The 72,089-nt window shown below is 30.7% G+C and overlaps 2 protein-coding genes and 2 pseudogenes across 2 annotated transcripts; all 4 read left to right on the forward strand.

Annotated features, from left to right (window-relative positions):
• Window positions 1–1,321: 1,321 nt before the first annotated feature.
• LOC133304246 (seed linoleate 9S-lipoxygenase-2-like) lies at window positions 1,322–8,043 on the forward strand (annotated as a pseudogene).
• An 8,922-nt stretch (window positions 8,044–16,965) lies between these two features.
• On the forward strand, window positions 16,966–21,448 carry LOC133304250 (seed linoleate 9S-lipoxygenase-like). The gene is made up of 9 exons (XM_061504260.1): window positions 16,966–17,212; window positions 18,239–18,528; window positions 18,649–18,883; window positions 19,094–19,414; window positions 19,542–19,627; window positions 19,708–19,815; window positions 19,922–20,223; window positions 20,316–20,579; window positions 20,695–21,448. Exons 1-9 carry the CDS (start codon window positions 16,966–16,968, stop codon window positions 21,446–21,448), a joined length of 2,607 nt encoding a protein of 868 aa, XP_061360244.1.
• A 10,293-nt stretch (window positions 21,449–31,741) lies between these two features.
• Window positions 31,742–40,297, forward strand: LOC133304251 (seed linoleate 9S-lipoxygenase-like; annotated as a pseudogene).
• A 6,041-nt stretch (window positions 40,298–46,338) lies between these two features.
• LOC133304241 (uncharacterized) lies at window positions 46,339–59,965 on the forward strand. The gene is made up of 18 exons (XM_061504249.1): window positions 46,339–46,570; window positions 47,389–47,675; window positions 49,210–49,450; window positions 49,771–50,091; window positions 50,218–50,303; window positions 50,413–50,520; window positions 50,647–50,948; window positions 51,036–51,299; window positions 51,518–52,257; window positions 55,459–55,695; window positions 56,456–56,745; window positions 56,907–57,147; window positions 57,448–57,768; window positions 57,895–57,980; window positions 58,116–58,223; window positions 58,329–58,630; window positions 58,717–58,980; window positions 59,212–59,965. Exons 1-18 carry the CDS (start codon window positions 46,339–46,341, stop codon window positions 59,963–59,965), a joined length of 5,184 nt encoding a protein of 1,727 aa, XP_061360233.1.
• Window positions 59,966–72,089: the final 12,124 nt, after the last annotated feature.

A 72,089-nucleotide genomic window follows, 5' to 3' on the forward strand; every position in this document is an offset into this window, starting at 1 on the left:
AAAATATAATTTATTTTTGAATTTTAATTAACCTTTTTTAATTGGTGGGTTGACCCGCCAACCCACCATAAAACGAGGTGAGTTCATTTTTTTCAGCCCATATTTAGTGACGGACCAACCCGTCCCATCCCATTTTTGGCAGGTTAGTAACGTGTCGAGGCGGGCCAACCCAAATTGCCACCCCTAATAAAAATTTAAGCCTTTGAGCTGTGAAGCAAAATTTGGCTCATTTCTTACTTACTTTGTCTATAAAAAAAAAATAGCCACGAGATCTCATGAATATACAACATAAGACAATTATTTCCCTTAAATGAAACCTCATCTCACCTTCACATTATTATACATAACCATTAAAGTATTGTTACTTATAATATAACTTGAGTGACAAGATAACTGAAATTGATTTGTCAACTAATTAAATTCTATATATGAATTACATATTTTGAATGTAGATTGATCTTTCAGGCAGTAACTGCGATATGATGACCTGGGCACTCTCCTATTTTCCAATCGGAACCCCTATCATGAAGGATAGCAAAATATATCGAATTTAATAATTAATAAAACAGTAACGACCAAAAAAATAAGTAAATAAAATTCTAGTGATGTGCATATGTGAGATTAAGCGTTGTTATTTGAGGTCAACAAAAGATAAGTGGAATTTCAACGTTATTAAGCCATACAGTCATGCACTGACCATTTTGTAAAAGTTAAGAACTAATAGTGATTTGACAAGAATAATACATGGGTAAAATGTGTGTCATTTTAAAGGATGTAAAATTATGTCATTTTAAGTGAGAAAAAGAGATAGATAAAGAAGCAGAGAGAGAGTGGACAAAAAAAATAAAGGTGTGGGTCCCACCTCTTTGTGAGAGTGAAATGATGTAAGTTGTGTCATTTAAAAGGTCAAACACTTTTTCCATAGTTCATTTGTCTTTTTTAATTTTAATTTTTTTGATAAACCACAAGTGTTATCCACGAGAGAACTCGAGACTTACTTAATCAGAATCAAACATGTACTACTTGAACTAACCTCATTTAGTATAGTTCATTTGTCATTGAATTATTAAGGTTGTTAATTAAGATAATGTCTAACAACCAAATCTGAACAAATAATCAATATTATCTTATGTTAATAGTCAAGAATGCCATAGAAAATTAAGCCTTTGAGCTGTGAAGCAACATTTGGCTCATTTCTTACTTACTTTGTCTATAAATACCTTCTTACATGGCTTCCTCTTCCTCAAAAGCCACAAGCTTATACCCCATTTGCCAAAAGAATATATATGTTGTTGGTATAGCATATATTAAAAGAGAGACAATGTATTCAGGGGTGAAAGGCATCTTCAAAAGAGGCCATAATAAGGTGAAGGGGACGGTGGTGTTAATGAAGAAGAATGTGCTTGACTTCAACAACATAACCAGTGGTGGTGTGAGGGGACTTATTGGCACAGGAATCAACCTAATTGGCTCAACGGTTGATGGTCTTACTTCATTCTTGGGTCGATCTGTGTCCCTCCAGTTGATTAGTGCTACCAAGGCTGAATGTCAGTTCTTTCTCTCACTTCTCTTCTTTCCTTTTCCTTTTCCTTCATCCACAACTATACAATAATATCAATATATTAGCTTTAAAATTAGTTTTAAAAGTTTGTTCTCATAGATTTATACTCTTTGCCCGTACAAAATGAGAAAGTTGCATTTATACTTGCGGTTTTTTTCGTAGTTTCTAAAACTTCAATTTGTATTTTAAAACTCTGATCTTATATTTCACGACTTTTTTTTTTTTTTTTTTGCATATTTTAAATCTAGAAAGCATCGAGTTAACATTTTTCATAGAAATATTGATTATTCATTTTGGCAAGAAGAGTAAGCGAACAAGTCTGCTTTCTTCTCCACTGATGTCGAATTCCTGTATAATAAAAAAATGGATAAAACTTTCATATGTCATATAAATTACTTGATAATATTTAATTTTAATTAAAAAAATTAAATATTAGGCCATCATGTTAGCAAGAGACTGTATATATTATTCCTAGCTAGTTCATGTGTTACGGGAATTCTTATTGTTTCCCTGTCAAACTACTAAATTTTAATCTACCTGATGATGATTTGTGCTCGTTTACGAAGCCAACCACTAAAAAGTCAAAATAGCCTCCGCCATGTTAAAAAGAAAAGAGAAAAAAAAGAAGAAAGGTTAGGGTAAGGGATAAAAGAAGTATTCATTACTTTTTTATGAGAATTGAAATCTGAATTTTTGTTTAGTTCGACGATTAAAGTTAATATAATTAGGGTTTAATTGAAGGAAGATATGAAAAATGAAGGAATTTCTAACTTTAACAAATTAAATTGGTAAAATTTATCTATAACAGAGAAAATTAAAAATAAAGTAATTTTATTAAATAAAATAAGGTTTATTTTTTTATCACATGAAATAAGATATAAGCGGATAAATTTGGACGAATATAATTTTTTTTTTCACTAGTCGAGTAAATATTCAAATGGCTTACGTGATTACATTTAATTTTCTCAGAAGAATATTACTATTTTAAATTAACCAAGCTACAAAATTATATTTTTCGCTAGTGATTCGTACAGCATTTAGAAAAAGAAATGGGAAAATTAATATTTTTTTTTTTTATATACCAATCCTAATTACGCTTCAGCTCTTTGAGTTAACTAGAAGATTAAGTGCCTGTTTGGATCCTCTTTTTTTTAAGCTAGAAGCTACTTATAAGCATAAGTTAGGCCAAACAGGTTTTGAGAAAAACTCTTATAACGAAAAGCTCTTTTTTTTATAATGAAGAAAAAAGCTGAAAATTAAAAACTCCTAGGAGGAGCTTTTTTTTAAGCTCTTATTTGTTTTTCTTGAATTGTGTGCTTTTTTTTAAAATGAAGAGTGATAAAAATAGAGAGAGAGATAGTTTTCTTGAAATATGTGTTTTTAAGTAATTTTTAAGCTAAAACTTTTATGTAATTTCCAAACAGCTTTTAGCTTCTTTTTTTAAGCTCTTTTTTTTAGCTTTAGCTTATAAGTAGCTTCTAGCTTAAAAATAAGAGGATCCAAACAGGCTCTAATTCTAAATCGAGACTTAATCACATTTAAATCTGCTCACCCCTTCTCAAAATGTATTTCGGTGGAAATCAAACTCAAATTTTCTAGCAACAAAGCTATCTATTGGGTTCACCGTATATATTTTTTTCTTTTTATACAAAAAATCACTATTTAACAATTATTGCTGATCACGCAAAATATCATTTTTAATCCAAGACTGATTTTGAATTTATTTGTATAATAAATGTAGCAAATGGAAATGGGAAAGTTGGAAAATCAACCTTTTTGGAAGGTATTATTACCTCGTTACCAACATTGGGAGCAGGCCAATCAGCATTTGATATTCATTTTGAATGGGACACTGACATGGGAATTCCTGGAGCATTTTATATAAAAAATTATATGCAAATTGAATTCTTCCTTGTGAGTTTGACACTTGAAGACATTCCAAATCAAGGAACCATGCACTTTGACTGCAACTCATGGGTTTACAACTCTAAAGTTTACGAAAAAGATCGAATTTTCTTCGCCAACAAGGTAAAAACTATTTATACCTAGCAAGTATATATGTTACGAGATTTAAATACTATTTTTCAAATGTTTCCAAAACTTTATACACCTAGTCATAATTTGTAGTGTTGTTCGTTCTGCATGTACTTGAACTTTATACCATCAAATGAAAAAGTTCATTGAATATATTGCAGACATATCTTCCAAATGAAACACCAGCTCCACTAGTTACCTACAGAGAAGTAGAATTGCAAACTTTAAGAGGAAATGGAGCAGGGAAGCGCAAGGAATGGGACAGGATCTATGATTATGATGTTTATAATGATCTGGGCAAACCAGATAGTGGTGAAAGGTTTGCTCGGCAAGTTATTGGAGGATCTATCACTCGTCCCTATCCTCGCAGGGGAAGAACTGGTAGAAAAGCAACAAAGAAAGGTTACACTTCTATTTCTAAATGTTGATTTAATTTTTTTTCCAATTCTTTTGTTGGTAACACCTAATGACATTAATGTACTATATGTGTATATATATAGAGGGAGAGGCTCATAAATTTATACTGATATAAGAATAAGAAGTCTTACTTTTAAAATTAGTCATTGTTCATTTATATCCAAAGGCTCTCGTAATTAATAAATTAAAATTGTTACATGTAGTTAGTTTCCCCCAATTAAAAAGTTCATTGTTAGACATAAGTAGAATTATCAGTGTAAAATATATATATATATATATATATATATATATATATATATATATATATATATATATATATATATATATATATATGAGGTTTATATTTCTGCAGCTGCTGTACATGTAGCAGTCAAACATTTGTCATATATATACGTGAAAGCATTAAATGCGGGGAATCATAACTATACAAAAGATAAAAGCATTAAATATGAGGAATCATAACCATACATCTGTCATTGCTGTACGTAAAGTCGTAAAGCGGCTGCAGAAATGATTTTATATATATATATATATATATAAATAACATACACACACATCTTTAATTTGAAATAATAAAAGATGGATGTAAAGAAGGTGAGCCTGGAACAGCAGTAAAGTTATTCTTTTGTAATTGAAAGGTGACAGATTCAAATTTGGAGAATAGCCTTTTTGACATTATGCAAAAGCAAAGATCGAGGTTCAATGCGGAGTGGTTAAATAAAAGATGGATGTTGATAATCAAGATATTTCTAATTTGGGTGAATGGAACCATAATGGCTTAAAAAATAAATGATGTTTTTACCCACATAAGGCAACGTTTTGTGCAATGGTTAAGATTATTTTGCTTTTTTGTAGTTCTTGCTGACACATAATATACTATTTATCTGATTTTTTACAGATCCCAACAGTGAAAAACCAGGGGAGGTTTACGTTCCAAGAGATGAAAACTTTGGTCACTTGAAGTCATCAGATTTTCTTACATACGGAATAAAATCTTTATCTCGGAACGTCTTACCTGCGTTGAAATCTGTGTTTGATTTAAATTTCACACCAAATGAGTTTGATAGCTTCGATGAAGTACGTCGACTCTGTGAAGGTGGAATTAACCTGCCTACAGATATACTCAGCAAAATTAGCCCCATACCAGTGCTCAAGGAAATCTTCCGCACTGATGGTGAAAAAGTCCTCAAGTTTTCAGTACCTGATTTAATTAAAGGTATACATATATATACATAAACATGCTTCATAACATGTAGCTTAAACAACTTAGCAACATGTTAGCCTCACATTTAAAACCTAGAAGCAGTTGAAAATTCGTGCATTAAATGAAGTAATGCACTCTAACTATCTCACCTTCTTTATTATTTGGAGCAGTTAGTAAATCTGCATGGATGACTGATGAAGAATTTGCAAGAGAGATGCTTGCTGGTGTAAACCCTTGCATGATTCACCGTCTTCCAGTAAGTTCAAGTGTTTTTATTGTTTAAGAGCTAAAAGGGTGAATTTAGTTTCCATGTGTTTTATATATGGAATGCATAATGAAGGAAAAGTCATTATTTGTCACCTTTCCTTATAATATTCTTTAATGAATGATAGGAGTTCCCACCACAAAGCAAGCTAGATGCCACAGTCTATGGTGATCAAACTAGTAAAATGACCAAAGAACATTTAGAGATTAACCTAGAAGGGCTCACAATTAATGAGGTAATGATATATAGATGCAGGGGTGTCAATATAGGTTTTGACACGCGGGTCGACCCGCAAAAAATTTCGCGTCGTGTTGGAAAAAATGACACGTAAAAAATTCGTGTCGTGTTCGTATCGACCCGTATTTTTTAAAAATTATTTTATTTTTAATTTGTTATTATTATTTTTTTAATTTTTTTTTAATTTCAATCCATTTTTTTAAAATTTTTTTGTCAATTACCGTTTTGACCCCTATTTTGCGTGTTATTCGTGTCGTGTCAACCCGCAAAAAATTCGTGTCGTGTCAGTGTTGAAGATTTTGACACGAATAAAAATTCGTGTCGTGTTAGTGTTGATGTATTCATGTCGTGTCAACCCGTTTTGACACCCCTATATAGATGTGTTTCACTTAGCAATAAAATGCCATATGAAGAATTTTTGTGTTTCCTTTGACTCGAATCCAAGAAACAAAGTGCTAAAATTGTATTTGTGGAATAGGCAATTAATGGTCAGAGATTATTCATACTAGATCACCATGATGTATTCATGCCGTATTTGAGAAGAATAAACGAAACTTCAGCAAAGGCTTATGCCACGAGGACAATCCTATTCTTGAAAGAAGATGGAACTTTAAAGCCACTCGCCATTGAATTAAGTTTGCCACATCCAAATGGAGATCACTTTGGGGCCAATAGTAAAGTCATCTTGCCAGCAGATGAAGGTGTTGATAGTACATTTTGGCTATTGGCCAAGGCTTAAGCAATTGTAAACGACTCGAGTTATCATCAGCTCATAAGCCACTGGTATATATGAATTGTGTCATTAAGATCATTGCAAACAAATTTAATCTCTAATTTATGAAGTGATTCTTAATTATCAATTTTTTTATGGGGTCACAGGTTAAATACTCATGCTGTGATTGAACCATTCGTCATAGCAACAAACAGGCATCTCAGTGTACTTCACCCGATTCATAAGCTTCTACTTCCTCATTATCGTGACACAATGAATATCAATGCACTTGCTCGACAATCACTAGTTAATGCAGATGGCTTTATAGAGCAAATCTTTATGCTCGGACAATATGCTATGGAGATGTCTTCAGCAGTTTACAAAAATTGGGTATTTCCTGACCAAGCATTACCTGTTGATCTTATCAAGAGGTAATCTATATGAATACAACCTACATGGATGATATTATATCTAACACATTCCCCAATGCAAGAGTTCAATTATCTTAATTAAAGCTTGGACAATATACAATTATACATGCTTAATAACCTTATCCTGAAATTTAACTTCCATTTATAAGAAGAGAAGCACCAAAGATTGCACTCCTAACTACTTTGGATCTTAGATGCTATGATATCTTTGTCAAAAACTAACTAAAATTTTTTTTGTTATATGAGACTCTTGAATGGTTTTATATCTAAAAAAACTGAAGGAATAAATTTTTAAAATACTGTGCCTGTAATAAAAACAATTTTTTTATATTTCGGAACTGTAAAACCACATACAATTTCTCTTTGACGATGCCATAAATTTGAAGAGACTTTTGTAGTTAGTAACAAGTGTATTTTGCTTGATTCAGAGGAATGGCAGTTGAGGATCCATGTTCCCCTCATGGTCTTCGCCTTGTGATAGAGGACTACCCTTATGCTGTTGATGGCCTAGAGATATGGGCTGCTATTAAGACATGGGTCCAGGACTATGTGTCCTTGTACTATGCCACAAATGTAGCTGTTCAAAGAGACTCTGAATTGCAAGCTTGGTGGAAAGAAGTTGTTGAGAAGGGTCATGGTGACTTAAAAGATAAGCTATGGTGGCCTAAATTGCAGACTATTGAAGAGCTGATTCAATCATGCACTACTATTATATGGATTACTTCTGCTCTACATGCAGCTGTTAATTTTGGACAATATCCTTATGGAGGTTTTGTCCTAAACCGTCCGACTCTTAGCAGAAGATTGATCCCAGAAAAAGGAACTCCAGAATATGATGAGATGGTGAAGAGTCCTCAAAAGGCTTATTTGAGAACAATTACACCCAAGTTCCAAACCCTTCTTGACCTTTCAGTGATTGAGATCTTGTCAAGACATGCTTCTGATGAGGTTTACCTTGGACAAAGGGACAATCCAAACTGGACCTCCGATCCAAGGGCACAAGAAGCCTTTAAAAAATTTGGACACAAGCTTGTAGAAATTGAGGGGAAAATCAAAGAGAGGAACCATGATTCAAATCTTAGAAATCGAACTGGGCCAGCTCAGCTTCCTTACACTTTGCTTGTTCCATCAAGTGATGAAGGGTTGACTTTTAGAGGAATTCCTAACAGTATCTCTATCTAATTATAAGACAAAGGCAATTCATATTAATTTACATGTATGTTTTTCATACATCATTTACGGTCAGAACAGCTAGTGCATGGAGGGTATTTAATAATGAGCATTTTAAAGGTCACCGTTTAATAAGAGCGCCATCACTTTAGTTTATATGTTTAATTATTGTATTTGTATGCTTTCTGGTTTGCAGATATAATAAGAACGCAATCAGTTTTGTATAAACTGTTTAGTTCCTGTCATGTTTATCTGTAATATATATGTAAAAGTTATGTTTATAATTCTCATGAGAATCCCAACCTATAGAAGTTTTGTTTCTCTCTGAAAATTGGACCTTATGGATACAGGCCCAACGTTACAGGCCCACGATACCAGGGTGTAACTTTCCAATTTAGATTGGTGGGGGGTATATCTCAATCATTACCTTTATTTTATGATAGATATAAATTATAAACAAAAGAGAATACGATGTAGGTCTAATCATCATGTAATATAAAACGAAGAAATTAATTGAAAGCGAAAGCTTCCTAATAATCAATATTAATAGTATGCTCCATGTGATTAATGCCCTTGTAATTTATTTATGTTGCCGGTACAACATTTTGTACATGAAGTCAGCCGCTCAATGAAAAATTAACCCTTAATTTGAGCATTCGAATAAAATACCAATTAGCTGAGATAAGACATAATTGTCTCAACAGGCTTAGTTTATCAAGAAATTGAACTGATATTATATATTGTATTAACAAAGCTTTCTGAACCATGAGTTAAATTTAAATTTTGTAATTTCATAGTATTATATATATAATTTCATAGTTTTATATATATATATATATATATATATATATATATATATATGTGGTCGTAACATTGTGCGTAACATTATTTGTGTGTCACAATATCCTATCCCTATATATATATATATATATATATAAAATAAAATGAAACATTAACATGTATTAAATTAAAATGTTACAAATAATATTATTGATCGGTCCAATACAATATGGGCAGTCCAATATGTTTTGGACCTAATCACACACGGTTGAATAGTTAAGGCTTTCAATGGGGCTCTATGTTTCTTGGGCTAGAGATAGTGGTAGTAAGATGGATCAGTGACGTTCTCCCTTGGCGCGATGATTCTGACTGGGGGTACTGCAAAGACACTCTGACGCTCAAGTCAGTATCAAAGCTAGGTTTTGTTGTATTCTTACTTAATTAGATTATTCTACCTGGGTATGTACCCTTCGTTTATATAGTGAATCTGATGCCGCCTTTGATATGTGATATGTCCTCTGATTGGCTGTTCATGGGCTGCAGGCTTATCTGTTCTTAGCTGGTGCCTTTTTGGCCTTACCTCTATATGTCAAGCTACCTTGGTAGAGTGGTGGCAAGCTGGAGCTGTCTTTCGTGTATTGGTTCTATGACGCGGTGGTTTCTTGTGCTATGGACTCCATCCTTAGGGCCTGTTTAGTGTGATGTATAAGGCCTGATAGTACAAGCTTATACTATACATTATGACATTTTCAGTTGTTTGGTGTGACCATAGTATAGTATAAGCTTATACATCAAGACTCTTTAATACATCAAAATGATGTATAAGTCAATCAGGTCTAGGGAGGTGGGACTAGACCTGATAAGCTATTGATGTATTAAGTTAATCCCTTGCTTCCCCTTCTACCCTTTTTCCTTCTTCATCCCCTTTCTTCCCCTTCCCCCTTTAATGGAGGTGGCATCAACCACGCCGGAGTGGCATCAACCACGCCGGAGTGGCAGGCTTTGGAGTCAACTCGATGGGGACAAGAAAGAGAGAGAGGATTTGGAACACACAAGAGAATAGATGTTGTTCAATTTCTCTATAGCAACACATGAAATCCTTGCCATACTTGCAAGGTATGTTAGGAACGGTCACTACGATGAGGTTCTCTATCGCTATTTGGAGCAATGGAAATTTGGTTTGTGTGGGTCAACCATTACGTTTTGTCTAAAAAGTTGTGTTGCTTTAGAGAGGTTCTAATGTGGAAGAGGGGTCTATGTTGATTCCTTAAAGCTTAATTTGAATTCTGATTGTTTTGTTGGTTATTCTCTCATTCAGTTATATTCCCAATATGAGAAAATTGAGGATGTATATAAGGTGTTTGATGAAATTACCAATAAAGATCTTGTGGCTTATTCGTCCATGATACTGCCTATGCTCACTGTGGGGGCTCATGTGCTTATGGGGCTTCCAGATTTCTTACTCAATGTAAGAGCAACTAATGCATCCCAATCGACTAACATTAGTGAGCTTATTGCATACAACAGTGAAATTGGGATCCCTGCAAGAGGCTCGTGCAATCCATGGCTACGCCATTAGAAAAAAAACTGGCTTGTTGGATGAGATTTTTGAGACAACCCTCCTCGATATATATCATAAATGTGGGAATGTAGAAATTTTTTCTATCAAATTATAGAAATACAATAGATTTTTATAAAAATTAACACCATATGAGATATTTGGAAGAATTATATAAATTCTTTATTAAAGGGTATTTTTGTCAAGAATAATTATTTTTATCATATCTGGTATTATACAGTGCATTACCAAACAATGAATAGTATTAACTTATACAATACATTATTTTATACAATATCATGCCAAACGCTGGATAGTATTAAAATTTAATCAGACCTTATATAATCAGGTCTTATACTATCAAGCCTTATACTATCAGGCCTTATCCTATCATGTGCACCAAACATGCCCTTAGTTCTTAAGGCATGTCTAAGGCGGTTTAAGCGCGATGAGGCCATCGCGCCCCTAGATTCTTTAAGCGTGATGAACATATCGCTTACTTCATGGGCCTTATGTGTTTGGGCCTTAATCTTTGGTTTTAACCCTTTTGTGGGCTTGTTATATTTTATCCAGATCAATTATTATTTTAAAAAATGATTATATATGAAGCTAGCACACTCGTGTGAAATCTTCACTTCCCCCCCCCCTCCACTTATCCTTTTTCCCCCTCTTCCTTTGCATCTTTCTTACAACAAAAACGAAAATTCAAATAAGGAAACAAAGATCAACAATATCAAAACTATCTCAAACACTAACAAAATTTCCATACAAAGCATAAATCACAAATCAAAGACAAAAATACTAAAATCTCAAAGAAAAAGCGTATATAGAAGTCGAATTTAAAGAGTTCTTGCCAAAAATATCACATAATAAGTAAGATTAACATTTCATACGTTTTTAAATTATGCCAAACTAATTATTATAAGGCTTAGTGATCATTATTTTTTTGTGAAATAGGTTATTCTACTTACTTTTTTTCTGTCTATCCTTATCTATCACTCTCCAACACCGTTAGATCGGAATCTAAAGAGGAGAGAGAAAAATAAATATTAATTAAGATTATGATCTAACGATATTAGAGAGTAGTAAGTAAAGGTAGGCAGAAAAAAAGTAAGTAAATAATCTATCCTTTTTTTTATACCAACTATAATTATCTCTTTGAAACAAATTGGTCCCCTAAGTATTCTTACAAATTTTAATTTTTTGATTCAGTTATAAAACTAATCCTGAGTAAGGCTTAGTCAAAGTAAAGCTCTTTGATCCTCACTATCGATGTATTGGGTGGGAATCGAATCCAATACTTTCCCCCCACCTACTCATTATTATCTTATCAAGTACTAGAAAAAGTAATGCTATATATTTATAAATTTAACTTAGTTAGTTAATTAGTAATTAATGATGAGTAATTTACAGTCTAATTATTAGATTTTCTGATTTTTAATCAATATTGAAGAGAATTAATTATTTTAATCAGTGTTATGAAACCCGGACCGACCCGGCCGGGTCGACCCGGGAACCGGTAAACCGGTCATATAACCGGTCCGGTTGAAGCAAATGACCGGTTCTGCATCAGAACCGGTGCGACCTGGCCAGTTTTCATGAAAACCGGTGACCCGGCCCGGTCCCAAAAAAAAATTAAAATTTTTTTTTTCAAAAAAAATAAATCATAATGGACATATTTGAATATTTTTTTGCTTATTGACTTACATAAGTTATGTACTTACAACACTAATATTATCTCAATTATGCACTATGCAGAAATTTTTGATTTGATTTATAGTTAGAGATGTCGTTTTCTTAACCTAAAGTCCTGTATCACGATCATTATATTTTTGTTTAATCTTTTATTGGATAATAACATGTCGTTTATTATTTTTTATATTAAAATATTTGAAATTTGTATCATTTTTTTTAGATATTTGAATATGTTTATAATTTTTTAATATAAATTATAAGATTACATATAATTACTGGGTTATGCGGTTGAACTAGTGACCCGCTAGTGAACCAGTGACTCAGTGACCCAGTACCTCGACCGAGTTAATGACCGAGCCGGTTTAATAACATTGATTTTAATCCTCAAGATCGTCCGAAGATAAACGTTGCGTTAATTGATATAAAAATTAACTACATGATGTCCTTATCGTACATAAAAGATATTTTCATAACCTTTTCACGCATTAAAGGGTCGCATACTCACCCCCTTTGTCCTTGAGGCATAGTTAACGTTAAAGCCAAAGGCGGTTTGCAGCTCCGTTGCACCTGGATTAAGCATTCAAGGAATAGTAATAGTTTGTATAAATTATTCTTATAACTTTTTAAATTCAATGGCTTTGTAGCATTAGATGCAGGTATGATTTTTTTTTTTTTTTTAAAAATACCAGTTGGTGTTTGAAGCGGGTCAACTGATTCAGTTTTAGGTTGAGTCTCTTGATCCTCTTAAGAATTGTAATTCTCATGAATTGAATTTACTACCTTATGAACATGTTAAATTCTGTAGTCTAAGTGGGTCACCACTAGACTAGCAACTTTTGGGTAGATATGATTTATTTTAGGGTAAAGCAGTTAAAGAAAATAAGTTATCACTAGTGAACATAAAATGACGTCATTTTGTGATGAAAATTAAGGTATTTTTATAATTCTAATTTATTATAGGGTTATATTAGTCTTTATCATTATAATTTTTTAATCTTATAGTCCCAAAACAATGTCGTTTTGGGCTCACTAGAGAAATATTTTTCCTTTATTTTAACAATGAATTTTAATATACACATTTTAACTTAGATTTTTTTTTCAGTCTTTCACAAAATTATAAGATATATATTTCTTGTTTTAAATAAAATATTAATTTATATATGACATCAAGAGTTTTAAAACACGCATGTTTAATAAAAGAGAAATACTTTTGCAGAAGTAAGTGTTGTACAAGATAAATTCAAGTGAACTTAGTTGAAATTTCAAGTATATGTAATAACACTCACTGTTTTGTGTATAGGGAATGCTTATTTTCACCAAAAAAAAAATGTGCTTACGAAAGAGAGATAATTTTGTCGATCTATAATTAAATTCAAAAAATAGATCAATATGAAATTGTAGGAGTTTTATCCATAGTGACATGCATAAAAAAATGTGAATTTAAAAAGGAAATATTAAAGCGCACATTGTAAAACATGTCATTTTAGTTATACATTTCAAATATTTTAAGCTTTCCATGTTTATGTTATATCTTTCTAATACTCTTCTACTTTAGGCCCGTTTGGATGAGTTTTTTAAAAAATAACTTTTTATACATTCCTTTTTTTTAAAATAATTTTTTAATAAGATAAAGTTATTTTACGTTTGGATGTATGATCTGAAAATCACTTTTACATAAAAAAGTTATTTGGAATATAAAAAAAAGCACTTTTTATATATAAAATTACAACAAAAGAGAGATAAAATAGCATGATAGTAGGATAAGAAGAGATAAAATAGTTATGATAGGATAAGATTAAAATTATATTTTAAAATTTATATTATTTTTTTCTAAAAAAAAAAAATTATATTATATTTTAATTTCTGCTTTTTTCAAAAGCAACCAACTACTAGCTATAAAAAAAAGAAACATTTTAACTTTTATTTTAAATTTTTCTTTTTTTAAAAATTGTTATCCAAACATCTAAAAATTCTCAAAAGGACTTTTATTTAAAAAAAAGCAACTTTTTTAGGAATAAAAACTCATCCAAACGTTGTTTACCAAAAAAAAAAACTCATCCAAACGAGCACTTTATCTTTCTTTAGAAAATGTGGACGCTAACCCCATAATCACCAATCATATAAAGTAATTATCTAGATTTTTTTGGTTGAAATAGTTCTTTTCACTACTAATTAAGTCATGCTAATATATTGAGAAGATTCTTAATTTTTTTTTACAAATTAACTTTAAAGTATTGTAACTGATCAATTAGTGTAGTGTTCTGAATTATTATTTTTTATCACTATTTGACGTTCTCTTTTATTTCTTCATTAATAATTTCAAAATATTTCTTGCATATAGAAATAAATGTAGTTAGAAGGAGAGTTGATGAATAAGAAAATTAGTGGCCAACCAATAATTATTAATTAAATTGGTAAGGAGTTTATTTTTATTGATTAGTGGTTTCAATTTTGAGGCCCTAAAAAAAGGGTCTTGAAAAAATAATCCCCTAAATTGAATTAATTAGATAATCAGTTAATTATCGGAAAAAAAAAATCGATGGGCTTGTGAGTGTAGACAAAGGAAGAGTCGACTCGGCCTGCAAATTATCTATGATCAATACGTGTATCTTTTTGTCATTATTTCACATTAAGCAAATTGTTTATATTAAACCAAAAAGGCCAAAACCTCGTGTTCCTCGTACGCCATTATACTATGGTCCCTTGAGCCACAGATCAATCGAAAACAAAGAATAATAGATAATATGTCCAACCCGGTTCACACGTCTGTTTCATATTTTATTTTACATTGTTAAACACTCGCGTCATCCGCTATGTGTGCTTATAGGATAATCAATTATTCACGTAATTTTATATATGGAGGTTGAATAAATATTAAGAATTATGCATTCACCTGTAGTGCATAAATAGCGTTATTCAATTTATTTGTAGAATGTATATAAGATAAGATTTCCATAAAATCTCATACACTATTAAATGAGTGGTTGAGGTTTCTTTTATTAATTTCTTTACACCAAACTTAAAATTAGTTCAGTAGTTCAAAATTTATGAAACAGTAATGCCTTGAATTTAAGTTTAAAAAATTTTACTTAGATTTTTCAAAATATTTAATTCTACTCGATCATTAGCAATTTAAAAAGATTTATCCATACATTTAACAATATATTGTAATATTATTTAATAATTTAACATTTAATTTTGTTATTAATATGATTAAACTCTTGAAAAAAAGTGTTAAAATATAACTAAGATAGAATTTTAGAATGCTCTAAAATAAAAATTGAATTATTTATCATATTATAAAGTAAAATAATTTTTATTGATATACCTATCTCTACTTTTCTATATTTCATTTCCACTTGAGGAACAAGAAACATAAAGAGAATCCTAAGGATCAAATATACCATTCTCTATTTAGATGGGAAGACTAGACATTTGTCTTTTGTGGAAAAGTTCTGAACTGGCAATCTGATAATACAAATGTAGTTGCCAATAATTACTCAGTTTATGATAGAACCAACTACCTATGTTGAATCCAATTGCAGAATAAGAAATATAGCAGAATAAGAAATATAGTTGCCAATTATTCAGTTTATGACAGAGCTAACTACCAATGTTGAATCCAATTGCAGAATAAGATACTTAAGATTTTGCACAAGTAGTCCTCATATACAGTCCTACGCGGTTCCTGCAGAACTTTTAGAAGAAATACAAATTATCACAGTTTGATTGTGGTCTTATTACTTGTATTCATGTTACTTAAAATGTGGTCCTTCGCGTGAAAACAAGATATGTCCAAAAGAACCCAAACACATATAGCTAGCATATAGCACTAGTTTCTTATTAGAGTTTCTTTAATCTCATGTATGTTGTAAGAGATAACATATTTTATGCTAAGACACAAAATAGTGTTATCCATACTAAAAAAAGAAAAGAAAAAATAGCAGCATAATTATAAAATTGTTTATGGCATAAGATATTAACCAGAGTAAATATCCTTTTTGGTTCTCAGCAAATTTTACGATGCCCGTTTTAGTCCCTAGCAAATAAAAAGGCCCATCGTGGTCCCTAAGAAATACAAAATGAACCCATTTTAGTTCTTTTGAGGACTAATATGGGCCTTTTTTGACATTGTGAGGGACCACAATTTCAACTAAATTGGTTCATTTTGAATTTCTTAGGGACCACAATGAGTCTTTTTATTTGCTAGGGACTAAATCGGGTATCGTAAAATTTGCTGAGGACCAAAAAGGATATTAACTAATATTTCCATTCTTATTAATTAGCCATCAAGTAATACTCACTTCACACGTTACTATTATTGATAAGAAGAGCTAACTTGGAAGAAAAATATAAGAGTTTTTTAAGGCGGGCTCCCAAGCTGTGTATAAGATATGTAACAAAGAATATAATAAAATAGAATGAGATAGAATTAAATGAAATAGAGTAGAAGAAAAATATTATATTATTTAAATATTATATGATAATAGGTCCGAGTAAATCTTTCAAGGGGTTTGATTTTCTCATGTTAAATGAGAATTCAATTCTCATGTTGTAGAGATAAAAAGCATGTGTGACCCATGTGTTAGAAAAAATTATATGTAGGACCCATGTCAACACAGAAATCAAAGGGTGTGTAGAAAAATTTGAATTCTCATGTTAAATGTGAATTATAAAACCCTTTCATTATATTATAACTTTGATTATAATTTTTTCATATCAACGTTTTGCAAGTGGAGTTAACTCCTCAAAAAAAATAAAATTCCTTATATAGAACTTGGAGAGTGTAACACACCTTTAACACATGTATACTTTTCTCTTCGGCTATAAATACCAAACTTGGCTACCTCACAAGCCACAAGCTTCTCCTACATTTTCATAAGTAATAGTACTGTTGATCAATGGCATCTACGTTAAAGACGTTGGGCTTCGGCAAGAGCCAACAGATCAAAGGGACTGTGGTGATAATGGCCAAGAATGTGTTGGACTTTAACGCCATAACCTCAGCTGCTACTACCGGTGTTTCTGGCTTTCTTGGCGGGTTCTTCGACGCTGCCGGCAGCTTAGCTGGTGGTTTAGCTGATGACGTTACTGCCATCTTCAGCCGTAGTGTCTCCCTGCAGTTAATCAGTGCAACCAACACAGATAGTTTGTTCTCTCGCTTTGCATTCTTTTCTTTCAATTTGCAAGACAGACGCACATATATACACGCATATATATATAGGTTTAGTGTTTTTTTATGTTATATAAGAGATAAATTTTATCTTCTACACATACATAAAAGTGTACGGGGTTCATATTTTCTCCTTCTTGCGGTTTTTACATGGGTCACACACAGACTTTTATGTACGTGTAGAAATATTTTTACCTCCTACAATTAATATTAGAAACATCAAATTATATATATATATATATATATATATATATATATATATATAGACAGGATATTCTTACACCGGTGTAAGAGTTAGAAGTCTTACACTCAATCTTGACCATGATCCACTTGTATCCAATGACTCACATTACTAAAAAATTTGAGCCCTTAGATATAAGTGGGATCAGCGGACAAGATTGAGAGTATAACTTAGCACTGGTGTAAAATGATCATATATATATATATATATATATATATATATATATATATATATATATATAAATATATATATATGGGGGATTAGTGTTTCTTATATGATAGAAGATAATTTTATCTCCTATACACACATGTGAAACCATATTAGAAGAAGAGATAGAAAATAAAAATTGGGCTCACACACTTTGAAATATATGTAGGAGATAAAATTATATATATCCTATAATATGAGAAATATTAATTCTTATATATATCTAAAAAAAATTAGTTATTATTAATGTTTCATGAATTAGTGCTTCCATCTTCAAGTTCTTTTAAAATTCCCACGTCCAAATCAGCGTGCTAACTCACACAACCTTTACACAACAAATGATATAGGATTCTATTGTGGAAATATTATTTATAATTGTGCTGAATTTGCCAAGAAAATAGTACTTTTTATTTATTTATTTATTTCAGCAGCAACTGTTCTTCAATAGTATATAAATTGTGTGGAAAAAAAATATGCATGCAAGTGTCAGTTTTTTAAAGATTATTGTTCGATCACTTGACTCATGATTTGGAATTTTTTTTTTTTTTTGTAGGAAATGGAAATGGGAAACTTGGAAAGGAAACCTTCGTAAATAAACATCTTCCAACGTTACCAACCTTGGGAGATAGGCAGGATGCATTCGATATTTATTTTGATTGGGATGCTGATTTTGGAATACCAGGAGCATTTTACTTTAGAAACTATCTGCAACGTGATGAGTTCTTCCTTGTCAGTGTAACACTTGAAGACATACCAAATCATGGAACCATTCACTTTGTTTGTAACTCATGGGTTTACAACTCAAAGAAATACAAAAAGGATCGCATTTTCTTTGACAGTAATGTAAGCTCTTAACCAAGTAACTAGTTATGAAATTTAAATACTATTCTCCTAATGTTTAGTCCCAACCATTTTATTTTTTTTTTCATTCTATAAATGAGAAAATCATTGTATATATTGCAGACATATCTTCCAAGTGAAACACCAGCTCCACTAGTTAAGTATAGAGAAGAAGAGTTGCTGAATTTAAGAGGAGATGGAAAAGGGAAGCGCGTGGAATGGGAAAGGATCTATGATTATGATGTCTACAATGATTTAGGCAATCCGGATGGTGGTGCAGCTCGCCCAATCCTTGGAGGCTCTAGCACCTATCCCTATCCTCGTAGGGTTAGAACCGGTAGAAATCCAACCAGAAAAGGTTAGACTTTTACTTTTTAATTATGATTTTTTTTTCTTCCAATTTTTCTGTTGATGATATATAATGTAACCAACGGAAGAATTGGAAGAAAAAAATGTAAGGTAATGTTTTGTTGACCACTAAGCATATATAATTTTATTAGTTTGTTATAAAATTGTGCAATTTGCTAATTTGCTGATATTTAATCTACTACTATTTGATTCTTGACAGATCCAAAAAGTGAGCAACCAGGGGAGGTTTATATCCCAAGAGATGAAAATTTTGGTCATCTGAAGTCATCAGATTTCCTTACATATGGAATAAAATCTTTATCTCAAGACGTTTTACCTCTGTTTCAATCTTTAATTTTTGATTTGAATTTCACACCGAATGAGTTTGCTAGCTTCGATGACGTGCGTGGACTCTATGAAGGTGGAATTACACTCCCTACTAATATACTCAGCAAATTTAGCCCCTTACCTGTTCTCCAGGAAATCTTCCGCACTGATGGTGAACAAGTCCTCAAGTTTCCACCACCCCATGTAATCAAAGGTATATATATCTTAATTGAACCATCTTTACTTAACATGACAGTTATTAGCATCATATTTGAATTCAACAGCAACACTTATTTGCTGAATTAATCCCATTTTGTCAATTATTTTATTATTTTGAGCAGTTAGTAAATCTGAATGGATGACTGATGATGAATTTGCAAGAGAGATGATTGCTGGTGTAAATCCTTGTGTAATTCGCCTTCTTCAAGTATGTCCAAATATTTTTATTCTTAAACTTTGGTGTCACTATTCGTCATCTTTCATTATATTATTCTTTAACAATGGTAGGAGTTCCCACCACAAAGCAAGCTAGATGCCAGTGTCTACGGTGATCAAACTAGTACAATAACAAAAGAACACTTGGAGACTAACCTAGATGGGGTCACAGTAGATGAGGTAATGATGTGAATACATACTTTTCATTGTAAAATAACATATTAAGACTTTCTACTATGGCCGGAAACTATGAAACTATGTTATTGAAATTAAATTTATGGAACAGGCACTTAATGGTCAGAGACTACTCATATTAGATTACCATGACGCATTCTTGCCATATTTGAGTAAGATAAACCAAAATGCAAAGGCTTATGCCACGAGGACAATCGTGTTCTTGAAAGATGATGGAACTCTAAAGCCTCTGGCCATTGAATTAAGTTTGCCACATCCAGATGGTGATAAGTTTGGTGCCGTCAGTAAAGTAATCTTGCCCGCGAATGTTGGTGTTGAAAGTACTATTTGGCTATTGGCCAAGGCTTATGTTATTGTAAATGATGCATGTTATCACCAGTTAATGAGCCACTGGTAAGAAATCCACTAGTGATATCTATAAACATGTTTAGTCTTATGTATGCACACATGAAATGATTATGAATAATTTTTTCATGTGAACGCAGGTTAAATACTCATGCAGTGATGGAGCCATTTGTCATAGCAACAAACAGGCATCTTAGTGTGCTTCACCCTATTTATAAACTTCTATATCCTCACTATCGTGACACCATCAATATCAATGGACTTGCTCGTCATGCCCTGATTAATGCAGGTGGAATTATAGAGCAATCATTTTTGCCTGGACCGTATTCTATTGAGATGTCTTCGGTGGCTTACAAGAATTGGGTTTTTACTGACCAAGCATTACCAGCTGATCTCATCAAGAGGTAATATTAATAAATATACACCACTAGAAAAAAATAAAAAATTAAATTTATCATTTTCAGTTATTAGGAATGACTTGCAGTTATTAATAAAAAAAAATTTGCTCGAATGATTCAGAGGATTGGCAGTTGAGGATCCCTCTTCCCCTCATGGTCTTCGCCTTGTGATAGAGGACTACCCTTATGCTGTTGATGGACTAGAAATATGGGATGCTATTAAGACATGGGTCCAAGACTATGTCTCCTTGTACTATGCCACAGATGTGGCTGTTCAAAATGACTCTGAACTTCAAGTTTGGTGGAAGGAAGCTGTAGAAAAGGGCCATGCTGACTTGAAAGATAAGCCATGGTGGCCTAAGTTGCAGACTCTTGAAGAACTTATTCAATCATGCACTATTATCGTATGGATTGCTTCTGCTCTTCATGCAGCTGTTAATTTTGGACAATATCCTTATGGAGGTTATATCCTGAACCGTCCAACTATTAGTAGAAGATTGATCCCAGAAAAAGGAACTCCAGAATATGATGAGATGACAAAGAATTCTCAAAAGGCTTATTTGAGAACAATTACACCAAAATTCCAAACTCTTGTTGACCTTTCAGTGATTGAGATATTGTCAAGGCATGCTTCTGATGAGGTCTACCTTGGGGAGAGGGATAATCCAAATTGGACAAGTGATTCGAGGGCATTGCAAGCCTTCAAAAAGTTTGGAAGCAAGTTGACAGAAATTGAGGAAAAGATCATAGGGAGGAACAACAATTCAAGTCTGAGAAATCGATCGGGGCCAATTAAACTGCCCTACACTTTGCTCCTTCCTACAAGTGATGAAGGGTTGACTTTCAGAGGAATTCCCAATAGTATCTCTATATGAAAAGAGTGTGTGGCTTACTCATATGACTATTGTACTTTCTAATAAAAATAGATGATATCTCAATGTGAAAAGAGTGTGTGGTTTCTTTATCTTTATCTTTAGTAGTTTCTAATAAACTTAGATGTTGCTTGTCTATGTATAGTTAATGTCTTTATGTTTGTAGTACTGTATTTGGATGCCCTCGGTTTGGATGTAATAAAGTGTTTTCCCTATCACTTTGTATTTATTACACGTTATGTTTTCCAGCGGTATGTTAAAGCAATTATGTTTATTATTTTTCTGAGAATCCCACCTTAGGAATATAAAAAATTAAAATCTCCATATTTTACAACAGTAACGAACCATTATAAAGAGTATGAGAATTATTTCTTTCAAATCAAACAAATGCTAATTTGTTCTAAGGTAGTAGTGTATAATTTGGGCTGTACATGATGAATGTGCAGGGTAGGTAGTGGAGAAAATTCATTCAATAGAAAATTACGATCAGCAAAAATACTAAATTGAAAAGAAGAAAAAAAAATCCCGTACATATATTATGCTGAAAAGGTTGGAGACTTATGTTTGAACTGGAGTGAATTGTACGGAAAACACAATAAGTTGTTCCAATTTATTTTTTAAATTTTTTTCTAAATTAACGCAATCAATCTCACACGTTGACCACCGTATGAGACAGATTCCGCCACATCAATGATGCAGGACTTATGCCAATGTAATGTTAGTGTATAAGTTTTGCACGTTTCCCGTAAGTCTTTTAAATTTGTCAAGCTGCCATGTTATATTAAGTTTGGTATGGTCAACGGGTACTCCGCCCTTTTCTAAATTATAATTTTTTATTAGTACTAATAGTTAACATCTCCCAAAAAATATTCGTAACGTTAATGTTTTTTATTAGTCTTAATAATACTTAAAATTTTAAAATTTTACTTTCATCCCTATTATAAAAAATTATGGGTCTGCCACTGTGTGCCGAGTTAAAAGAGTATCACATGATCAACATATGAGACTTCCACGTTGAGATTAGGTCATGCATTATTGGCGTATATGACTTATCTCGTATGGTGGTCAGCAAGATTGATTGCATCAATTTGAAAAGTCTTTTGAAAAATAAATTAAATAAATATTTTAAAAAAAACTTGAGAAAAATTCAAAAACCTTCTTGTGATATTGTTTTGAATTACTTACATTGATATGCTTTTTCTTAGTCACTTAGTCCCCTGTCAATTTATTCCATACACCCCCCCTTAACACGAGTAGAAATTAACTAAGTATATTTATTCTATCCTTTTTAGAGGAAGAAAATAAAGTGATAAAAAAATAAGACTAAATGTTATGAAAACTTAGAACACTCAATAAAAGACTAAAAGAAAAAACAAAATAAAAATCAAATGTGTCAAAATACTCAATAATAGTAATCCAAAAAAAAGGAAAAATAATAAAAAAATCAAATGTGTCAAAATAAAAAAATAGAAGAAAAATAAGACTAAATATTTAAAAATCACAACAAAGATCAAACAAAAAGGAGTTATCGGTTTGCTCTAGCATAAGGAATCAACTCACAAAACATAAAGAAAGCGTTTTGCGGGACTCACAAATGAAAAAAAAAACTGAAGTTAAAAAAAATGAAAGTTTGAGTGAAAACTACCATTGTAGATGAGGTTTGATGTACCACCATTATTGGTGAGGTTTGATATCTTCTATTCATTATTTCCATAGTGGAAGTTTGATTCTGAACTATTATTCTGTGAATTTTTACTTCTTCATATTGGAGAAGATTTTCTTACGTTAAAATCTGCTTATGTTCACTCTCTCTCTCTCTCTCTCTCGCAATTTTCTATTTTTGTTGCGCGTAAGCTGACCTTGTCAGTTTAGGCCGACCTCTCTAATAGCCGAGCTCCGAGCTCGACGTTTGACTTCCGTAAAGGCTTCATAGCCGAGATTGTGGGACCGAGTTCGTCCCATCAATGGTATCAAAGCCCGGGTTCTAAAGGAGACGATATGGAGACCAATGGCTCTACTAGTGCCCATAGTGGAGACATGTTCAAGCTGACGCGGATAACTTCACATACTGGAGACTAATGATGGAAGACCACCTGTATTACAAAGACTTGTTTGAGCCCATCCTCAATGCGAAGAGACCAGAAGGAAAGAACTAGAAGGAATGAGATGTCCTGAATCAAAAAGGCGGTGGTCATGATCAGAAAATACATTGACAAAAGCCTCTATGAGCAAGTGTTCGAGTTTATGAATGCGTACAAGTTATGGACGAAGTTGGAGTCTATGATTTAGAAGAAGACTCCCAAGAACAAAGCACATTTGGTACGCTGACTTGTGAAGCTTGAATACAAGGATGGAACAAGTATGATTGAGCACCTCAACACTTACAAAGGTATTGTGAATCGGCTATCTAAGGTCGAGAGGAAGGTTGATCACGAGATGAAGGCTTTGTTGTTATTGAGCTCGCTACTAGAAAGTTGGGATACTCTGGTGGTGGCTTTGAGCCGGCTCCTGATGGTAAGTTGACAATGAAAACTATGACTGACAGCCTCTTGAATGAAGAAGAAACCAACTCAATCCGAGATGGACCCATGATGGAGTTGTGGCGAAAATGCCTCAGCCATATGAGCAAGAAGGGGCTCCAGATTTAGAATAAGAAAGGACTTATGACTGCCAAGATAATGAGGTCTGAGATGAGCATGATGAGTTGAACCCTCAACCTGAAGAACAACTCAAACACTCTACTTGAGTAAGATGACCTTCAACTAGGTACTCACCTGATGAATAAATTGTTGTTGCTGAAGATGGTGAACCTCAGAGTTATGATGAGACTATGACGAGCTCAGAAAAAAGAAGAATGAAAGAAAGCAATACAGGACGAGATGAAGTCCATGCATGAAAATCAAACATATGAGTTGATCGAGTTTCCTGAAGGAATATGAGCTCTGAAGAACAAGTGGGTCTATAAAATAAAACATGAAGAGAATGGCCAGAAGTCGAGATATAAAGCTCAGATTCTGGTGAAAGGCTGCAATCAGAAAAAAGCGGTTGATTTTGAGAAGATATTCTTTCTCGTGGTGAAGATGACCTCGATCCGAATAGTGTTAGCCATGGCAGCATCAATAGACCTCATGATGGATGAAAATGGATGTGAAGACGACATTCCTTCTTGCACCGGCGGACCCACACTTGTGTAAGTATGTAACATTTTTATAATTATTAATAAAAACATATCATTTAACAATGACAATAAAAGCAAATCAAATGCACCCTTAAAGGTTATACAATCCATTTCTTCACTTTAAAAACAGATATATATGATTAAATTAAGAAACTTATATAAAACAAATGATATTTTCACTTCTTATAACTTGTATTATTATTTATTTTTATAAATGATGACATTAAGGTTTGAACCTATAACTTTATATAATTCTTGATTACTATTTTTTTACATTAAGTTGAAGTTGTCTTTTCTTGCTTATATTCTTTTTTTAATGCATTTAAAAATTTCTTTAAAAATGAAATTCAAGGACGCAGCCCCTGAACCCCGCCACTAAGTGTGTAGACATAAATAAAATTTTCTGGGTCCGTCAATGCCTTCACATAGACCTTGAAGAAGAAATCTTTATGGAGCAACCTGAAGGGTTCCGAGCTCCAGGACAAGAAGACTTGATATGTCAGTTGAGCTTGAAGCAAGCATCTCGGCAGTGGTATAATAAGTTTGAATTCTTCATGACTGATTATAAGTTTATGAAAACAGAAGCCGACCACTGCGTATTTGTGAAGATGTATGAGGTCGGAGAGTTTTTGATGTTATTGTTATATGTTGACGACAAGCTAATTGTAGGGCAAGACAAGTCAAGAATAGCCGCCCTGAAAAAGGCATTATGCTCATCCTTCGCGATGAAGGACCTCAGCCCTGCAACATATTCTCGGAATTAAGATAATCCGATATGGACAAAAGAAACTACTGTGGCTGAGTCAAGAAAATTACATTGAGAAGATTATGAAGAGATTTAGCATGGCCAAAGCCAAGAATATGAGACAACCCCTTAGCCGGACACATAAAGCTGAATCGAAAACAATGTCTGAGGTCTGATGAAGACAAAGATGAGATGTTAAAGATCATGTACCAATCCACCGTCGGAAGCTTGATGTATGCAATGGTTTGTACGAAACCTGACTTGGTATATGCTGTTGGAATGGTGAGCCGATATTTATCGAACCCCGGCAAAGAGCACTGGGAAGCAGTGAAGTGAATTTTTAAGTATCTCAGAAGAACAATAAATTTATGCCTCCGATTTGGAGAAGGTAAGGTCGAGCTAAAAGGCTATACATATGCTGATTTAGAGGGAGATTTCGACTCAATGAAATCTACAACGAGATATTTGATGACATTTGCAGTAGGAGCTATCTCCTGACAATAAAAATTGCAAAAGTGTGTGGCACTTTCGACGATAGAGGCTAAGTACATAGCCGCGACTAAGGCAAGCAAGGAAATGATATGGATGAAGAAGTTTCTCTCTGAACTCGACCATGATCAAGAGAAGTACGAGCTGAAGTGTGACAATCAAAGCGCTATTCATCTTGCGAAGAATTCGACCTATCACTCCCGTACTAAGCATATTGATATGAAGTATCACTGGATCCGGGATGTGGTGGAAAAGGGAGAGCTCAAACTCGCCAAAGTGCACACCGAACTCAACTGGTTCGACATAATGACAAAGCTGGTACGAGCAAGGAAATTTGAAGACTGTTGTGAAGGTGTCGGGTTATTGCTGAAGATAATGCATTGAAGTCGTAATGGAGAGAAATATTGGGCTCTTCCTCCTTAATGCTACCAAGGCTCAATGATTGGTGAATGGGGCTTAAGAAAGTCAAGAACTTAGGGACCAAGAAACCCTAAATCGAGACAACGACCAAAGTGCCACACTTTTGGCAAAAAATTACCTGAATGACACGCTCTGCAATTTTTCCCCCAAAATGTCATGTCACCTAACTCGCTACAACATCTAGCGAGTTAGGTGTGGACACGTGGCAGAAGGTGCATGACCACATAAGCTGCTGCGCAGTGCAACGAAATTACATGGCATCAAACGTGCTACGCAGCATAGCATGTTTAGTCAGCTTTTTTGACATGTGGCAAACGTGCTATGCAGCATAGCATGTTACATGTATGTCATAAAATTATTTAAATTAATATAGACTGAATTAAACTAAAATAATTAACAAACATAAATTACTTTTAATTCTTTAACACTCCTAAATTAAATTACATTACGGTTAAAAAAAATTAACATAACACGTTTGCCACGATGATTTAGTGGCTTTACACTTTGGATATTAAATTGGATTAGTTTTAGTTCAGAGTTATTGAGAATTGGGAACTGGGAAACAAAACAGCAACAGCAACATTGAATTAGTTTTAGTTTAACCATATTTCTCTCTTAATATATTTTTTTATCAATTATGGCTAAATTAAAAAAATTCAGGCAAGCAAGGGAATACTTACTGATAGTGTACATACTAAAATTAGACTACCCATGATGAAGAATGCATGTTGGTCAGACCTAGGAAAATAAATGATTTTTCACACAATTTTTTTTTAATTAAATAGTGATAGCTCAATAATTAATTAACAAGGTGTATAGATTGGTAAATACACTAGTAATAATACGTGAGAAATACCATTTTACCTCAACAATTTCCGAATCACCTTGTTATCTCAACAAAAATTACATGTGTGCGCCTCACGACGGCTAAATGATACTAGTCAACGAAAATTACGTGCAATCATAACAGGTTTTGGAATAATGTTCTTGAAATATCATGGATTGCACATGTAGTGAAAATAAGATCTACCTTCGATGCCCCTTTCAATGTGCAGAACATGTTATTATTATGGTATTCCACAAAGGCTCATAAGCTCATTGCTATTGTAACAAACTATGTACAGTGGCGAATTAATATACTGGTGCCTAAGAGGGACACGACCCCATATATATTTGTGCGTATATGGGGGTATGTGGCTTCCTATGTATAATTAGTAATTTATTTAGAATTTTATATAAATATGTAATAATTTCTCTATTAGTAAAGTAGTATAATAATATTTACCGAAAAAAAAGAAGATTAATATAATAATAAAATTGCCTTTATATGAGATCAAAAACCTGTGTGCCTAGCGAAGGTCTGTTTAAAACTAAAAGGATAACACAAGTAAATTAACAAAAATAAATCGAAAGTTTCTGTTTTTAAAACTAATCCAATTTATTTAATATCCAAGGTCCAACTTATATCTTAGCCCCGCCACATCTACGTACTTGAGGCAGATTGTGTTGGTAACATGTTAAAATTTCGATTTATCACTACAATTTTATGTTTTTATGATTTTTTTTATCAAAATGATTTTACTAATATTTCAAACAATTTTATGTTTTTACAATTTTTTTATCTTATAATTTTACGTTTTACGATTTTTTTAATCCTCTTTTAATTTTATTTAAAATCTCAATTTTAACAACATTGATTGGGAGCAAGAGCGTCTAAGCTGTTATTTGCTGTAGTCCTTGTTTGGTTTTTTGTTTTTAGTCTTCCTGAAATTTCCAAAAATACGAAATTCGTACCAAGCGAAGCACTTTTGATCCAAGTGGCAGATAATGGGGTCACAGGTAGGGTGCTAAATGAGCTAGGGACCTTTCGGGACATTTAGCTCGGTTTATGAAGGTCTGAGCTTACATGTCTAAAATTGGTATTTGGCACCATACTTGAACTTGTATAAAAACTCATTTAATAAAAAAGTCTCAAGCTCCAATTCTAAAGTTCGGCCTTAGAGCCTCTCAGGCTGGCCTAGTATATATTTTTTATTTATATTTTATATTTTTTATACTACTTGTAATAACCTCTCTTTCTCCTCAATCCATTTCACTCCATTTTATTGGTTAAATAGACTTTTTGAATGATTTTGTTCTACATTATGTTGTTTGGATATACATTGAATTTATGATATTTATGAAATTACTAGTGTTGTTGAGTATATATTCTATATAGATAAATTTTTGTTATTATTATTTTTTTAAAACAGGCTAACAGGTTAAACCAGACTTTTATTTTTTTGTAAACAAGCCCGGCCACAGGCCGATAATAATATTTATAACAGGTAACAGACTTAGTCAGGCTGACAAATTTAAACATAGGCTTAGTCTTTTAAGACCAAAACTCGATTCGGCTCGGTCCGTTAACACTCTTAGTCTCACAGGTCACTTTTTCGAACCCTCAGCTCTTTTTGATTTTTGTTCTGGCGAACAGTTTTTTAATTTAAAAAAAAAAATTTGTTTGATAAGAGTGTTAAGTAAAATCAGCTTAAAACAGCATCTGTTTTTTAGTTTTTTTTTTTTTGAGGTTTGTTTTTTAGTTTTATAAAAGAAGGTTATATTTATAAATTTTTTATTTACAAATTACATTATATCTGATTGATTATGTTCTAATTAAGAATATATGACCGGTCATATTTAGAGTAATTTATAAAAAACAATTGTAAACGGATCTTTATCCAAAAAATAAAATAGCTTAGGAATGTTTTCAAAAGTTTTTTCTTTTTTTTTTGGCGGTGACATTTTTGTAAAATGATGATTCATATATCGCATTTTGATAAATAAATTTTTATGCGAAAAATGCTTGTCTTTTTAAAGGATATAATTTTGTGTCATTTTAGATTCTAACCGTTGGTTTTCATCAATCAACGATTACGATTTATTGGATTTTATTGTGAATTAATAAATAATTAATAAGTTTGACCCAATAAATCATAACCGTTGATTGATAAAAATTAATGGTTAAGATCTAAAATAACATAAAATTATATCCTTTAAAATGATAAATATTTTTTCCAATTTTTATTATTTAAATTACATTGCGGTGGTAATATTATAATTGTGAAACTTCATTAATGACATTTTTATAAATAATTATAACTTCTTTATAACTTTAAAACTAAGTATACTGAAACAAGTTTTATTGTTCTCTCAATATCAGTTTTCAAAATTTATGTTCAAAACACATTTTAAAAAATAAAAACACATTCAAACACATCTCATACTCTTGTTTCTTGTTTCTTGTTTCTGACAACCTAAGAAGCATTGATACTGTTATAAAAAAAAAAAAAAAAAGAAGCATTGATACATTAATTTTTGTGAAAAATGTGTTTCGGACACCGACGACACGTTCGGACACTCATCTCACACTTGATTAATGTTTTTTGATATGCGGTTAATGTACATACAGATCCAAAAAAAATTATTTTATTTTTTATCTAAAAATAAAAAAAATAGTTTATAAATCAAGTATTTTCTGTTATGAAATTTGACATGAAAAATTAAGCATAAAAAATTAATTTTATATTTATTTTATGAAATTTGAATATTTAATTAGATATATAATTTATTTTTAGCTGTAATATGTATTAAATATAAATTATATTATACATATTAAAAATATTATTTAATATTAAAATATCTTAAAATCTAATATTTTTAAAAATTGATGTGTTAGTGTTCTGTATCAATATCTGGAACACTTGTATTCAAAAAAATATATCAATGTAACACATTTTATTGTTTCCTGCCAAGTCCCGCATAAAGTATATGCGCCAATTTTTATTTTTATTTTTGTCTCAATTGTTCGGGACAATGAGTGTCGGGACTGATCTCACATGATCAGACTATACTAATGTAATAATATTTCTGACAGCATATTAATCCACCATATATTATGAATGAAAGGTGGGAGAGCATATTCTATCACGTCAAAGTTTCATTTAAGCTGACCGTATAAATTTTTTATATTTATTTCTTTTTTTTCATATGAATTAAATAAATGAAGTTTACTTATTATTAATGAAAAAAAAAATAGACAACAAATTTTCAAGTGACCATATATAATGTGAAATTTTAACGATTGATGATTAATTCCTATGAATGGTCACAAAGCCGCCAGGGTCAAAAAGCCGCCGGGTAGAACTTTAAAAATTACTTATATTTTTTTTTAATATAGAAAAATTCTTTATATTTTATCACAGTTCGATTTTGGCCTAATTATTGTAGTCCCATTGAAATCTGTCCATATTGCACTAGTTTCTTATAATTTAGCCCTTACTATAATGGATAAGAGAGTGCCCAACATGGCATAAAAATAAAAGCGTTTTTTAACGTGGGCTCCTAAGCTATGTATAAGATGTTAAATTATGGGTACAACAAAATATGACATAGAATTAAATAAAATAGAATAAGATAATTTTTTATATTACATATTTTAATATTTTAAAATCGAAGAGACTAAAATATTTATTAATTATTTAAAAATAAAATATAATTTTTAGAATTATAATTGTATAACTATTATATAAAATAATTTCATTTCATAATTTCAAATAAAAAAATAATATATTAAATATATCTTTATATATTAAATGAACGTATATTATATATATCTTAAAAAGTGATTTGATTTTTAATTTATTTTTAAATTTAAATGCTTATTCTTTTAAATTAATTATGTATATCTAATAATTTATAATTTGAAATATTTTTTATTTTAATGTTTGATTGTGACATAAATATAAAAAGGTTTAATATTTCTCATGTTGAAGGAGATAAATTTATCTCCTACACATACATAAAAGTGTATGAGTCCTATTTTCACTTTCTCTTTCTTCACTTCACATGGGCCCACATGGATCCTATACACTTTTACGTGTTATCTCTTATATCATAAAAAATGTTAATCTCAAATGAAATGAGGTAAGATATTGTAACAACCAACTAGTGTTATTATCAATCAATTTCACCGTTAGATCGATTATGTTGATCCAACGGTTATATTTATTTCCATCTTTATATGGTTATAATTCCTCATATTTAATACTTTCACATTAAATATAGAAAATCATTATCATACAAAGGTGAAAATAAATATAAAGTATTAAATATGGAGAATCATAATCAATTCTTCCCCTATCAAAATACATATAAATAACGATCTAACAGTGAAATTGATTAGTAGTAATTAATTGTTACAATATTCTTCGCCTGTCAAAATACTTATAAAATATGCAGAATAGCTTCTAAACTTCATTATAAGTTTTTTTTATCACGTTTGGCAAGTTGTTCATAAAAAAAAAAAAAATAGCTTATATACCTATATATACCTTAGTTGGCGTCTTCACAGGCCACAAGCTTCTCCTACATTCAGCAAAAGTATACATAGTGTTGATAGCATCAGCAAGAAGAAGCAGCAAAGATGTTTAACATCTTCAACAAGGGCCAAAAGATCAAGGGGACTGTGGTGTTGATGGCCAAAAATGTTTTGGGCTTCGACACTGCCACCGGCTTAGCTGGCCAACCACTTGATAGTGCCACTGCCTACTTAAGCCGTAGCGTCTCCTTGCAGTTGATCAGTACTACCAAGACTGATGGTTTGTACTTTGTTTTCTCTATCCTTCTTTCTAAGTTCTTAATAACCTGAGCGAGTGTTTGGTACAGAAGATATATTTTTATCAGAAACACAAATTTATCGGGAACATGGTGAGAAAAATATATTGCCTGATAAATTAAGAAAATGTGTATGGTAGGATAAAGATTTTCAGAAAAAATTGAGTTAAATTTACCGATATTATATTTGATTGATAGTAAATAAATGATGAAAATGTTAATAAAGTTACGAAACTATCCATGAATAGGACTGAATCTCATAGAACAGGGCTCATAAACAAGAGTGTTTTTGTCTTTAAAAATTGTTATTAGCTTCTCCCATCATGGATAGTTTTATATATCATGTTCTCAGAGGTCATCTTACGGTTGCAAATTATGTGGAAAAAAATTTGATGTGTTCAAAAGTTTCCAACCACTATTTTAACAAACCTTCCTATCAAATATGACTAACCTTTTTTTCCAACCCCACTTTTCAGGGCAATTTTTTTGCATCCTACCAAACACTCCCTTAAAGGGATCATCTAAAAGAAATATATATAAAAAAAAAACCATGATGGTATCACAATATTAGAGCTTTCCTTAAGTGTGTTCAAAAGAACTAAAAAAATTGAATTGAATTAAACTGCACTTAAAATATTAAATTTTAAAAATCAATTCTTGAATTGAACTGTTTTTTAAATATCAATTCTTGAACTGAACTGTTTTATGAACCAAACTAGTTTTTTAAACAAGTTTAAGAACTGAATTGATCTACAAAATCATGAACCGAAATGCTTTTCTTTTTTTCTTTTTCTCTTCTTTTTATATATTTTTCTTCCTTATTTATTTTGTTCCTTTTTTTTTTGTAAACATTTTGTTCCTTCTTTTATCTTTATTTTTAGGAAAAAGTATTTCTCCAGTCACTGGAGATATCTCCAATGAGCTCAAAACAACATCGTTTTGGGTTATAAGATTAAAAAATTATAATCATAAAGATTAATATAAACCTATAATATATTAGAATTAAAAAAGCACATTGATTTTCATCATAAAACGACATCGTTTTGGGCTCATCGAATATAACTTATCTCCATTTTCTGAAAAATCATTTACCCTTATTTTATTACTTTAATTTCCTAGTTTTTTATTTTTATTTTTTCTCTTATATATTTCTCTCTCTTATTTTTACTTTATTTTATTTTTTAATTGCTTAGTGCTTTTTTTCCATATTTGTGGTATTATTTATATTTATAATTGATTTTTCTCAATATCTTCATACTTTTCATATGGTTTGAAAACTGGTTCAAAAATCAGTTTTAAGGGTGTGCAAAAAATATCACAAAAAATATTACACTTAAAAAAATTAATTTTTAAAAATCAATTCTTGAACTAAACTGTTTTTAAAAACTAGTTTTTTATTTTATTTTTCCTTTTTTCTCATATGTATTTTTTTATTTTTAAAAATGTATTGCTTTTTTAATTTTAGTATCATTTATATATATTTTTGTCCTCCAATCTTTTTATAATTTTTATTTGGATTCAAAATTAATTTTTAAAATTAATTTAAAATTGAATCGAACTAGTTATGAACCAGTTCAAAACTAAACTGAACTAATAAATCAATTCAATTTTAAGAACTGAATTATTTTTTCCAAGGTTGTTGGATCGCATTCTGTATCGTGTATCGTTTGGTCATTTTTTGTATCATGTATCATGAATCATATTTAACCGAAGATACAAAAACATAATAAAAAATAATTTGAAAATATATGTATTAAAATATTTATTAATTATTTTCTTTATAAGTATAAATTTTTCGTATTATTTTTTAGTTTAAATCACAAATCAAATCTTTATTTTATTTTCTTTATTAATATTAATTTTTTTTTACAAATTAATTTAAATCATAAATCAAATCTTATTTCTTTTTTATATTAAATTATAATTTTGGTTTGATTTTCGTATTGTATCATCACGATACGTATCTTATCGTCCGATACAAATTCCTTTCCAATACAATCCACGATATGCATTGTTGTGCTTGTGAATCGTATCGTGTATTATACGATACTGATAACTATGGTTTTTTCCATTTGGATTTGGTTCGACAAAGAAATCAAACCGAACTGAACCATGCATACCCCTACCTTTCGTGGTCAAATGGTCATGAGTTCGATTTTTTATCTCTTATTTTAAGAAAAAAATATAATAATTAAATATTATGAAGCTTTTTAGCACAGAATGACGGGATTTGGTACATTGTTCACCCTTCAAACCCAACTGTTCTGTAGTGTATTAGAGAAATATAATATAAAATTATTAGTGTATCTTTACCTAACAGCTAAAATTTTTGGATTGAAATGATTTATTACGAGGAAGGTTATACTTACAACCTATTTTCATTAACAAACATATTTTATCTGTTAATTTTAGTCAATCAACGGTTATCATTTATTGTGAATTTATAATTAATTAATGAGTTTCATTTGCGAAAATAATAATCATTGATTGATGGAAATTAATGGTTAAAATATGATTGTAAGAGGTTATAAACGAAAATAAGTTATAAATATAATTTTTCTTATATATTATATATCATTTTACTTCGATATTAATTATATTTTTAATCTTAATTGTTGATTATATTTATATTTAACGACTATAATCTATTATATAGATTGTAAATTATTAGATGCAAGTTGATTAATGATTCAAATTTATACGGGTGTAAATTCAGTCACTTAAATATATACTTTTAAATTTTGAACTTGCAATTTAGTATGCTAACTGAGCCCGCCTTATGACAACAAATAAGGTTCCATATGTAGAATTAGAGTAAACACCCTTTTTGGTCTCTGAAAATATCTACGAAATCCTTTTTAGCCCCTAGCAATAAAAAAAGATCAAATTGGTCCCTAAAATTATGAAAAAAGGGCTACATTAGTCCTTATGTAACTCCTTCATCACTAACGTGGCCCTTTTTGCATACTGTTAGGGACCAATTTGATCCTTTTTTATTGCCAGGGACTAAAAAAGATTTCATAAATATTGTCAGGAACCAAAAAAGATGTTTACTCGTAGAATTATTACGGGGAAATTACTTCTCATGTATCAGAAAATCTCCCTGGCCACAGACATAGTTTTTAAAGTGGACTCCATCACTTAATAAAAATAAAATAAAATTAATGACACTACTTCTCATGAATGTGCAGGTAAACTTTCCTTATGTCAATGAGAAGTGACAACTGTAAACCCCATTAATTATTAGGAATTAAAAATATCATGCTACATAATATAATTTTTTTTATATACACATTCAAAATGATATAGGACTTATTCCAATTTTTTTGGTCTTTTTCTATGCAATAAAATTCATAATATTTATATGCCTATAACATGATACTTTTAATATTATATTCATAAAATCCTTAATTATTCATAATTTGTTATTTGTGTCATGTGAAAGTCTCCTCCTCGTGATTGTCGTTCACTGTTTCTACAGGTAGTGTTTGGTTGAGGGATTCTCAAAATTTCCCCATCTAAGTGCATGTGACAATTCTTGTTCTCCTTGTTTGGTTGAAAGATTTTATAACTTTTATCCATCAAACACATTTGTCTATCTAAGTAGAAATGTGTGTTAAGAAGGTAAAAAACACTGTTGATAAATGCTGTTTGAGACATGGTATTCTTGTCAAAAACTGGAGAAATGAAAAAGTGGATGAAGACAACGGCATTAATACTCTTCTTCTTATATGTTGCAATGGTACAAAATTTTATAGAAAAGGTTGCTTTCGTAAATTCTATCTATTTCCCCATCAAATTTTTATTTTCAACCAAACACACATTCAAAAATTTCACTCAATTTTTCTGATAAAATTTTGCCAAACCAAACAACTTTTTTAAAATTTTCCTATCTAACTCAATTTCCCTACAGATCCTTAGTATTTACATTTTCTTAGTATTACAAAGTTTCTCCTCAACCAAACACTACCTCAGAGACAAGTCACCGATGTAACGTATTTGAATTTGACAATAAAATATTACTCTTGCCGTTCAATATTGTCTCGTATTTGAATTTGACAATAAAATATTACTCTTGAATTCATATAATAGTATATAAATTATGTAGAAAAAAAATATTCACGCAAGTATCAATATTTTAAGATTATTCGATCGATCACTGACTCATTCATTGGAATTTTATTTGTTGGAAGTGGAAATGGTAAACTTGGGACAGAAACCTTTATGCAGAAGCATATTCCAACGTTACCAACCTTGGGAGCAAGGCAGGATGGTTTCGAAATTTATTTTGATTGGGATAGTGATTTCGGAATACCAGGAGCATTTTACATTAAAAACTTTATGCAAGCTGAGTTCTTCCTTGTCAGTGTCACACTTGAAGACATTCCAAATCATGGAACCATTCACTTTGTTTGTAACTCATGGGTTTACAACGCTGAGTGTTACAAAAAGGACCGCATTTTCTTCGACAATAATGTAAGCTCTCCCACCAAACGAGTAGTTATGATATTTAAATACTGTTTTTCTAACGCTAACAAAATTTAGCCCATTTTTAAATTTATTACACATATCATTAAATAAATATAAAATTATTAATATAATCTCACACTATGACTTAAATTTTTTAATTATTAATACAAAAAGGACCATATATATATATATATATATATATATGGCTTATCGTTTCTTAAACTGTTTAAGATGACTTTATCTCCGGTCACTAAATCATAACCGTACAAAGATTGATCAATGCTGATAAAGGAAAAGAGAAAAAAAAAGAATTATAACAATTTAAAGATGAATAAATTAATATAAAGAACTAAATAAATTAAACGAAGTAGTTTTGGTGTGACTTGAGATAAAAATATCTCAAGGAGCTTGAGAAATATTTTTTGATATCAAAAAATATTTATCCAGTCACTGAAGATAACTTTATCTGCAGTGAACTCAAAACTACGTCGTTTTGAGTTGTAAGATTAAAAAATTATAATGATAAAAACAAATATATCTCTACAATTAATTAAAATTGCAAAAACACCTTAATTTTTGACACAAAACAACGTCTTTTTGGGCTCACCAGAGATAATTTATTTTCATTGACTAAAGAAATCATTTACCTATATATATATTGGGAGTAACATTTCTCCAACCAAATTATCCTTTTTAACATTATGGATAGTACGTAGTTATAACGTTAAAGTTACTTTTTTTTTTCTCTCCTTAGTCACTTTTCAGAACGATGTCGTTTTGGAATAGAAAAATTCAAATATTAGAATGATAAACATTATTATAATCCTGAAATAAATTAAAATCATCATAATTTCTGCCTTAAAATGATATCATTTCAATGAATATTAGACAAAATTGTCTGAAGTAATTTTAAAAGAAAATGAACCCTTATAATTATATACGATTCGTACTATATAATTAAAAGATATCTGGTTGAAAAAATATTTTTTCCATATATATTTCATTTACAATGAAGAAAATCATTACACATATTGCAGGCGTATCTTCCAAGAGAAACACCAGCTCCGCTCGTTAAATATAGAGCAGAGGAGTTGCAAAATTTAAGAGGAGATGGAACTGGGGAGCGCAAAGAATGGGAAAGGATCTATGATTATGATGTCTATAATGATTTGGGAAATCCAGATAGCAGTGGAAACCTTGCTCGCCCAGTCCTTGGAGGGTCTAGCACCTATCCCTACCCTCGTAGGGTTAGAACCGGTAGAAAACCAACCAGGAAAGGTTAGACTTCTATTTTTTAATTTATGATTCAATTTATTTTAATTCCCCCCCCCCCCCTCTCTGGCTATGGTTTATTAATTTTTGGTTTTTGGGTCACACAGTTTGTGTCGTGCTTATATTTATTTTACTATTATTTGATTCTTAACAGATCCTAAGAGTGAGCAACCAGGGGAGCTTCATGTTCCCAGAGATGAAAATTTCGGTCACTTGAAGTCATCAGACTTCCTTGGAAATGGAATATTATCTTTATCTCACGACGTTTTACCTCTGTTTAATTCTGCTATTTTTGATTTAAATATCATACCGGATGAGTTTGATAGCTTCGATGAAGTGCGTGGACTCTATGAAGGTGGTATTACTGTTCCTACTACTCATGGTGAACAAGCGCTTAAGTTTCCAAGTTCCAACACCTCATGTCATCAAAGGTATACATCTTTATTTAACCACCCTTAGTTAACATGACACTTATTTATTAGCATCATATTCAACATCAACAGAAAATTTGTGCATTTGTTGAATTAATCCAATTTGACAAATATTTTATTATTTGGAGCAGTGAGTAAATCTGCATGGATGACTGATGATTAATTTTCAAGAGAGATGATTGCTGGTGTAAATCCTTGTGTCATTCGCCTTCTTCAAGTTAAAGTAAATCCTTTTAATGTTAAACGGTGAATTTGTTAAAATGGTTTGAATTGGCCTATAATGAAGAGTCACATCTTTCATTATATTATTCTTTAATAATGGTAGGAGTTCCCACCACAAAGCAAGCTAGATGCCACTGTCTACGGTGATCAAACTAGTACAATAACAAAAGAACACTTGGAGACTAATCTGAACGGGGTCACAATAGATGAGGTAATGATTTGAATGTGTTTCACTATAAAATACCATATTAAGAATTTCTAGTAATGCATTGCACTTAAAGCCATAATAGTATGTGATTCGAAGCTATGAAACAAAGTGATTGAAATTAAATTTACGGAACAGGCACTTAGTGGTCAGAGATTATTCATATTAGATTACCATGACGCATTCATGCCGTATTTGAGAAGGATAAACACAATTGCAAAGGCTTATGCCACGAGGACAATCCTGTTCTTGAAATATGATGGGACTCTAAAGCCACTGGCCATTGAATTAAGTTTGCCACATCCAAATGGAGACCAGTTTGGTGCCGTGAGTAAAGTCATCTTGCCTGCAGATCAAGGCGTTGAAAGTACAGTTTGGCTATTGGCCAAGGCTTATGTTGTTGTGAATGACTCGTGCTACCACCAGCTCATGAGCCACTGGTATGAACTCTGCTAGCGAGATCTACAAACAAGTTTAGTCCTGCGTATATAAGAAATTATCATTAATGTTTTTTCATGGGGTCACAGGTTAAATACTCATGCAGTGGTTGAGCCATTTTCCATAGCAACAAACAGGAATCTCAGTGTAATCCATCCTATTTATAAACTTCTATATCCTCACTATCGTGAAACCATCAATATCAATGGACATGCTCGACAATCAATAATTAAAGCAGGTGGTATTATAGAGAAAACATTTTTGCCTGGACCGTATTCTGTGGAGATGTCTTCAGCGGTTTACAAGGATTGGGTTTTTACTGATCAAGCATTACCAAATGATCTCATCAAGAGGTAATCCTAATACATATAAACCACTAGAAAAGAAAATTAAACTTAGAACTTGCAGTTATTAGGCACTAAAGGTATGAAGGTTTGAAATATAATGTTTTATAATAGAAACACGAACTTACACAATTGTGGGACTACAAAACATAAAAGTTCCTCTTTAGTGATTGCAAAAATTAGGAATGACTTGCGCTTAATAACAATTTTATTTGCTTGAATGATTCAGAGGATTGGCAGTCAAGGATCCCTCTTCACCCCATGGTCTTCGCCTTGTGATAGAGGACTACCCCTATGCTGTTGATGGACTAGAGATATGGGATGCTATTAAGACATGGGTCCAAGACTATGTTTCCTTGTATTACACGACAAATGTGGCTATTCTAAATGACACTGAACTGCAAGCTTGGTGGAAGGAAGCTGTAGAAAAGGGTCATGCTGACTTAAAAGATAAGCCATGGTGGCCTAAGTTGCAGACTATTGAAGAACTGATTCAAACTTGCTCTACTATCATATGGACTGCTTCGGCTCTCCATGCAGCTGTTAATTTTGGACAATATCCTTATGGAGGTTTTGTCCTGAACCGTCCAACTCTTAGCAGAAGATTGATCCCAGAAAAGGGAACTCCAGAATATGATGAGATGGTGAAGAGTCCTCAAAAGGCTTATTTGAGAACAATTACACCCAAGTACCAAACCCTTGTTGACCTTTCAGTGATTGAGAAATTGTCAAGTCATGCTTCTGATGAGGTCTACCTTGGGGAGAGGGATAATCCAAACTGGACATCTGACTCAACGGCGTTACAAGCCTTCAAGAAGTTTGGAAGCAAGTTGGCAGAAATTGAGGGGAATATCACAGGGAGGAACAACAATTCAAGTCTGAGAAACCGATTGGGGCCAATTCAACTTCCCTACACTTTGCTCCTTCCTACAAGTAATGAAGGGTTGACTTTCAGAGGAATTCCCAACAGTATCTCTATCTGAAAAGAGTGTGTAGCTTCCTAATCTATTGTAAATAAACATAAATGATATCTCTATTTGAAAAGAGTGTGTGATCTCCTTATATATTGTACTTTCTAATAAACATAGATGATGTCTCTCCATCTGAAAATAGTGTGTGTTTTCCGTATCTTTTGTAGTTTGTAATAAACGTAGATGATGCTTGTCTATGTATAGTTAATGATATCTTTATGTTTGTAATACTGTATCTGGATGTTCTTGGTTTGCATCTTTGCATATAATAAAGCGTGTTTTCCCTATCAATTAGTATTTAGTACAAGTTATGTTCACCAGGAGTATGTAGAAGCATTTAGGTTTATAGTTTTTCCTGAGAGTCCCAATTTATGAATATAAAAAATTGAAATACAACTATAACGAATCATTATAAACAATATGGGAGTAATGTCTTTTATATGTAACAATGCTAATTTGCTCTAACAGAGCAGTGTGTAATTTGGGTTGTACATGATGAATGATGCAGGAAGGTGAGGAGAATTCATTCAACAGAAAAGTTTGATGAGCAAAAACACTAAATTAAAAACGAAAAAAAAAAATCCTGTAAATTTATTATGCTGAAAAGCTTATTTGAACAGCATAATTTGACTTATGTTTGAACTAGAGTGGATTGTAGGGAAAATTTAAAAGGGGTTGTTTGGACTTTGGATGTGTGAAAATAATAGAAGTGATCGGAAGGAAGAGCTAGTCACTTGACCATTCTGTACACAATGTAGATCAATGTTTAGCAGTGTTTTCAATTAGCTTTCTCTGTTAGTTTATACCTTTCAACTATAGCAATAAGACAATCCATATATACAAGAGTATCCTAGCCAAATACTTAGACAGAATCCACCCACATGTCCAATAACAAATTTTCAGAAGAACTACCTTCCTCTTCATGCTAAGTTGCTCACTAACACTGAAAGTTAGACCAAGTGTAAAATTATTCTAAGCATATGTTAGATTATAATAGTTTATGTTATTTTTTTATTTATTGTTTTTTGAGTTATCAAAGAGGAAGGGGAGGACAGATCTACATAAAAATGAACAGCAAACTGCCAAAAATGATATAAAAAATATTGCTTGTTAACCCATGACGCAAGAACATTCTACATGCATGTCAGTAATCAATTATTCATTTGTAAACTCAACTCTATACAATAACCAATAATTGCTTTTTCTTTTCCATTTTTCCCTTTCGATGCAGTTACCGTAATAATACAGGAGCTAACTTAAAACAACCCCAAATCAAGAGTACCAACTTTGAATCATCAAAACTATTAATAATAATAATAATAATAATAATAATAATAATAATAATAATAATAATAAAACAGTAGGATTTGAATTGTGGAAACGAACCAGACAGTTGTGTTTGACGGCATCAACAATCGAAACACATAATTCTTATTTGCAATTGAAGAAAGAAATATAAAACAACTAAGGAAGAAAAGAGGAAAAAAATTTACATTAGTAAGTTGAGGCCTCGAAGAAATCCAAACCGCAGAGAGGGATTAGAGGAGAGGTTGAAATTTCTTTTATTATTTTCTTTACGCCAAACTTAAAAAGTTTACTTCAATTGTTCAAAGTTTTACCAAAAACAGTTTCAACCACACTTAGATCATAATCTCAACTAATCATAATCTCAATTAAACTTTATCATTTCTCTATCATATTGAGATTTTAATTTAAGGAAAAAGTATTTCTCAGGTCATTGAAAGATAAAGTTATCTCTAGCTCAAAATCATGTCGTTTTGGGTTATAAGTTTAAAAAATTATAATGATAAAGACTAATATAACACTGTAATATCTTAGAATTATAAAAAATCTTCATTTCTGTCCCAAAACGATGTCGTTTTAGGCTCACAGGGAATAACTTATCTCCATTGACTAGAGAAATCATTTACCTTAATTTAATGGTGTCAGAGATTGGAATGATGTAAGATAAGCATAAAAAAATAAGTAGAATAATTTATCCCCAAATAATAATGCCTTGAAAAATCTCAATGACTCATTTAAGTTTTGAAAATTTTACTAATATTGTTTAAAAAAATTTAATTTAAATGCATTGAGATAAATCTTGAAATTAAATGTTAATATGAAATTAAATGACAAATATAAAAGATTTCACATAATATTGTATTAAAAAATTTAATTTTTTAAAAGTAATTAAAAAATAATAAAATTTCTTACCTTGTTATAAATAACATGACTCTTGGATGTCCAAAACCCCAAAATATTATGACTTATGTATGTTTAAAGCCAAATTGTAACCACCGAAGAAGAGTAATTATGGTCATTTATCCTATTATCTCCGACCGGAACAATAAATAGGAAAGAGTTGGAGGTGAGATAAAAAAAAATTCTTATAGAACCATTTGAAAAATATGAGTATAGAAAATAATATTTTTCTTATATAACATAAAAAAATGTATTACCCTAACAGCAATTACCTTTACTCTCTTTTAAGAGAATCCCATTTTAGGAATATAAAAAAAAAAATCCATATTTTACAACAATAACGAACCGTTATAAAGAGTATGAGAATTATTTCTTTCAAATAAAGCAAATGCTAATTTGCTTTAACGAAGTAATGTGTAATTTGGTTTGTACATGATTAATGTTCAGGGATAGGAAGTGGTGAGAATTCATTCAGAAGAAAATTTTGATCAGCAAAAACACTAAATTGAAAAGATTAAAAAAATCATGTACATTTATTATGCTGAAAAGCTTGTTGACTTATGTTTGGACTTGAGTGGATTGTATGGAAAACACAAAAGAAATTGTTCGGATTTTGGAGTCGTAAAAATGATAGAAATGTGGGAAGGCAGAGCTAGTTACTTAATCACTCTGTATTTTCATGATTTCATCAGTTCAGAGGAAAATGAGAAATGGAGAATGTAGATCAATGTTTATCAGTGTTTTCAATAGCCATTCTCTGTTACTTTATACCTTCTAACGTTTAGCAATAACACAATCTACATATACAAGAATATCATAGTCAAATAATTATACAGAGTCAATCTATATATGTATCTAGTAACCAATTTCCAGAACTTCCTTCCTCTTCATGCTAAGTTGCTCACTAACACTGAAATTTAGACCGAGTTTATAATACTTCTAAGCATATGTTAGTGTTGTGATTTTGGAAAGGTATTTCCCAAACAATAAAGACCACAGAAGACTAAAGGCCTGTTTGGATGAGTTTTTTTTTTCTCCTGAAGTTGTTGTTTTTTTTTTAAAAAAAAGCACTTTTCACTTTTAGTTGGTTTGAATGTCTGCTTTTAAAAAAAAGCAGAAGTCACAAAAAAAATTAAAAACTTACTTTTGTTTGAAGCTAAAAATTTTAACTTCTAAAAAGAGCACAAGTCAAAAGTCAAATATTTTTTTTAAAATCGAAATATTTTTATAAAAATATAAATAGCTTTAACTTTTGTAAAAAATACTTCTAAAATAAGAAAGATATAAAAATTACTTTTTTTAAAAGTGCAAACAAACAGGTCTCTAAGAACATAAAAAGACATGAAGAAGAAAAACGAGACACAAGGATTTACAGATTCAGAAAAACGAAATACAGTCAACAGTTAGATTATAATACTCTGATTTTTTATTTTATTTTTTTGGTTGTCAAAGTTGAAGGGGAGGACAGATCTACATAAATATGAACTGCAAACAGCCACAAATCATATAAAATATTGGTTGTTAATCCAACAAAATGTAAACCAGCACAAACATGGTAAATGCATTTCAGTAATCAATTATTCATTTATAAACTCCACTTAATATCTAACGGGTATAGCTCTGTTGATGACACAAGTTGAGTATAGTGGAAAGAAATTCAGGATTCAATTCCAATCAAATACGTTTTTGGGAAGAGACAAGAAACTAAGCCCAACTCAGGATTAGTCTCAGAACTGGTTCAAAGAGTTGAAACTTATAGAAATAATACCCAAAAAGGTAATTAGGTCATTATAAAAAAAACTGGTTTTTCTTTGGATTTACACCATATTACATGACTTACATAGCTAGCATAAAACCTCAAATAAATAAAACAACAATGAAAGAAAAAAATAAAGGGAAAAAACATTTATCAGGCAAAAGTGTCTTCTCCAAAAATAAATCTTTGGTGCTACTGTTGCATCAAGATTCAGTGCATTCCATTAATGGGAGCATTACACATCATAGGAGAGAAAAAAAATTTGGCAGAAATAAAACTTTAGCTGACATGTAATATTTTTATTGGTGGGATGTACTGAATCTTTGCTGTAACAGTAGCCCCAAAAATTTATTCCTATTAATGACTTTCTTCCGTGCCAACACAGATCACTTTTTAAAGATGGGCCCTATCACTTTTTCTTTATGTAACAGGAGAAGTTAAAAGCCCAAAAGTAAATTACCTCAGAATGTAAAGGCCCGGAAGAATTCCTAACCGCAAAGAAAAGATTCGAGAAGTGATGTATATAATATGAGATTTTCATATAATTTATTGCACTCGTTCAAAATTTTTGTAACAAAAATGGCTTAAAAAATCACCTGAAAATTTTAGTAATATTTTTTAAAAATTTAATTTTGATGCGTTGAGATAAAGTTGAAATAAGATGTTAATATCAAATTAAACTTTAGGTAAAATTAAATGTTTATATAAAATTAAATGAAAATATAAAAAGAATTTATACTGTATTAAAAAAATTAGTTCTTTTTATACATTTAAACAAAATTAGAAAATATTAAGTATTTCTTGCCTAATATTATTAGGATTGTTAGTGAAATTCTTTGAAATAAAACTTCTTTTTTATTCATATATATTTTCACTTCTATACTATTTCATTTCCACTTGAGAGGCCAAGTTGCCAATTCACTCCTCATACAGTCACACTGGCTGAGTAAAACCTTAGAAAATACTTTATATTTTATCACAGTTCGATTGTCGCCTAATTATTGTAGTCCCGTTGAAATCTGGCGATATTGCACTAGTTTCTTATAATTTAGCCCATAGATTATAATATTATATTCACTTTCACACGTTACTATAATGGATAAGAGAGAACCCAACATGGCATAAAAATAAAAGCGTTTTTAATGTGGGCTCCCAAACTATGTATATGATGTTAAATTATGGTGATAATAAAATATGGGAAAATTAAATATTATTTTAAAAGGATTTTGGTTTGTCCTGCAACAGGAAAAGAAAGAAGTTTCTCGCCGATACAATATTTTGTAGATCCACAATTTATGAAAAAAAGAAAAAAGAAATAGGCACGAAAAATGAATATCTATAACATGACATGGTAACTTTTTCTACAACATAACTCTTATAAAACACTATTTTAAAGTACATAAAGTTGTATCATTTTAAGTAAGAAAAAGAGATAAATTAAGAGAGAGAGAGAAAGTGGGAGAATTTTTTTTTAAAGATGTGGGTCTTACCTGTTTGTAAAAGTGAAAAGATGTAAGGTATGTCATTTAAAATGACACACTTTTTTCCCATAGAATATAATGCCATAGAATTTAAGAATTTTTCATATTACTTACTTAAATATTTTATAATGGAAAAGAGTAAAATATTTATTATATTATTCAAAAATAAATTGAATTTTTAGATTTATAATTTTTATAATTATTATATAAAATAATTTTATCTCATATTTTTATATTTAGAAATAAATATATTAAATAAATCTTTATATACTAAATTAACGTGTATTATCTTAAAAAGTAATTTAATTTTTAATTTGAAATGCATATTCTTTTGTTTTAATGTTTGATTGTGACTTAAATATAAAAATGCATATAGATTAAGCAGAATAACTTCTAAACTTGATCATAAGTTTTTCTTTTATCACGTTTTGCGTGTTATTCATAAAAAAAATAATCCAATGAACTTGAGAGTACACTTCCACGCATTTGAATTGGCCTATAAATACCTTAGTTGGCGTCCTCACAAGCCACAAGCTTCTTCTCCTACATTCAGCAAAAGTATATATATATATATATAGTGTTGATATCATCAGCAAGAAGAAGCAGCAAAGATGTTTAACATCTTCAACAAGGGCCAAAAGATCAAGGGGACTGTGGTGTTGATGGCCAAAAATGTTTTGGACTTCGACGCCATAACGTCCATTGGTAGTGGCGGTGTTACTGGCGCTGTCGATAGCATCTTCGACACTGCCACAAGCTTAGCTGGCCAACTACTTGATAGTGCCACTGCCATCTTCAGCCGTAGCGTCTCCTTGCAGTTGATCAGTGCTACCAAGACTGATGGTTTTTTTTTTTTTTTTTTTCATATATATAATTACCTTGTCATTAATTACTTAATTAATTCGGTTTTCACACTTCGAATTCGATATTAAGGAAAACAAACTCATTATCCCTTTTACTAATGGTGGTTGGTTCTTTCTCCTCTTTTAAGTTCCAAACATACATATTAAAAACAAAAATATGAATACTTTACATCAATATTAGTTATAGTCCAAAACTATTATTGGTGGGAACTGAATACGTAATTTAATACAAATTATTCAAACTCTTCATTATTAGACCAAACCTGCTACTAGACCAAATCTAGTGGCTTTTATTATAGGCTCATCTTAGTCGTTGATTATATTTATTTCTAATATAACTCTCATTCATAACATATATAATCAATAATTATTTAGATGTAAGTAGATTAGTAATTCATATTAAGTGTTTCATAGGTATATGTTGATTCCTCACTTAAAAATACATGCTTTTAAATTTTCTTTTCGTAAATGCTTTTAAATTTTCAACTTGCAATTTAGTATGCGAACTGAGCCCGCCTTATGACAACAAATAAGGTTCCCTCCCTATAATTATTATTCATAGTTTGTAGTTTGTGTGTCATGTGAAAATCTCCTTGTGATTGCCGTTCACTATTTCTATACGGACAAGTCACCGATGTAACGTATTTAAATTTGACAGTAAAATATTACTCTTTTTTATTTAAGCAACAGCTACTCAATAATAGTTTATAAATTATGCATAAAACTATTCATGCAAGTATCATTATTTTAAAGATTATTGTTCGATCACTGACTCATTCATTGGAATTTTATTTGTAGGAAGTGGAAATGGCAAACTTGGAACAGAAACCTTTTTGCAGAAACATATTCCAACGTTACCAACCTTGGGAGCAAGGAAGGATGTTTTCGAAATTTATTTCGATTGGGATAGTGATTTCGGAATACCAGGAGCATTTTACATTAAAAACTTTATGCAAGATGAGTTTTTCATTGTCAGTGTGACGCTTGAAGACATTCCAAATCATGGAACCATTTACTTTGTTTGTAACTCATGGGTTTACAACGCTAAGTATTACAAAAAGGAACGCATTTTCTTCGACAATAATGTAAGTTCTCCACCAAACAAGTAGTTATGATATTTAAATACTGTTTTTCTAAAGTTTACAAAATATATTTAGCCCATTTTTAAAATTTATTATGTGTACAATATTCCCTACTCCCAAATATATATATATATATATATATATATATATATATATATCGATTTAATCTCTACTATATGATGTAAAATTATTTCCTACACATACATAAAAGTTTATAGAGTTGATATTCTTTTTTCTTTTTTCTCTTCATATGATCTCATATAAGCCCTGCATACTTTTATGTGTGTATAGAAGATAATTTTATATATTTTCAACATGAGAAACATCAAACCTTATGTAAACAGAGTCAGATCATTATAAGTTATACACTTAATTTTGGTCGTTGATTCCACTTAAATCAAACTGCTTTAATTTTTTTAGAAATATGAGTCATTGAATACAAATAGATCAACAGTCAAGATTGAGTGTAAGACTTATTATTCTTACACCAATGTCAGTTAATGCTTTCTCTTATATGTTTATAGGGATAAATTATTTTACCTACCTTTTTTTCGTACCTACTTTGTTTATCAGTCACCAATACTCTTAAATCAGAATTTTAAGAAGAGAGAGAAATGGTAAAAATTAGTTGAGATTCTAATCTAATGGTATTGGAAAGTGGTAGACATAAAAAAAGTAAGTAACATAATATATCTCATATATATATTTAGGCAAAATTATTTCTGCAGCCGCTGCACATACAGCAAGCCATGATACGGAACCGGATCGTAGGATCCAGTACCGTATCCTAACTTCTTCTTCTACTTTTTTAAAGAAAAGCAGTGGGGCCCACTTTTCTATATTAGCTGCAGATAGCACATCTCTGCAACCGCTGTAGAAAAAGTGTCCTTATATATATATATATATTGGTTTAATGTGTGTTCTTTTAAAGGACACAAGACTTTTTATAGATGTATTACTTGTACTACATAGTTATAATATAAAAGTTGTACTTTTGCACTTCTCACGTTAGCAAGTAGCTTCTGAAGAGAGAGAAAAAAAATACAACTTTAATATTATAACTACGTACTGCTCGTAATATATAGTTATAACCGTTAAAAGGACACAATATTGTGTCCTTTAAAAGGAAAAAACTTTTTCCCATAAAAATTTCACCAAATCTTATATAAAAAATCTTGGGAAAAATGTTTATCATTTTAAATGACACAATTTATATCATTTCACTCTCACAAAGAGTGGGTCCCACCTTTATTTTTTTTGTCAACTCTCTCTCTTTCTTTATTTATCTTTTTCTCTCTCTTAAAATGACACAATTTTATATCCTTTAAAATGACACAATTTTATATCCTTTAAAATGACACACACTTTACCCAAAAATCTTATATTGCAATGAATAATAAATCTTATATCAAATCTTAACTGATAATTTTTGTGTATTTAACAATTATAATTTATTAAAAATTAATAATTAATTAATAAGAATAATCCAATATATTATCCTGTAAATGAAGAAAATCATTCATTGCATATGTTGCAGGCATATCTTCCAAATGAAACACCAGCTCCACTAGCTAAGTATAGAGCAGAAGAGTTGCAAAATTTAAGAGGAGATGGAACTGGGGAGCGCAAAGTATGGGAAAGGATCTATGATTATGATGTATATAATGATTTGGGAAATCCAGATAGCAGTGAAAACCTTGCTCGCCCTGTCCTTGGAGGGTCTAGCACCTATCCTTACCCTCGTAGGGTTAGAACCGGTAGAAAACCAACCAGGAAAGGTTAGACTTCTATATTTTAATTATGATTCAATTTAATTTATTTTTCCAATTGAACCATTGGTAATATATAATATAACCACATTCTAGTATTGCACACAATTGTATTGATAAAATGTAACTGATTTGGTATTTGTTTAGCACTAAACAGAGGTCAAGATGAGAAATAAAAAAAGGCATATGTAACTTGGTAATCTGCTTGACAAATAAGGAATCTTTTTTTTTTTTCGGCTATGGTTTATTAATTTTTGCTTTTTTGCTCACACAATTTGTGTTGTGCTTCTTTTCTGACATCTATGGTACCATTATTTGATTCTTAACAGATCCTAAGAGTGAGCAACCAGGGGAGATTTATGTTCCAAGAGATGAAAATTTTGGTCACTTGAAGTCATCAGACTTCCTTGCATATGGAATAAAATCTTTATCTCAAGACGTTTTACCTCTGTTTCAATCTTTAATTTTTGACTTGAATTTCACACCAAATGAGTTTACTAGCTTCGATGACGTGCGTGGACTCTATGAAGGTGGTATTACACTTCCTACTACTATACTCAGCCAAATTAGCCCCTTACCAGTTCTCCAAGAAATCTTCCGCACTGATGGTGAACAAGCCCTTAAGTTTCCACCACCTCAAGTAATCAAAGGTATACATCTCAATTGAACCACTTTTACTTAACATGATACTTATTAGCATCATATTCAACATCAACAAAAAATTTGTGCATTTGTTTAATAATCGAATTTGAAAAATATTTTATTATTTGGAGCAGTTAGTAAGTCTGCATGGATGACTGATGATGAATTTTCAAGAGAGATGATTGCTGGTGTAAATCCTTGCGTGATTCGCCTTCTTGAAGTATGTCCTTTTAATGTTAAATAGCTAAAACGGTGAATTTGATATGATGGCCTATAATGAACAATCATTGTTTGTCATCTTTCCTTATATTATTCTTTAATTATGGTAGGAGTTCCCACCAGTAAGCAAGCTAGATGCCACTGTCTATGGTGATCAAACTAGTACAATAACAAAAGAAAACTTGGAGACTAATCTGAATGGGGTCACAATAGATGAGGTAATGATGGAAAAGTGTTTCACTATAAAATCCAATATTAAGATTTTTTAGCATGGATTTGCACTCCATGTAGTATGTGATTCGAAGGAATGAAACAAAGTGATTGACATTAAATTTATGGAACAGGCACTTAGTGGTCTGAGATTATTCATATTAGATTACCATGACGCTTTCATGCCTTATTTGAGAAGGATAAACACAACTGCAAAGGCTTATGCCACGAGGACAATCCTGTTCTTGAAAGATGATGGGACTCTAAAGCCACTGGCCATTGAATTAAGTTTGCCACATCCAAATGGAGATCAGTTTGGTGCCGTGAGTAAAGTCATCTTGCCAGCAGATGAAGGTGTTGAAAGTACAATTTGGCTATTGGCCAAGGCTTATGTTGTTGTAAATGACTCATGCTACCACCAGCTCATGAGCCACTGGTATGAATTCTGCTAGCGAGATCTACAAACAAGTTTAGTCCTGTGTATGTAAGAAATTATCACTAATGTTTTTTCATGGGGTCACAGGTTAAATACTCATGCAGTGGTTGAGCCATTTTCCATAGCAACAAACAGGAATCTCAGTGTGCTCCACCCTATTTATAAACTTCTATATCCACACTATCGTGACACCATCAATATCAATGGACTTGCTCGGCAATCACTAATTAATGCAGGTGGCATTATAGAGCAATCATTTTTGCCTGGACCGTATTCTATTGAGATGTCTTCAGTGGCTTACAAGAATTGGGTTTTTACTGATCAAGCATTACCAGCTGATCTCATCAAGAGGTGATCCTAGTACATATATACCACTAGAAAAGAAATTAAATTTAGAATTTTCAGTTATTAGGCACTAAATGTACGAAGGTTTGAAATAAAATATTTAATAATAGAAACATGAACTTACACAATTGCGGGACTACAAAACATAAAAGTTCCTCTTTAATGATTGAAAAATTTGGAATGACTTGTTGTTAATAACAAAAAAATTTGCTTCAATGATTCAGAGGATTGGCAGTTGAGGATCCCTCTTCACCCCATGGTCTTCGCCTTGTGATAGAGGACTACCCTTATGCTGTTGATGGACTAGAGATATGGGATGCTATTAAGACATGGGTCCAAGACTATGTTTCCTTGTATTACACGACAGATGTGGCTGTTCAAAATGACACTGAACTGCAAGCTTGGTGGAAGGAAGCTGTAGAAAAGGGTCATGCTGACTTAAAAGATAAGTCATGGTGGCCTAAGTTGCAGACTCGTGAAGAGCTGATTCAATCTTGCTCTATTGTCATATGGACTGCTTCTGCTCTTCATGCAGCTGTTAATTTTGGACAATATCCTTATGGAGGTTATATCCTGAACCGTCCAACTCTTAGCAGAAGATTGATCCCAGAAAAGGGAACTCCAGAATATGATGAGATGGTGAAGAGTCCTCAAAAGGCTTATTTGAGAACAATTACACCAAAGTACCAGACCCTTGTTGACCTTTCAGTGATTGAGATATTGTCAAGGCATGCTTCTGATGAGATCTACCTAGGGGAGAGGGATAATCCAAATTGGACATCTGACACAACGGCATTACAAGCCTTCAAGAAGTTTGGAAGCAAGTTGGCAGAAATTGAGGGGAATATCACAGGGAGGAACAACAATTCAAGTCTGATAAACCGATTGGGGCCAGTTCAACTGCCCTACACTTTGCTCCTTCCTACAAGTAATGAAGGGTTGACTTTCAGAGGAATTCCCAACAGTATCTCTATCTGAAAAGAGTTTGTGGCTTCCTAATCTATTGTAAATAAACTTAGATGATATCTCTATCTAGAAAGCGTGTGGTTTCGGTATCTTTTGTAGTTACTAATAAACGTAGATGGTGCTTGTCTATGTATAGTTAATGTCTTTATGCTTGCAATATTGTATTTGGATGTTCTTGGTTTGCAACTTTGCATATAATAAAGCGTGTTTTCCCTATCAATTTGTATTTAGTACAATTTATGTTCACCAGGAGTATGTAGAAGCAGTTGTGTTTATTGTTTTTCGGAGTCTCCCAAAATATGAATATAACAATTTGAAATACAACTATTACGAATTATTATGAATACTATGGGAGTAATGTCTTTTAAATTTAACAATGCTAATTTGCTCTAATGAAGTAGTGTGTAATTTGGGCTGTACATGGGGAATGTTGCATGGAGGAAGGGAGAATTCATTCACCAGAAAGTTTTGATGAGCAAAAACGCCAAATTAAAAAGAAAAAAATCCTGTAAATATATTAAGCTGAAAAGCTTATCTCAACAGCATAATTTGACTTAAGTTTGGACTATAGTGGATTGTATGGAAAATACAAAAGAGGTTGTTTGGACTTTGGACTAGAGTGATTGGAAGGAAGAGCTATTCACTTGATCATTCTGTAGTTTCATCTGTTCAGTGAAAGACAGAGGAAATGTAGATCAATGTTTTATAGTTTTTTCAATTACCTTTCTCTGTTAGTTTATACCTTTTAACTATAGCAATAAGACATTCCATATATACAAGAGTGTCCTAGACAAATACTCATACAGACAGAATCCATCCACATATCCAATAACAAATTTCCAGAACTTCCTTCCTCTTCATGCTAAGTTGCTCACTAAAAATATTGCTTGTTAACCCAACAAAATTACAACTAGCAGCACCTTTTCCAGTCCCTTGACGCAAGAACACTCCACATGTATGTCAGTAGTCAATTATTCACTTGTAAACTCAACTCAATACAATAACCAATAATTGCTTTTTCTTTTCCTTTTTTCTCTGATATTACGGTAATAAAAGCGGAGCAAGCTTCAAACAACCCCAAATCAAAAGTACCAACTTTGAATCATCAAAACTATTAACAATAATAATAATAAATAAACACATAAAACAGTAGAATTTGAATTGTGGAAACGAACCAAAACCCCTCAAATAATCTAATTTGTATGCAAAATTATCTATGTATTACTTGAAAAATCGCGGAGGGAAAAGTTATTTTACAAACACAAACACAAACACACACACAGACAGTTGTGTTTGACAGCATCAACAATCGAAACACATAATCCTCATTTGCAATTGAAGAAAGAAACATAACAACAACTAAGGAAGAAAAGAAGAGAGAGAAAATTTACCTTAGTAAGTTGAGGCCTCGAGGAAATCCTAACCGCAGAGAGGAGATTAGATGAGAGGTTGAGATTTCTTTTATTATTTTCCTTACGCCAAACTTTAAAAATTTAGTTCAATTGCTCAAAATTTTATGAAAAATAATGCCTTGAAAAATCTATAGGACTAATTTAAGTTTTGAAAATTTTACTAATATTTTTTAAATTTTAGTTGTAATTCATTGAGATAAATCTTGAAATAAAATGTTAATATGAAATTAAGTGATGAATATAAAAAAAATATTCACATAACATTTGTATTAAAAAATTTAAATTTTTAAAAAATATAATAAAATTTCTTATCTAATATTATTTGGACGGTTGTTAGTAAAATTCTTAAAAAAATGACTTTTTGTTTTATACATCTATGATCTATTCTTGATTCCTTTCTCTTATATTTCATTTGCACTTGCAAGGCCATGGCCCGGTTGCCCACGTGGTCCTCATACGACTCTATTGTGGCACAGTAGAACTCTATGAAATACTCACGGGAAGAGTGTGTGTCATTTTTTTTTTTTTTTTGATAACATTAAGTGGCGAAGTCTCAGTGTGTGTCATTTTAAAGGATGTAAAGTTGTGTCATTTTAAGATAAATAAAGAAGTAGAGAGAGTTGACAAAAAAATATAAAGGTGTGAGTCTCATCTCTTTACGAGAGTGAAAAGGTATAAGTTGTGTCATCTAAGTGAAAAGATATAAGTTATGTCATTTAAAAGGATAAACAATTTTTTCAATACTTGAGAAAAATATTTTTACTCTTAAATGACACAACTTATATTTTTTCACTCTCGTAAAGAGACGAGACTCACACCTTTATATTTTTTTGTTCACTCTCTCTCCTTCTTAATCTATCTATTTCTCTCATTTAAATAATACAATTTTATATCATTTAAAATGATACACAATTTTCCTATACTTGTTACCACGTTTTCACTGCGGCCTATTTATTGTACTCAGGGCGAAAATCTGGTCCTCGGTAAAAACCGGAAATGTCCGTAAGAACCCAAACACAGATAACATGACATATATTATATAATATTCACTTCACGCGTTAATATGATGGATAAGACTAAGGAGAGCCCAACTTCCAAGAAATATAAATGCCTTTTTTTTTTTATGTGGGCTCCTAAACTATTTATAAAATATATATAATGGATATAATCAAATAGAATAAAAAATTATTATATTACTTATTTAAATATTTTATAACTTAACAGAGTAACTTTTTTATTATATTATTTAAAAATAAACAGAGTGTATAATTTTAGTATTACTATATAAAATAATTTCATCTCAATTTTTTATATTAAAAAATAAATGTATACTGAATATACCTTTGTACATTAAATTAACTCATATTGTCTTCAAAATGATTTAATCTCTTAGTTTATCTTTTTCTTTTCTTTTTTAAATGACATTCGTACCTTCTTTTTGAATTTTAAATGTATATTCTTTTACATTATATATATATATAATTATATTTTTAAATTATGTTTATTTATATATTATTTATTTTATTTTTACTCAAATATAAAAAAACATACATTATACGGAATAAGCTGTACTAACTTCAATATGATTTTTTCATGACACGCTTTGCATGTGGAGTTAACTCCTCTATTAAAAAATAGCCTTCTGAACTTGTGAGTAATGCTTGTAGCGCATTTATAATTATCCCTTGGCCTATAAATACCTTACTTGGGTTTCTCACAAGCCACAAGCTTCTCTTACATTACATTTTACCAAAAGAGAATAGTATAGTGTTGATAGCATCAAGCAGCAAAGATGTTTGGCATCTTAAACAAGGGCCAAAAGGTCAAGGGGACTGTGGTGTTTATGCCCAAGAATGTCTTGGACTTCAACGCCATAACCTCCGTTGCTAGTGGCGGTGTTACCGGCGCTGTCGGTGGCATCTTCGGCATGGCCAGCGGCGTAGCTGGTCAAGTAGTTGATGGTGCCACTTCCATCTTTAGCCGTAGCGTCTCCCTTCAGTTGATCAGTGCTACCAAGACTGATGGTTTGTTCTCTCTTCCTCCAAATTTTACATTTCATTCTCTTCTTTTTCTCAAGTTCTAAACAAACTTATTAAAATTATAACTTTGCTTAATTTTAATATTACTGTAATATTGAAGACTCGTGAGTCATGACACCACTTATTAAAACAAGGGTCCAGTGTCCAATCACGTTACATAAAGTTTTGTTTCAGTAATTTTTTTTATAATTATATATTTCAAAAAAAATATAATTATAATATTAAAATTTTTTTTTTCTTTTTTTTTTATCTTAGTCGACAAGTTTATGAAAAATTTATAAAAAAGAAAAAAATATAATTTTAATATTATAATTATATATTCTTTAAAATATATAATTATAAGAATGTAACTGGATAAAATCTTATTATATTCTATCAACAATAAACCCTTAAAATATATGTTTTTAATAATGTTAAGACAAATGATAATGTTAAAAAATATATGCTTTTAAAATTTTCAATTATGAGAAGTGAGCCCCACCTTAAGACAAATGATATTATTCCATATGGGTCGTGTGACTCGTGCGTCGCGTGGAAGTGTCCTTGTGATTGCTGTAAAATAATTGTATACAGACAAATGATAGATGTAAGTATGTAACAGAGAATATTACTTTTTTTTTAATTTATTTCAGCAACACTGAAGCTATTATTCACTAATAGTTTATAAATTATGCATTAAAATATTCATGTTTGAAAAAAAGTATTGTTGGACTAGAGACTCAATTTTTGGTTATTTTATTTGTAGCAAGTGGAAAAGGGAAAATTGGAAAGGAAACCTTTTTGCAGAAACATCTTCCAACGTTACCAACATTGGGGGCAGGCCAGGATGCATTCGATATTTTCTTTGATTGGGATGCTGATTTCGGAATACCAGGAGCATTTTACATTAAAAACTATATGCAAGGTGGAGAGTTCTTCCTTGTCAGTGTAACACTTGAAGACATACCAAATCATGGAACCATTCACTTTGTTTGTAACTCATGGGTTTACAACTCAAAGAATTACAAGAAGGATCGCATTTTCTTTGACAGTAATGTAAGCTCTTAATTAACCAAGCAACTAGTTATGAAATTTAACTACTATTTTTCTAACCTTAACAAAATTTACCACCATTTTATATGTGTACAATTTTCACTAGTTCCAACCATTTTTTTTTTCCATGCTGGAAATGAGAAAAATCATTACATATATTGTAGGCATTTCTTCCAAGTGAAACACCAGCTGCACTAGTTAAGTACAGAGAAGAAGAGTTGCAGAACTTAAGAGGAGATGGAACTGGGGTGCGCAAGGAATGGGAAAGGATCTATGATTATGATGTCTACAATGATTTGGGCAATCCAGATAGTGGTGACAAACTTGCTCGTCCAATCCTTGGAGGGTCTAGCACCTATCCCTACCCTCGCAGGGTTAGAACCGGTAGAAAATTTACCAGGAAAGGTTAGACTTCTATTTTTTAATTCTGATTCCTTTTCTTTTTTTTCCCCAATTCTTCTATTGGTAATATATAACCAATGTAGTATTGTACCATAATTGTATAAATAAAATGTAACAGATTTGGTAATGTTTTTTTAAGCACTAAGCAGAAGTCAAGATGTGAAAAAAAGGCATATATTACTTTTTTTTGTTATAAAATTGTGTAATTTACTAATCGGCTTAACAAAAAAGGATTCTTTTTTTTTTTTCTATTGGATATGGTTTATCAATATATCTAATCTACTATTATTTGAATCTTAACAGATCCCAAAAGTGAGCAACCAGGCACAGTTTATGTTCCAAGAGATGAAAATTTCGGTCACTTGAAGTCTTCAGACTTCCTTACATATGGAATAAAATCTTTGTCTCAAAACGTGTTACCTTTGTTTCAATCTGTGATTTTTGATTTGAATTTCACACCGAATGAGTTTGATAGCTTCGATGAAGTGCGTGGACTCTATGAAGGTGGAATTAAGCTTCCTACTGATGTACTCAGCCAAATTAGCCCATTACCTGTCCTTAAGGAAATCTTCCGGACTGATGGTGAACAAGTCCTCAAATTCCCACCACCCCATGTAATCAAAGGTGCACATTTTAATCGAGCCACCTTTGCTTAACATGACACTTATTAACATCATATTCAATAGCTACAAAAACGCTTGCATTTGTTGAATTAATACAATTTGACAATTATTATATTAATTTGAGCAGTTACTAAGTCTGCATGGATGACTGATGAAGAATTTGGAAGAGAGATGCTTGCTGGTGTAAATCCTTGTGTAATTCAGCTACTTCAAGTAAGTTCAAATGTTTTAATGTTATAGAGCTCAAACTTTGAATTTTGTTGTCAATGTTAAATTATTAATTTGATGGCCTAAAACCAAGGGTCACTATTTGTCATTTTTCCTTATATTATTCTTTAATAATGGCAGGAGTTCCCACCACGAAGCCAGCTAGATGCCACAGTCTACGGTGATCAAACTAGTACAATAACAAAAGAAAACTTGGAGACTAACCTAGATGGGGTCACAGTAGAAGAGGTAATGATGTGAATGTGTTTCACTGTAAAATATTATATTAAGATTTTCTACTATAGCTGGAAGCTACGATGAAACTAAGTGATTGAAATTAAATTTATGGAACAGGCACTTAGTGGTCAGAGATTACTCATATTAGATTACCATGACGCATTCATGCCGTATTTGAGAAAGATAAACACAATTGCAAAGGCTTATGCCACAAGGACAATCCTGTTCTTGAAAGATGATGGGACTCTAAAGCCATTGGCCATTGAATTAAGTTTGCCTCATCCTGATGGAGATCAATTTGGTGCAGATAGTAAAGTCATCTTACCTGCGGACCAAGGTGTTGAAAGCACAATTTGGCTGTTGGCCAAGGCTCATGTAATTGTAAATGATTCTTGCTATCACCAACTCATGAGCCACTGGTATGAACTCCTCTAGTGAAATCTACAAACAAGTTTAGTCTATGTATGTATGAAATGATTATTAATCTTTTTTCATGGGGTCGCAGGTTAAATACTCATGCAGTGGTTGAGCCATTTATCATAGCAACAAATAGGCATCTCAGTGTGCTTCACCCTATTCATAAACTTCTATTTCCTCACTATCGTGACACCATCAATATCAATGGACTTGCTCGCAATTCACTAATTAATGCAGGTGGCATTATAGAGCAATCATTTTTGCCCGGACCCTATTCTGTTGAGATGTCTTCAACTGTTTACAAGAATTGGGTTTTTACTGATCAAGCATTACCTGCTGATCTCATCAAGAGGTAATCTTTATGAATCTACACCACTAGAAAAAAATAATATAATAACTAAATTTATGATTTTTCAGTTATTATAGGCATTAAAAGTTTTGAAATATAATATTTTATAATTGAAACAGTAACACCAAATTTTTATTCAATTATAGGACTCTAAAAAGAAAAAACAATTTCTTTAATGATTGTAATAATTAAGAGTGACTTGCTATTAATAACAAATATTTTTGCTTAATTCAGAGGATTGGCAGTTGAGGATCCTTCTTCACCACATGGTCTTCGCCTTGTGATAGAGGATTACCCTTATGCTGTTGATGGACTAGAGATATGGGATGCCATTAAGACATGGGTCCAAGACTATGTATCCTTGTATTACACAACAGATGTGGCTGTACAAAAAGACTCTGAACTGCAAGCATGGTGGAAAGAAGCTGTAGAAAAGGGTCATGCTGACTTAAAAGATAAGCCATGGTGGCCTAAGTTGCAAACTCTTGAAGAGCTGATTCAATCTTGCTCTATTATCATATGGACTGCTTCTGCTCTTCATGCAGCTGTTAATTTTGGACAATACCCTTATGGAGGTTATATCCTGAACCGTCCAACTATTACCAGAAGATTCATCCCAGAAAAGGGAACTCCAGAATATGATGAGATGGTGAAAAGTCCTCAAAAGGCTTATTTGAGAACAATCACACCCAAGTACCAGACCCTTGTTGACCTTTCAGTGATTGAGATATTGTCAAGGCATGCTTCTGATGAGGTCTACCTTGGGGAGAGGGATAATCCAAATTGGACATCAGATACAAAGGCTTTACAAGCCTTCAAGAAGTTTGGAAGCAAGTTGGCAGAAATTGAGGGAAAAATCAAAGGGAGAAACAACAATTCAAGTCTGAGAAACCGATATGGGCCAATTCAGCTGCCTTACACTTTGCTCGCTCCTTCAAGTGATGAAGGGTTGACTTTTAGAGGAATTCCCAACAGTATCTCTATCTAAAAAGTGTGTGGTTTCCTTATTTATTGTACTTTCTAATGACATAGATGATGTTTGTCTATGTATAATTATTGTCTGTATGTTTGTACTATTGTGTTTGGATGCTCTTGCTTTACCAATAATAAAGAGTGTTTTTTCTGTTAGTTTCTCTTGAGTTCAAGTTCTGTTCTCCAGTGGTATGTAGAATCCGTTACCTTTATTGTTTTTCTGAAAAACCCAATTATGAATATACAAAAGTGAAATCTCTTTGTACTAATAAGATGAAAAAAAGTGAAATCTCTATATGTTACAACTATAAGGAACCATCATAAAGGGTATGAGCTTATGACTTTCAAATTTGACAATGCTAATATAATTTGGCTTATATTGCTTGATGAACAAAGCTATCTAATTTTTATGTCAACTTAGTCTATCAGTTTCAAAAATGCTTATTATTTAAAAAATTTGTAAAAGGATTAAAAAATTATTAAATTTTTCGATTTTAAAAATATGTGATTACATTTGACTTGATGTTACTCACTCTATTAAAGCATTTATATCAAGGTACAATACAAGCATAATAATTAGTATTATTAGAACCGAATTAGTTCGACCGATTGAACCGAATCATTAATCGGTTCGGTCAATGGATTGGCTATATATGCAATCTGGTTAAGAATGGTGAATTAGCCATAAACTGAATTCAATCCAATGTTATAAAAATAGGACCGATCTAGTCGGGTTGACTCGGAAACCGGTGAACCGATCATGTAATCGGTCCGATTTTCATATTGGACCGGCCATGTTACAAAACTGGTGTGACTCGGTGCGACCCGGTCGGTTTTCGCAAATACCGGTGACCCGGTCGGTTCAACCAGTGTGACCCGGCCCGATTTGCAAAAAAAAAAAAAAAACTAATTTATTCTCATCAATTGATTTCTTCCTTTTTTTGACTCTCAAACATAAATGATTTGTTTTCTTTTGAAATATTTGAGCGATTTGTAACTTATTAATTTACATAGATTATACACTTACAAAACTAATATTATCTTGATTATGCAATATGTAGGGAATTTTGATTTGATTTATAGTTAGATATGTCGTTTACTGAACCTGAAACATTAGTATAACAAATATTATATGTTTGATTACTTTTTTTTGTTGGACAATGATATGTAATTTATTATTTTTCGGGAGAGGTTATAGTTACTACCTCTTATTATCAAATTTTAACCATTGATTTTCGTTAATCTAACGGTAATAATTTATTAAGTCATACTTATTAATTAATTATTAATTTTCAATAAATTATAACTGTTGGATTGGCAAAAATCAACGGTTAAGATTTGGTATTAAGAGGTAGTAAGAAAAAGAGGTAGCAAGTATAACTTTTTCCTTATTTTTCATATTAAAATATTTAAAATTGGTATATTTTTGTACAAATATTTAAGTATATTTATAAATTTTTTAATATAAATTATAAATTTACATATATTTATCGGGTCATGCAGTTGAATCAGTGTTCTATTAGTTAAACCAATGACCTAGTACCCCGACCGATTCGATAACGGGAAATAACATTGATTCAATCAAAGCAAACTCGATAGGATTTTTTTGGTTGAATTTGTTATTGATATTCGTGCCAAAATATTTCATCACAATTGGAGCCGGTCAAACTTGGACATAAGGAGAAGAAAGTAAAATGCTAACCATTAAGTCATGTAATTTTAGTTGACATATTACCTTTATATGTATTAGATATTTTTATATAGATGCAATTTAAACTGTTCAATTAGTGATTTGACCCGGTACCCAACCGAGTTCATGATTGGAATAGTTTTAAGTGTTCAAGTTTTTTTTATGTTGTAAGATAGTAGGAGAAAAAAAAATATAAATAAATTAAATGTGAGTCCTATATTTTATATTAAAAAAAATTAATTGACACAAAAAATAAATTTGTGTAGGAAAAGATTTTACTCTCCTGTAACACAGGAGAGTATTATTTTCGTAGTTTTAATAACACAACATAAGTGTTTAATTCAAATTATTATTTTTATTATTGTTTATTGTTTGATGACTAGTGCATGTAATTAAAATTTTTGTAATATAGTGCTAAATACAAAACAAAATAACGCAAAACTTATGATAACATTCTTTGTGCTATGCATTATTCAAAGTTAAGAAAATAAAATAATATGAGTTATGGGTTTTTTTTTTCTTTTTGTAATATAGACAAAAAAAATTCATCTAGCTAGTAAAAATTTTGAGTTTATCCAAACTTTAATTTTTTTAATAAAAATTTTATTATGCTAACTTTTAATTCAACGGTATATTTTGAGATAAGTTTATTAAATATGTAACAGTGATTATTACGTACACACACATATATTACGTACACATATATAAACGTGTCTCTCCTCTCTTTTTTCATTCTATATAATCTCTTATTTTTTAAGAAATTAAACAAACTCGTCTCATTTCATTTTTTATTTGAGAGGATTGTAGATTAAAATATAAATTTAAATAATTTTTTTAATTTTCTATAAAATAAAATGAAACAAACTATATTATGTAAAACAACTAATCTAGAAAACGGAACTAACAAATTGTTCTTTAACATTTTTTTGGCGTTCGATGAATCAAGCTATACAATAATGCAGGATGGATATCCTTTCATATGTAAATTGTTTAATCAACGCGTGACTCGCGTGTAAAGTATAATATTTTCTTTAGTGGATCGAGGAAAATAATAATACGTAATTAATTAATAACGAAGCATAATTTTGGTCTTTGTAAAATTTTTTTAATACAAAGCCTAGTAACTTAAAAGAGTAATTTCTCTAATCTCAGTGCATAACTGCCCACGACGATAAGAAGAAGGGTCATTTGTAAAGGAAAGGAAAGGAAAGAACAACACAGCTTTTAGCTAGAATTGAGATGGACGACATCAAGTTTCAAGAATGGAATAAGTAATTCTATCTATATGTTTTTTATTCACCTTACTTGTAAATTTGATAAAGGAGTAGAGAGAAATGATAAAGGAAATTATAAATTTGATTTACTTTAAATTTTGTTTTTCAATTCAACAAAGGGACCGGAAGGACCCGTGGAAGTTATTATTTTTACAACAATGGCATCATGACTCAACTTTCTGTTTTGTTTTTTTATGTATTTGCATCATGCATTTGACTTAATACAATCACATCATAGGTTCAAAATTTAATAATAAACGATGTAGTTACTAATATATCAAAGGAAAATTCTTTTTATGATCATCAATTTTTATTTTTATTTTTGAAAACTTGATCATCAATTATTGAACTTATTATTTTAGTATTGAACTCAGTTTTTGAAGTACTACATTTCTTTCTTTAATTTAGTCAATCGTTTGCAAAAACTATGTATCAATTAAAATAAATTATCTTTAAAAGATTAAAGAAACATAGATACAATCGTTACACGAACTAAAATATCATTTTATTGTAATCGATATTATCCTTCTCTTATTGTCATATATGATTAATTTGTTTTCTATTTCTTCAGTGCAATCTGAACACGGGTAGCTTAGAAAATTTATCCTCGACAAGAAATTAACATTAACAGTATTACCACATTCTTAATTCATGATTGTCAAATTACTTTCGAATAATAGAAAAAAACATCTCTATTTTTTTTTTATAATATCAATATCAATTACTTGACTGATCTAATTCGAGACGGATAAAATTATATGGGCAATAAAATTCTCCCAACAAGATATTTTTAAGAATTCAAACTCTAAAATACTGGTTAAATCAAAACAAAAACAGTTAATCCACATATCTCGTCCATTATTAACATTTTTTCATAATCAACGTGACACATTAATTATCAAAAAGAATCCTAGGCAACAAAGTCAAGGAGAGCGGTAAATAGTGATTGTAGAAGAACAAGATATATAAGCCACTATTATTAATTTAATGATATATAAATAGTGATTGTAGATTGTGTTTTAAATTTCCACCGAAAAATATATTGTACTTTCATAAACATTTTTATTATTGTGAGTAGTTCTGGATGCTGCGACTGATACCAGCGAATCAAACAAATGAACATGTCCACGTCGATTCACTGGTCCCATTCATATATTATTTAATAATGCCCACGCGCAAGCAACAAGATGAGGTACATAATAAAATATATTTGTTATTATCATCGGTCGTGGCACGTTGAATTCTGGAATCTAAAAAAAACTATCCAGAACACGTGCCGGATATCATATTATATTGGCTTCTTGTATTTAACAACCATTTACCTGAAAGGTGTTCACTCGTTATTTGACACTTATGGATAAGAGGGTACCCCACCCATACCTGCCAAAAAAAATAAAAAATATCACCCCGATTTACAGAAAATTAATTGCACGTGATAAGCAAAATTGCTTTTCCCTATTACTTTAAACGAAGGGACAAAACTCTCGATAACTCCAAAGAATCATGATAATATATGACATATTTTCTTTGGGTTTATCATCTATCATTTAACATGACCACAAAAATTTTCCTACACACACAACATTTTGTGAGGCCCGCAGCAAAAAAAAAAAAAAAATTTCGGCACGCAAAACGAATCTCTATAACATAACACAATCACTTTTCCTACCACATAACTCTTATAAAACCCAATTTCTTTACCTACACTCCTTTGATTGAGATGTCCTAGAGTCTGTTTAGATGGGATTATTATTTTTTTAAAGTTATTTTTTTTCAAAAGAAGAATATTTCTCACTATAAATTTATTTAGATATCTATTTTTTTTTTAAAGTAAAAGTTAAAAATCAAATATTTTTTTCAAATATTAAATATTTTTTAAAATTATAAAAAAAAAATTAATTTAAAAAAAAAATAATTCTAAAATAAATAAGGCACAAAAGCTACTCTCTTTTTTTTAAGGCCAAACAAACGGATTCCTGTATTTTCTGTGCAAAGTTGCGGTGCTACAGAAAAAGAAATTCAACGTCAGTGATGGAGATATAAAATATGCAATGCAGATTAGAATTTTAACAAAATTACAGTAAATAATGGTATAATCAAATGATTTAGAGTTTGTCAGAATTTTAAAATTTTTATTTTTAAGATCAGAATTTTAAAATATTAGTTTATTTTTCAGGTATAAATTTCCTTTTTCTTTCCTACTTTTTCACTTTTGACAACCTAATTATCACCCATTTCCGATATATAAAATGTAGATTTGAAGTTGATTTTATGGTTATATTTATCACATTTTGCATGAGATAACTAAATTGTTTACACATATAAAAAATTGGTGGGCCCCACTTTTTTTTTTCTTTTTTCTCTTATTTATGAATCTCACTTACAATCTTATTTTTATAACACAAAATAACTATTTTTCTACAATAAAAAAATTATTTCCCTTGATTTTATTACGCAAAAAAGAATATCAAAGGTTGGATTGAGTGTTTATCATTATCCTATAAGTTATAGCGGTTAGTAAGGTGTAATTTTTTCTACTCGCCTCTATTAACGCAAGATTATGGTTGGATCTGTCTTTGACCATATTAATGCATGATATTAGTATCTCCAACAGTTTAAATGAAAAAATATATATTATTCAATTACGCTTGTTCATACTTTTTTCACAACGTTATTTAGCTTAGCGTTAATTACACGACGACGGTAACATTTTAACCCCGTTCCATTAATTATTCCGGTTGTTGAGATATATAGTCCCACATTAGTTGTATGTGTAATTAATGTAGAGTTTATAAGGTCTTAGGCACTTCCAACTTTTGATTAGCTTTTGAGGTGGTATATCCTAAGGTTCTTTACATGGTATTAGAGTCTCGCCGCCTCCCACTTTCTCTTGAGACATTTCTTAGCTCAGGTAGGCTGGGCCTGTTGCATTGTCCACTCTTCAAGCCCAATGGGCTCTCATGTGAGGGGGCGTGTTGAGATATATAGTCCCACATTGGTTGTATGTGCAACTAATGTGGAGTTTATAAGATCTTGGGCACTCTCACTCTTTGAGTTAGCTTTTGGGGTGATGTATCTCAAAGTTCTTTACATCGGTGATTATATTATATTTTTCTTGGGTTCGTTTTTTACCCTCAATGTAGGTAATATATCTATATTGAGTTCAAAACGACGTCATTTTATGACAAAAATCAGAGTATTTTTATATTTATAATTTATTTCAATGTTATAATAATCTTTTTTAGTTATAATTTTTTAATTTTTTAACTCAAAATGACATAATTTTTGAATCGAATGTAAATCACTCTAGAAATATTAAAATCATTTTTCTTTATGTAGAAAAATTATAATAATAGTTAATAAAAAATATATGACTTTAGATAAGTACGTTAAGCTAAGGCCAATAAAGAAAAAGCCTCTGAGTTTTGAACAATAACATTAAAAAATTTACTTGACCGTTTGGTACCATAGTTATTTTCATAAAGTTGTTTCATCAACCCGTGACTTTCGTGTAAATTATAATATTTTCTTTTGTGGATATATAGAGGAAAGATCATAATGTTTAATTTATTAGTATGAAAGTACAATTTTGGTCTTTGAATTATTATAGTATTCTTTTTTGTGGATCGAGGAAGATAATGCTATTTAATTAATTATAACAAAGTATAATTTTGGCCTTTGTATTATTTCATAACGCAAAACCTACAAAATAAAAAGAATATTTTTAATTTGGAGAAGGTTATATTTATCACCTATGTTTATTTATAACTTTTTCTCATGAATAGAAACTAATTATGTGGGTACCACCATTTTTTAAAAATAAAAAAAGAATGGAATAATTTTTTATGCCTTACTAGAATAAGATAATTATCTTCTATAAAATGAGATAATTTAAACCCTATATATTATATCTTTGATCATATTTATTATTATTTAGCGTACTTTAGTGCTAAAGATATTATATATATAAAACTTAGAGAAAATATTTTCTGATGTAATAGGAGAATTATTTTCTCTTATCAATTACTTTTCGATTTGCAGATATTAATTTCTTTTTTCTTTTTTCTGTTTTGAATAAATGTGAATCCAAACAAAATATATCTATAACATAAAAAAAATTTCTTCTATTACATAAGAAAATTGAAACCTTCAAACTTAACACCTATCATCAACATTTTTATTATTGAGTGATTCCGGTTGCTGCTACCGATACAGTGAACTAAACAAATGAACACATCCCAGATGGATGCTTATTTTATTTTATGTCCACGCAGAAGCAAGCAGGTTAGGTTTTAAAAAATGTATTTGTCAGGTACATAATAAAATAACTTAAATATATATATATTAATTATTACCATCCGGTCGTGGCATTATTATAGCCACGTCAAAATCTGGCTTCTAAAAAAATGTGCAGAGCACAAGCATGATATCATGTTTACTGTTTCTTGTATTTTACAAAACCATATACTAAAAGGTGTTCGCTCGTTACTGGTTAATTAATGGATAAGATAGTACCCACCAATATTGTACCAACCAAAAAGTAAAAGAGGACAACACCGCAATTGTCAGAAAAATAATTGCACGTGATGCAAAACTGTTTACAACATTACTTCAAACGAAGAGACATATAGGGGGTGTTTGGTTCAAGTTTTTGGAGAGGATTACCAGTAATCCTTCTTTGGTAAATGTAATTACCACATTTGGTAGAAGGAATAAATTACGATTCCCGGATATCCAAGGATTACCGGTAATTTGATTTATAAAGAAAAGTCACTATTCAGATTACCAAAAATAATATGGTAATTCGGAATACCAATCAGAATACCAAGTAAAGGGAAAGCACAACAATAAATTTTGAGACAAAAATACCCCAATACACATAAAAATCTAGACCCAATCTATCAATTACAAAAGTAAAAATAGTTTGGGGTTATTTTTATAAAATAACCTCATATTCCAAGTCATATTTCGTTCTAAACCAAATATGGAATCAGTAATTTTTACCCAGTATTCCCGGTAATATTTTGGCGAACCAAACACATCTTTCGTAAGATTTCAAGTAAACTCAATTTCTACTGAATTCCCATTAATCATGATTCCCGGTCACCAAAAAATTTCTCCTGTACCAAACACACCCTATAAGACTTTCGATATATCTCGAAAGGCAATAATGATAATATAATATGAGTTTAATATTTCTATGATTTTGAATATAAAATTATTTTTTATATATATTAAAGTGTGTGGAGTATTTTTTTTCTCCTCACATAAAGTTACATGAGTCTCAAATATTTTTATAATATTATAAATAAACAAAAGTATATATGCCTATTCGCTCTAAAGACACGTCTTTGACTGATGTCTTCGTATTTTGTCTGTAAAGTGTTGGTAAGGTGGAGGCAAAAAATTTCAAAAATTAAACTGAATCGTGTATTGAGCAATATTTAAAATAATTAATTTAAAAAAATTCATAAATTTATTTGATTTTTAAAAAATTGAACTGGTTTCTAAAATCAATTCAAAAGTGAATTGGTTTACAAAATTAGTTCATAAATCGATTATTTTCCTTTTATCTTCTTTTTTGGGTTAAGAGTTTGTTATGTTACATGTCTACTTTTCATCTTTTTTGCAGAGATAGCAACAGTCCCATCTGCTATTTGTCTTTTATTTTTTAATTTTTTTTGGTGGAGCCCACATTTGTTTATTTGTGGGGGAAAGATGAAATTTTATCATGTAACATGATAAACTTTTAACCCTTCTTTTTTATTTCTCTTTTCTTGTCTATTTTTTCTTATTTGTTTATTTAGTGGCTTATTTTATTTTTATTTTTATTTTTATTTTTAAATTAAATTTGACTCTTGGCCCGGGGGGGTGGGAATCAATTCTCTGGACAGAATTCGTTGAAACCAATTTAGTTCAATTCATTAAAAATATTCAGTTCAATCGTCAATAATTCCAATTTGCACTTTCAATGAAATGTCATTATTTATATCAGTTTCTGTGTCATATCCCTCATGCCCTTTATTTATAGGTATGGTCGTATGGATGCAAGGCAGTGTGGTCCAGACTGTACTACCCTTTTTGGTACATGAAAGAAACTTTTCCGAAATAAATTTATATTTAAAATGAATAAATAAATTATATTTGTTTTAATTTAATTTTAAATATAACTCGGTTTTATTTTATTAAAATTTTAAAATAAACTTATTTCTTTATTTTAAAAAATAAAATATTCTTATTACTAAATGTTCCAACTATCAATTTATTATTATTTTTCAGTCATTGAATTCTATTTTTTAGCATATAATCTTTGAAAAATTTCTGAAAGGAGAAAAAAAATAACTTTTGATATATTACCAATAATACATAATTATATTAGATTGATAGTAGAAATATTTGGTAATAAAAAATCATATCTCTTATTTTAAAGGTGTTTTTGTTTTTTGGTAAATATTTTAAAGGTAATTTTACTTTAAAAGAAACCTATTGCTCTTGTCTTTTGTCTTCTTCTTTTTTAGATATTTCAATTGGTTAATTTTTGATTGGAGATAATCCCAATATTAAGATTTTAAATTTCTCCTAAAGATAAATTAATACTTTAAATTTCTCATAAAAATAATAATAAAGAAAATCAAATACATAAATAGAAAGCCACTAAGGTAGGAAATAAGATTTATCCATAAGCTGACTCAAAACTTTAACATTTGTAGATATACGAAGTGAAAAAATTGTCCATTTCAAGATTAATGCATGTAAAAGTTTTGTAAGTTTATAATATACGTTATGATATTTTCAGTTGTTTGGTGCAACCATCTTATAGTATAAGTTTATACATCAAAATCCCTTAATACATCAAAATGATGTATAACTTAATCCGACCTAAGCGGGAGAGGTTAGACCTGATAAGGGGTTAGTGTATTAAAATCGTTGACCAGTACAATTCTCAAAATAAAAATTAATTTTTCAATATATTAAATTTTAAAATATTGAATATTTTTATTTTTATTAAAATTAATTTATTTTTTGGATAAATATATTTTTATAAAAAATAATATCATATAACATTTTTTTGAAGAATTATATAAAAATTTTATTAAAAAATATTTATTTTTATTCTATATAGTATTATACAGTGCATTACTAAATACTAAATGATATTATCTTATACAATATATTATTTTATATAATACCATGTCAAACATTGGATAGTGTTAAGATTCAAGTAGGTCTTATACAATCAGACCTTATACTATCATGTCTTATACTATCAGACCTTATCCTATACTATGCACCAAACATGCTTTTAGTGCTACTTACAAAATCAACCAAAGAAATTGCACAGACAAAAATCGAATCTAAAACTTTTCTCTTTAATCTTAACCGGAACCCATAATAACAACAAAAAAGAAAATTATATCACACTAGATATAATTATACAATAAGACAAATAAGTTAACTTACTCCTTTAATGAAACATAAAACACCTTTTTTTTTTATTCTTTGTTCCTATATATCCTTAATATTTCCCACTTTTCTCAATTTTCAGTAAGAAATCAGATTCGTAAAAAATAAAATAAAATAAAATTTGAAGCATCATTTTTATATAAAATTAATGATTACCCTTTCTTTGAAAAAAAAAAAGTGCTATAAGTAGAAGCAGCCTTCTTTTATTTTATTGCGGGACCCATGTTTTACCTGCCAACTCTTAATCAACAACTAATGGGTCCCACTAATTCTATCTTGATGCGATGGGCAGATGTGTCGATCATTTCCGTATTTATCGCACATGAACTTTGACGCATGTGGTGCCAATTCAATAATGTGCTAACTTTAATATATGGGTACGGTATATTGATAAACAAAATAAAATGAACCATATTGGCCTGTCTACTTTTTTGGTATCAAGGGGCACATCTATCTATGGCCAACCAATATTTTATGAGAATAGTGCTATTAAATTATTTTATTAATTTTTTATTAAAAAAATATTTTTTAGTATTATTTATCAATGCATCGATTGATGGATTTTTTTTTCTTTTTGGTGTGGATTGATGGATTCTTTTTATTCGAACTAGGTAGGATTGATGGATTGATTGTATTAGTTTCAAAATTTTCTCTACCAAAATTTAAAATAATACTGTTTTCAAATATTGAAACTCAGAATAACTAATTAAACTAAAATAATTCCTTATTCGATGATTTACATATTTGATTATTAAAAGAAAACACTTTAAATTAATGAAAAATGTAATCAAATGTATAATCATAATTAGAGTCTATTTGGATGCTTTTTTTTTAAGTTAAAAAATACTTTTAAGCTAAAGCTATAAAAAATTAAAAATTATTTGGTAATTATATAAAAATTTTGGCTTAAAAGTTATTTAAATGCACACATTTTAAGAAAAGCCTCTATCTCTTTCTATTTCTACAGCTCTTCATTTAAAATATAATACATAATTCAAGAAAATTAATAAAAGCTTAAAAAAACTCTTCCTATGAGTTTTTGGCTTTTGACTTTTTTTTCATTATAAAAAAAAATTCATTAGTTTTTCTCAAAACCTGTTTGATCTAACTTCTGCTTATAAGGAAAAAAGAAGCTAAAAATAAGACGATCCAAACAGACACTTAGTTATATTAGGGATGTGCATGGGTCGAATTGAACTGAATTTTTTAAAAATTGAACCGAACTAATTTAAACGTTTCGGTTTAGTTCAAAACCGGTTCGGTTCGGTTGGAAAATAGTTCGGTTTCGGTTGGAAAATGTTTGGTTCAGTTCGGAACTACTGAAAAGAAAAAATTAAAAAATTAAAATAATAAACATCATATCAGTTTGGTTTGGTTCGGTTCGAAAACGGTTCAGTTCTTGAACTGGTTTTAAAAACAAGTTCGGTTCATTAACTGATTCTTTAAAAATTGATTCGGTTCACGAACTGAATTTTTAAAAATTGGTTATTTTAAGTAAAGTTCAGTTCGATTCAATTTTTTTTGTTATTTTACACATCCCTAATTACTATATCCAAGCTAGGCCAAACCTGTTTAGATCCTCTTGTTTTTAGCTTCTCTTCTCCTTATAAGCAAAAGATAGACCAAATAAATTTTGAGAAAAGTTCTTATAATGAAAAACTCTTTTTTTATAATAAAAAAAAGTCAGAATCCAAAAGCTCTTTAAAAAAAAT

Source organism: Gastrolobium bilobum, unplaced genomic scaffold (assembly GCF_033153095.1).
Source record: "Gastrolobium bilobum isolate Gb01-03AN ecotype WA unplaced genomic scaffold, APGP_CSIRO_Gbil_v1 utg5599, whole genome shotgun sequence".
Classification (NCBI taxonomy): Eukaryota; Viridiplantae; Streptophyta; class Magnoliopsida; order Fabales; family Fabaceae; genus Gastrolobium; species Gastrolobium bilobum.

Coding starts and splice junctions, on each gene's coding strand:
- LOC133304241 (XM_061504249.1), top strand. CDS start 46,339: ATGTTTAACATCTTCAACAAGGGCCAAAAGATCAAGGGGACTGTGGTG. Junction 56,746..56,906: donor GCATTTTCTTTGACAGTAAT/GTAAGCTCTTAA, acceptor CATATATTGTAG/GCATTTCTTCCAAGTGAAAC. Junction 58,224..58,328: donor ATGGGGTCACAGTAGAAGAG/GTAATGATGTGA, acceptor TTTATGGAACAG/GCACTTAGTGGTCAGAGATT.
- LOC133304250 (XM_061504260.1), top strand. CDS start 16,966: ATGGCATCTACGTTAAAGACGTTGGGCTTCGGCAAGAGCCAACAGATC. Junction 17,213..18,238: donor CAGTGCAACCAACACAGATA/GTTTGTTCTCTC, acceptor TTTTTTTTGTAG/GAAATGGAAATGGGAAACTT. Junction 19,628..19,707: donor GTGTAATTCGCCTTCTTCAA/GTATGTCCAAAT, acceptor TAACAATGGTAG/GAGTTCCCACCACAAAGCAA.